General features: G+C 29.4%; 6 protein-coding genes across 7 annotated transcripts; 5 read left to right on the forward strand and 1 right to left on the reverse strand.

Annotated features, from left to right (window-relative positions):
* Positions 1–2,417: 2,417 nt before the first annotated feature.
* Positions 2,418–6,628, reverse strand: LOC130970486 (translocon-associated protein subunit alpha). The gene is made up of 8 exons (XM_057896585.1): positions 6,385–6,628; positions 5,478–5,651; positions 5,320–5,370; positions 4,969–5,057; positions 4,035–4,112; positions 3,728–3,931; positions 3,266–3,337; positions 2,418–2,946 (listed from the first exon to the last, which is right to left on the reverse strand). The coding sequence occupies exons 1-8, from the start codon at positions 6,452–6,454 to the stop codon at positions 2,896–2,898; spliced, it is 789 nt and encodes a 262-aa protein (XP_057752568.1). The 5' UTR covers positions 6,455–6,628; the 3' UTR covers positions 2,418–2,895.
* Positions 6,629–7,363: 735 nt separating this feature from the next.
* On the forward strand, positions 7,364–10,025 carry LOC130966046 (F-box/kelch-repeat protein At3g23880-like). Its single transcript, XM_057890804.1, has 2 exons — positions 7,364–8,722; positions 9,579–10,025. The coding sequence occupies exon 1, from the start codon at positions 7,454–7,456 to the stop codon at positions 8,630–8,632; it is 1,179 nt and encodes a 392-aa protein (XP_057746787.1). The 5' UTR covers positions 7,364–7,453; the 3' UTR covers positions 8,633–8,722; positions 9,579–10,025.
* Positions 10,026–11,024: 999 nt separating this feature from the next.
* On the forward strand, positions 11,025–12,113 carry LOC130965422 (F-box/kelch-repeat protein At3g23880-like). Its single transcript, XM_057890188.1, has one exon. It carries the CDS (start codon positions 11,025–11,027, stop codon positions 12,111–12,113), a length of 1,089 nt encoding a protein of 362 aa, XP_057746171.1.
* An 884-nt stretch (positions 12,114–12,997) lies between these two features.
* Positions 12,998–17,394, forward strand: LOC130965424 (uncharacterized). Its single transcript, XM_057890189.1, has 2 exons — positions 12,998–13,424; positions 16,535–17,394. The coding sequence occupies exons 1-2, from the start codon at positions 12,998–13,000 to the stop codon at positions 17,005–17,007; spliced, it is 900 nt and encodes a 299-aa protein (XP_057746172.1). The 3' UTR covers positions 17,008–17,394.
* A 3,577-nt stretch (positions 17,395–20,971) lies between these two features.
* On the forward strand, positions 20,972–23,966 carry LOC130968032 (transcription factor bHLH121). 2 transcript variants are annotated; one of them, XM_057893113.1, is made up of 5 exons: positions 20,972–21,147; positions 22,143–22,262; positions 22,867–22,984; positions 23,065–23,538; positions 23,641–23,966. In XM_057893113.1, exons 2-5 carry the CDS (start codon positions 22,159–22,161, stop codon positions 23,761–23,763), a joined length of 819 nt encoding a protein of 272 aa, XP_057749096.1. In that variant the 5' UTR covers positions 20,972–21,147; positions 22,143–22,158; the 3' UTR covers positions 23,764–23,966. The 2 variants fall into 2 exon arrangements, with proteins under 2 accessions (XP_057749096.1, XP_057749095.1); XM_057893112.1 differs by having other exon boundaries at positions 22,143–22,258; positions 22,857–22,984; positions 23,641–23,964.
* Positions 23,967–36,770: 12,804 nt separating this feature from the next.
* LOC130969909 (probable aquaporin NIP5-1) lies at positions 36,771–37,451 on the forward strand. The gene is made up of 3 exons (XM_057895826.1): positions 36,771–36,914; positions 37,057–37,210; positions 37,280–37,451. Exons 1-3 carry the CDS (start codon positions 36,864–36,866, stop codon positions 37,381–37,383), a joined length of 309 nt encoding a protein of 102 aa, XP_057751809.1. The 5' UTR covers positions 36,771–36,863; the 3' UTR covers positions 37,384–37,451.
* Positions 37,452–72,089: the final 34,638 nt, after the last annotated feature.

The raw sequence follows: 72,089 nt of genomic DNA on the forward strand, positions 1-72,089 counted from the left end.
AATAAATTATTAACTGATTTAATAAAAATGTCCAATAATAACATGACACATATAAACATCTTTAAAAAAAAAATGACATTTTTAGTGTCTATTAAAGTGGTCTCCTAACAAGTGACGTGCATGTAAAAATAAAAAAATTATTAGAATAATCAATTTAACACACATTGGTATTGTTTAGAGACCAAATTCAAAGCCTAATTTTTTTTATGAACCAAATAGACTTAAACCTTTGTAACTTCCATCATAAGTTTATTTAACCTGAGCCATATTAGTTTAGGGTTAACAATTTATTTTATTTTATATTTTAAAAAGTAAAGTGTTATACAATTTATTCAAATATAAAGTTCAGTCTTACTATAAGAAATCAGAACAAGCTAAGAATATTTACTTCCGTGACAAATATGTAATAGTGGGAAAATAGTAACTTTTTTTTTAATGTGAATTGTCATCAAATATGTCATATGTTGGTTCTCTATTATATGTCAACGGTTAGTAATAACATCATCAGATTTTAAATCATTGAAAACAATTAGATTGTTCGTTAATTACTCTTGAAAAAATAAATTCTAAAAGTAGTTAGGTAAAATAGGCAGATTATGTTATAATAATTAATTTATGCATATATACATGGTTTGTATAGTTATCTATTTAGCAGGTAGCTATGTAAGGAATAATGTACAAAATTATTTATTTTGAAGAGTGAAGTTAAATATAAAGTTGACAATTTTAACTAAATTTTTAAAAAGAGTATGTATTGCATATGATGTATTTTTTTTTCTATTATAAAAAAGACAATTTTTATTCTTGAAAAATATTTTTTATTATAATCAATAAGACCTATAATTTAATATCCTAGTCTTTTATAAGGGTTCAAATGCCTTTTAGGCTTTTACTCTCCAAGATAAAAAGGCTAAAATCTATAAGATATTTTTTCTTGTTATAATTAATAATTGCCACTATTTTAGTTTCTAGGTACACCTATTTAGATATTTCATAGACATTCGTTGTTGCCATGATTATGAATTATGATCCATCTTTTCATTATGATTTTTTTTGGATATATGATATAGTTATAGGATTGCAAAACTCTATCAATTATAGAAATAAAATTATGACGTTTTGCTAATTTCTAGTGAATTAGTCTATAGAATTGGCTATCACTTTCCAAAGAATCTAAACTTGCTTATGCTATTTATAGTCTTAAATTAATTTTGCTAAGTAGCTAAAGCCTCCTACTATGAACGGCATTTATTAAATATAAGCTCAAGTATAGCACATGATAATAGTTAGATGTAATTTTCATTTCAGGTTCTAAAACTGGAGGATAAGTCAATTTGAATTAAAAATAATCCATTAAGATCTCAACTTTAAAATAATGTGACCCATGTTAACATTTAGGCAAATTTTTGTCTCACAACTTTTAGTATACTGATAGTTAAATACCACCATAACATTATAATGGCCAGTAGACATGGTCAATATAGTTTTCGAATTGAATCTTGTGATTTAGTTAGTGTCTACTAATTTTAATTTATTAAGTAATATAAACCAGTTTAAGATATTATACCATAAATAAAATTAAAAAATACCATGTATATATTAAAAATTAACTACTAAATCAATTATTATATATTTGTGTATAAATATATATATTATTTAACTTATTTTTAATGTGTGTTTTATATTTTAATTGGTATTTTAGTAATTAATTTTTAGTGTACACGTAACATGATTGAATCAGATATATCCACATTATGTAAAGAGAGATGTTGGTTGAAAATTATACATGGGTCAATAAAAGTGGTTTCTTTAAAATGAGTAAAGTGACAATTTGATCTTTAAAAATTTCGATATCTAATTAGTTCATAAATAAAATAAAAGTATTAATTAGATCCTCTATGATAACAACCAGTGAATATGTTATATTCTTCTGTTTACGGATACCGTTATCTACTAATATGTCTCGTTACTGTTACAAGAATATGGGAATGGTGATATTTTAGATTGTGAAACATTTATTGTCTTATGAACTTCCATATAACCATCATTAATTACTCTTTATTTTACCATAAATCCTAACAAAACATGTAAAATTTCACTTCAAAAACGTTAATTAATACTCTTGCTTTCATAGAAGACTTAATTAATATTCTTTTTTTCAAAAACTAATTAGTTTGAGGTCGATATCCTCAAAGACTTAATTACCACTTTACTCATTCAAATTGAAGACTGTCATCTTAAAAAGACTACGGGATCAGATTACTTTATCTGACTAATTTAAGTCTTAAGAGACCAAAATACACTTTAGCATTATTAAGAAAATAGAAACATCAAATTTATCCAAATTTGCTATAATTAAGAGGCAAGTTCACTTTTAGTAGAGCCCTTTTTTTTTTTATTTAGTGTCTACTACGAGCTTTTTCAAAATACCCAACCACCAGTATTCATATTCAGAAGAAACTATTACATGCCATGTCAGTTGCCTATAATAATGATTAATGAATGTAAAACGGGAAAACAGGGACCCGAAACCAGAAACCAAAATTCCAAGTTCACCACCCATAGTAAACACGGAAAATATAGTGAAATCGAACATTATCTAACAAAAATTCTAACAGAAACAAAAGTTGTGGTATCCTTCCTAACTCGGATATGCCTGTTAGTTTTTCTTAGAAAAAAAAAAAAAAAAAACTCAACTTCATTGGGATAAGTAAAAAAAAATGTAGAAACTTCTTTTAAACTACAACAGAGAAGGGCAGAACTTTCAGCCTAAATTTTAAAACTATTTCCTCATGCTCTCTTTAAAGTTTAAACTCTCCAATCTAATCTGAGTTACATGATTCTTCACTCCATGGTAGACTCTTGTGTGGCTGAAACTTGAAAGTATTTGTTCATCTACTTCTTCTTCTTTGATTTGTTTGCATTTGACTGAGCATAAGCAGTTCCCTGGTGTCAAAAAACAGGAAATGGACAGATTTCAGAAGCTTAGCAATGTTTTATATTATTAAGAAAAGTGAAGGAGGATAACAAAAACACAACTTTAAAACAGAACTGCAAGAGAGAGAGAGAGAGATGCTTGCATGCTCTTGAAGCACATTTAATTTGTTCTACAGGAACATTCACAGCCACTGATTTCTGATTTTTTATGTAACTTCTAGAAAATGTTATAAATGAAAAAAAAAACGTGGCTATAAATTCTCCTAGAGCATGCATTAAAAATGCTGCAGGAGACATGGAATCCGATATATATGGCATTCATACAAACCTCGAGCCATTCATCCATTGAAGCATCTGTTGATCTAGTCCCAACTTCAACCTTTGGAGCCCTCTTTGTTTTCTGAGAAAATATTCATAACATTATCAGAAAGAGTATGAAAGTGGCTTGAGAGATAGACAAAAAGTTTAGAGATTTATTTTATAATTTAAATCATAATCAGCTTCGTTTCTCAATATTACATATGCTTGAACAAAAAAAAAAAACGTAAAAAAGCCAATCTATATGACATCTGACACCATCCATATCAGTTAAAACAACACACACTAACATGATCTCTCCAAATAATGAATTGACTTGTGACCTCATGACATATGGTAGTTAGCAATGAACAAACAAATAAAAGTCCAATGATAAATCAGGACCAACGGAAACTCTGAAGCTACTGCAACTGGGATTAGCAATCCATTTAATATTGGATTACTTTTGAAAAAGTAGAGAGATTGTTAATACCTTAGATAGGTGTTGTATTTGACCATGAATCCATAGCCCCAGGAGGACGAGGAGGGCAATTCCAAGAGTAACAAGGAAGACAGATTCCATGCTAAGAAAGCCACCGGCCTCGGCAACTTCAATAGTGCCGTTAAAGAAGGTATTCTGGTAAGGATGCTGGTCTATCTCATACAAAATAGTGCCAACAAGGTCAAAAGTTCCAGGCTGCACAGAAGAAAAATAATTAGGTATAATGCGTATGTAACTGCTTTGTGATGTTCCGAGCAAGAAGCAAAAGTAGCATTGACCTTCAAAACAATGGAAATACCTGCAAGAACTTGCTTACAGCAAATTCATATGGGAATGTAGCCTGTGCAGAAGCTGGCACGGTACCATTGTTGAAAACCTGAAATTACAACAAAAGTTTATACTTAAATCATATATGCTGGCCACCACTTCCAGAATCAGTATAGTCTTAATGACATGGTACAAGCCCTTTCGAGGGTCAGCTATGTAGTCATGGTACAAAGTTTCAACAACATATTAGCTACTAGATGAAAAAAGGAATTGGAGAAAATTGGAAAAGCTGTCAAAGCAGAGATATGTTTGGGTATTCTGAATCTCTAGCTTCAAAATGATAGGCTACCATATGTGATAAAAGGGACTCTGGAGAAATTAAAAAGGGAATGGGAAATATCATAACTAGTTAACTACACCCCCATCATCAACCCCCCCCCCCCCTCTTTCTCTTTTCTTCTTTCTTTTTATGCATATAGCAGATGGTGGCACAGCAGAGGTGTCATATCCATAGATTTTATATGCAAACCTGCTAAAAAGCCATTGGATAGAGATACCAAATAACACAATTTAAATTCTGAGAAGATCAAACAATAGATGTATCAAAATCCAGTCTTTTAAGAAAACGAAACTTTGTTCTATCTTCCACCTTCTGTCAGTTATGTGTACCCACCCAGACAATACAGATCATAGCATGTGTTAAAGATTGCAACAACCCAACATTATATAAGTTTGCATGTATTGCTACCCGAACTAATTTTTGGAGTATTTGAAATTCTCAGTTTCAAAATAAAAACCTTATTCCCAATATTGACCTAAATTCTTGAGGGTCTCCACCATTTACATCATTTAGAAGCATAAGTTCATAACACCTAATGACCTAAACAAGCATGAAACTGAGAGTAATTTCAGAAGCATAGTTCTTGAACGCAAGCAAATAACCAAATTCAATGACAAATTATTACCTGAGCAGTAAGATTTTGGACAAGAAGACGATGATCAAACGGCAGGTGAACACTAGCCCTAATTGCAATGACATTCATGCTTGAATCACCTGTTTTCAGTCCATATAACAAATGAAATCAGCTAATGGATGAGAACTTTATTTATTTATTTATTTTTATTGCTTAAATGCTGGCCTTTAACAACAGGGAACTCAGAAACTATTAAGAAAAATGATGTAACATAAACTGAAGAAATGTTTATTTTTAAACGCGGGTTATAAGACAAAAATGAAATGCACAATAGTAGGACAGAAATCTATAAGCAGGATACTGCATTGCTAAAATCACATGTATCAAAGTTTATTGAGTTACCATCATTTTTCAAACCAACAAGCAGTTCTGTCTCTTCTCCAGCTGTTATCACTGCATCACATGAAAAATAAAATAAAATCAATCCACAGTTGAAAAAATACAAATAAAAGAATACATTGAAAATCACATTTTTGTGGGATAAGTAGAATGACTATTACATCTTGCACTATTTTTCGGAAAAACACATATGGTATCAACTCCAGGAGCAGCAGGGAAGGTCGTCGCATCACCAAAATCTTGGACATCATCACCAACGATGCCAATATCATTTGATTCTTCAGTGGTAGTGTCCACAGCTTCATCTGAATCTGAATCAGACTGGCACCTAGCAACTAGCAAAGAAGAAAAGAAATAACTTCAATCATGGTCATGCACAGAATGCATAAAAACAAACATGCATACAAGTTATTTGTCAGTAGGGAATGAGAGCAAATAAACCAAAATATCACAGAGAGAGTAAAATACTAAAATACAAGCTCTATCAAGCTTATAATCAAAACCATGCTAACAGAACAACCATGCATATGAACAAAACCAGATAAATGTAGCATTCATTTAGTGGCATAAAATTTTGTCAACGCTTCACGAGATTCATGATTCGAATTGAGAATTCGCTTTGAAAAATTCACTAACAAATCAACATCAAATTTATTTAAACGCTGCTGAATGTTTCCATAATTGGTCCTAAAATATAATGGCAGTAGTCAAGTGCCAAAAAAAAATTTATAATAAAAAAATTATATTTTTCACTATCCATAGCTCAATTCCTCAGAAGGGTAATGCCGTGGACTCATATTAACAAAACAAAGCTGATAAAAAAAACAAATTCACGATTTCCAACAATGGTCATAATCACAAAAAGTCAAAATTCAACGGAGCTAAAAGCAGATCAAAGCTCAAAACCGGAGCTGAAAAGAGAACCACTCGGGTAGCAATTAAAGAAAGAAAAAGTTGAAAGGAATCTTCATTTCCATGACAAATCCAATAACAGATCATGGCAACAGAAACATGCATGGATCGTAGTTCAAAAGCAGATCTAGATCTACAATTTGGGGGGTAGCTGACCTTGAACGAAAGGAGAAGCGAGGAGGAGAAGAACGAGAGAGAAAATCCAGAAGGTTTTGACGGAAGCCATGAGTGAAAGGAGGGTCCTTTTCTTCTCCCTAGGGTTGGTGTTGGTGATGGTGGTGTTGTGATAAATGTGGAATTTTCAACACTCAGAAAGAAGCATAGAGATTTGTAATGTTTGTGTTCGTGAGATTCATGTTTTTCCCAAATCACGATACGACATCAGAACAGTGTCGTTTCACTTGCGTCTGGTTTGTCACTCTCTTATTGGTCCATTTACGTGGCAATTAATGACTCTATTATCCTACTCATCGAAGAAGCAAAAATAGCAAATAAAGTATATAAAATAAAATAAATAAATGAATAACAGTATAAGATTCAATATTATGAGGTTTCAATTCAATCTCAATCCAGCCTCCAATTAAAAAGCACTAAATTAGTTCGATCAAAATTAGAAAAATTTGACTTACATTATTATTATTATTATTATTATTATTATTATTATTATTATGAATAAGAGTGACTTTTGAACCTAAAGTCATTTTTAAAATCAATTAAATTTTATTAAATTATGTAATGTTTCATAATAAATCGTTTTATTGTTAAAATGTTAATTATATAGTTTCAATTTTTTATTCAAAAATGGGACAAAAACACAGACACACACACATAATTATAGTAGTTTTAGATTATTCCCATGAAAATTCTTCACATTTTGTATAGTTTTTTTTTCCTCAGGAACATTATGTATCGTTTTTATTTTTTTGAACTTGGAACATTATGTATAGTTGCATTTCTTCTTTTATTAACTTTGGGGCCAAAGCCCAAATAAACAATCACGATGAGCCCATTTTGGAGTCTATTTTTTTTATATAATAACGACTGGAAAATAAAGACCAAAAAAAATTGGTAGATGAAAAAAAAAAAAAAAACCAACTAATCTAATGCAAAACCAATAAACATCTATCATATTCACTATTCAGCACTCAGCACCGCCACCACTCCTTCTACCGCCGTGGCACCACACTTTCTGGTCTCTCTGCGTTGCTGTGCTTGGTCTCTGCCTATGCGAGCTACTCAGTCAGACTCGGTCCCTCTCCACTCTCCTCCGAGATTTGAGAAGATGAAGCACGAGGCTGAGGCTGAAGCTATGGTTCTCCCTGTCGAATTGGTGGAGAAAATCCTAGTATGGTTGCCGGTAAAATCCCTAATTCGGTTCAGGTGCGTCTCTAAACAATGGCTTTCTTTGATTTCCGATTCACGTTTTGCAATATTGCATTATGCTGCACCCACCAATAAGAACACTAGGCTTTTGTACTTGTCGAGTGAGGTTCCCGAGGCTCGTTGTGTAGATCTGGAAGCTTCGATTCGCGGCGATTACGCGCTTCAGCTTCCTCTAAGTTGTCGCCATTTCAGCCTTAGTATTCTAGGTTCATGTAGGGGCTTCATACTGTTGCGCATTCATGTACATGGCGCTGCACTCCTTCTGTGGAACCCTGTAACGGGTTCTCACAGATCAGTGCCGTACCCTGTTGCTGACCCTGATGTTCCTTGTTGGATGGGTTTTGGCTCGTCAAACAATTTATGGGGTGGTCTTGGCTATGATGAATCTTGTGATGATTATTTAGTAGTAGTAGGATGGGGTGACGGACATGAATGGAGACCTCATTGGGAATATTTTTCTATTAGAACCAATTCCTGGAAAGAAATTGAGTGTGGCCATCTTCCTCCCCATTTGGTTACCATTGATTGTGCCGTGTTTTGTAACGGGATCCTTTATTGGTTGGCCGTTAAAAATATGGAAGTGAATTTTGTGATTGTTGCCTTCGACTTAGCCGGAAAGCATCTATCAATGGTGTCATTTCCAAAGTCAGGCGGTTCCCGTCGGCTGTTAAAGCTGTTTGCTGGATGCCTTGGCATATCTTACTTGAACTTCACGGAAGACCAGAAGATTGAGATCTGGGTAATGAAGGAGTTATCTTGGACTAAGCTCAATGTTGTGCTTCCTTATGCTCATGGAATCTACCCATTGTGTGCTCCTGGAATCCACCCTTTGTGTTTCACTAAAGGTGAACTTGTTGGCACCAAAGACAATGAGTTGGTCAAAGTCAGCGATAAAGGTGTATCGGTGGAGTCTCTAAGAATTAGTTGTCGTGATAATGACTCGGAGATGGTTATGTTTACTGAGAGTTTACTGTCACTTCCGGACGAGTTTGGCGGCACTGGGGAAGAACAAGGAAAGTAGGGTGTTCACACATGAGATATCAAAAGTTGTTTGCAGGCTCTGGTGTGCATGTTTCAGCAAGTTACTGAAGTTAGGAGTATCTTTGATAAGGTGTTTTATATGTATCTTCTATCCAGATTCAGCAAGTTTAATGTTTTGTTATGTTAGTAGCAGAATAATCATGAAACTTTATGTTTGCACTCTGCAAACACAAATAAAAGTGCCATCCAATTATATTTTCTTCGATCAGTATAAATTCATTCACCTGAAAAAAAGGGAGATGTGAGATACAGTAATAGTACCTTTGATTACCCGATTTTTTATAAAATAAAGATTTAACTCAAAATATTTTGTTTTATTGTATAAGATCAGATTATACTCAGTAGTAGCAGAATAATATAAGGTAAGCAATGGACACCAAATCCTGTATTTATTCCATAGATATGTTAGTTAGTTATATGATGAACAATGTAGATGGCATGAAAGATAGGGAAGGAGAGATATAAACCTGAGATCACTAAAAGTAAAGAGGTGCTAATCAATAACTTAGAGCCAGCCTTCTCTTAATTTTATGTTACTATAAGGTATATATTTAATTTGAATATAATTCAATTGTTTAAGAAGAACAAATGCTGGTTTTAGCACTAAATCCAACGAATGAGTATAGGCTAAGAAAGAGAATGTCTCGTGATATGATAAATCCTAAGGAACGCTAAATGCTCACTGTCACACAAATACACAACAAAATTCTTTGGTACATTCTGAATATGTTTATGTGGAATTTTATAAAATCATCGTAGATAATTTAAACTTTCAAAGCCTTTGTAAATATTTAAGATAGCTAACTAATAAGTAGGTTATGTAAATATCATAGTGTTAGGAACTTTTATGATAGTTTATTAAATAAAGAGTAAAGATGTAATTTTGATATTATTGGTACATTTTCACTCTGTTTTAATGTATGTAGAAAAAAACATTTGAATGTGCCACCATGAAGAACCACGGCAGCAAAAGGAGAAGCGAGGAGGAGAAACGAGAGAGAAAATCCAGAAGGTTTTGACGGAAGCCATGAGTGAAAGGAGGGTCCTTTTCTTCTCCCTAGGGTTGGTATTGGTGATGGTGGTGTTGTGATAAATGTGGAATTTTCAACACTCCGAAAGAAGCATAGAGATTTGTAATGTTTGTGTTCGTGAGATTCATGTTTTTCCCAAATCACAAGACGACATCAGAACAGTGTCGTTTCAGTTGCGTCTGGTTTGTCACTCTCTTATTGGTCCATTTTCGTGGCAAGTAATGACTCTATTATCCTATTCATCGAAGAAGCAAAAATAGCAAATAAAGTATATAAAATAAATAAATAAATGTATAAGATTCAACACAATTCAATTTCAATCCAGCCTCCAATTAAAAAAGCACTAAATTAGTTCGATCAAAATTAGAAAAATTTGACTTATTATTATTATTATTATTATTATTATTATTATTGTTATTATTATAGTATGAATTTATTGTTAAAATGTTAATTGTATAGTTTCAATTTTTTATTTAAAAATGGGACAAAAAACACGCAAATTATTTTTGATATTAGGGTGAAAATGGTGTTTCTTAAGATTATGGATGATAAAAGTATTATTTTCAAATGTAAAACTTTTTTATTTAAAATATGAAAATCAGACTTTCCGATTTTTTTTTTGGAATAAAAATCAGACCATGTAATTATTTAGTAACATAAATCGAACCCTCCGATTTATGAATTTTTTTTTAACAATCACAACAAACAAATTGGAACCTCCAATTTGATATTAAAAAAAATTTTAAAAATTAACTTACAAAGTAATCGGACGATTACTTATTTTCATATCAAAATAAAATCACATGCACCACCAACAGAATTGGATTAAAAAATTTTAGCCACAAAAACACAGACACACACATAATTATAGTAGTTTTAGATTATTCCCATGAAAATTCTTCACATTTTGTAGTTTTTTTTTTCCTCAGGAACAATATGTATCGTTTTATTTTTTTGAACTTGGAACATTATGTATAGTTGCATTTCTTCTTTTATTAACTTTGGGCCAAAGCCCAAATAAACAATCACGCTGAGCCCATTTTAGAGTCTATTTTTTTATATAATAACGACTGGAAAATAAATACCAAAAAATTGGAAGATGAAAAAAAAATTAACCAACTAATCTAATGCAAAACCAATAAACATCTATCATATTCACATTACCAAAAAAAAAAAAAAATCTATCATATTCACTATTCAGCACCCAGCACCGCCACCACTCCTTCTACCGCCGTCGCACCACACTTTCTGGTCTATCTGCGTTGCTGTGCTTTGTCTCTGCCTCTGCGAACTACTCAGTCAGACGCGGTCCCTCTCCACTCTCCTCCGAGATTTGAGAAGATGAAGCACGAGGCTGAGGCTGAAGCTATGGTTCTCCCTCTCGAATTGGTGGAGAAAATCCTAGTATGGTTGCCGGTAAAATCCCTAATTCGGTTCAGGTGCGTCTCTAAACAATGGCTTTCTTTGATTTCCGATTCACGTTTTGCAATATTGCATTACGATACTGCTGATGCCGCACCCACCAATAAGAACACTAGGCTTTTGTACTTGTCGAGTGAGGTTCCCGAGGCTCGTTGTGTAGATCTGGAAGCTTCGATTCACGGCGATTACGCCCTTCAGCTTCCTCTTAGTTGTCGTCATTTCTGCCTTAGTATTCTAGGTTCATGTAGGGGCTTCATACTGTTGCGCATTCATGTTCACGGCGCTCCACTCCTTCTGTGGAACCCTGTAACGGGTTCTCACAGATCAGTGCCGTACCCTGTTGCTGACCCTGATGTTCCTTGTTGGGGTGGTCTTGGCTATGATGAATCTTGTGATGATTATTTAGTAGTAGTAGGATGGGGTGGTATCGGACATAAATGGAAACCTCAGTGGGAATATTTTTCTGTTAGAACCAATTTCTGGAAAGAAATTGAGTGTGGTCATCTTCCTCCCCATTTGGTTACCGTTGATTGTGCACTGTTTTGTAACGGGGTTCTTTATTGGTTAGCCGTTAAAGATATGGAAGTGAATTTTGTGATTGTTGCCTTCGACTTAGCCGGAAAGCATCTATCAATGGTGTCATTTCCAACGTCAGGCGGTTCCCGTCGGCTGTTAAAGCTGTTTGCTGGATGCCTTGGGATATCTTACTTGAACTTCACGGAAGACCAGAAGACTGAGATCTGGGTAATGAAGGAGTTATCTTGGACTAGGCTCAATGTTGTGCTTCCTTATGCTCACGTAATCCACCCTTTGTGTTTCACTAAAGGTGAACTTGTTGGCACCAAAAACAATGAGTTGGTCAAAGTCAGCGATAAAGGTGTATCGGTGAAGTCTCTAAGAATTAGTTGTCGTGATCGTGATAATGACTCGAAGATGGTAATGTTTACTGAGAGTTTACTGTCACTTCCGGACGAGTTTGGCGGCACTGGGGAAGAACAAAGAAAGTAGGGTGTTCACACATGAGATATCAAAAGTTGTTTCCAGGCTCTGGTGTGCATGTTTCAGCAAGTAACTGAATTTAGGAGCATCTTTGATAAGGTGTTTTATATGTATCTTCTATCCGGATTCAACATATGTCTTCTGAATTTTGTATTGAATGTTTTGTTTTAGGATTAATGGACTTCTTGTCTTCCTTTTTTCAAAAAAAAATAAAATAATATATATATATATATATATATATATATATATATATATATATTCCAATACAAATAACTTTTTTGAGTTCGTATACCTGTAAATTTTCTGGGTAGTACTATGCCTGTCATTTTTGGTTCCTTCAAACTATATTCGATGGCAACTTTATTGGAAAATAAGAATAAGAAATTGAGAAAACTTTGCATGGGAGTGTTTTCACTTGTCTGCAATGAAATGGGGCTTGATCCATTTGACCTTTTTTTTCTTTTCTTAAATCTGAAATAAAGAATAAAATATATTTTTTAATCTTTTAGAGTTTTAATTGCTTGAAAGACTATGTTTGGATTTATGAAATAAGGTAAGGTAGATGGAGTAAAGAATTTAGTAAACTTCTTTGTTGGATTTCTAATTTTATGATGTAATAAATTTCAATTTATGTAATCAGAATACTTTTATTTATTCCATGTAATTTAGGGTGTGTAAAACGGAATTTAACATTTGGAAATTCCCATAAAGTTACCGTAAAACACTTTTTTTTAAGATGCTTAGGTGTCAAACTATGATTGGATACATTTAATAAACCAGTTTAATAATTGAAAGATTAAAAAAAAAAAGGGTCTTTATAATAACATGAATAAACCTAATTGTTCTATAAGTCTATAACCATTAAATCCGGTTCAATTCAGTCCATTTACATAATGGGACCGGGTCATGCTTTTCTTTTTTTCTTTCTTTTAACTTGCAAGTTGCAAGAACGACATTGTTCAGCAATCCTAAGTCTCTTCCCTCAACTTCAAGCTCCAATTTCAAGTTCGAACTTTGTGGCTCACTGCGTGCTCTCCCGCCCAAGCTTTCTCCCTCTCTCAGTTCTGGTCTCTCTCACTGTCTCTGGTGTCGTACTCAAGCTCATCGTCGCTCTCTTGGTTCCGGTATCTTTCACTGTCTTCGGTCTAGCACTCAGTCGCAATCGTGCGCCATTCTTGCCCTCGTCGTCGCTGGCGGCAGACGCCGCAAGTCCCGGGATTTGTCTTCGTCACTCCCTGTCTCATCACCGTCTCGCAGTCAATCCCACTCCTTCGTTCCGCTCGCAGTCGTCTCGGCCCCTTTTCGCCACAATTCCTCTTGGTATGGTGCAGTTCCTCCATAACTTGATTTTAATTTATCAATTTCTGCTTTAAGGTTTGATGGTCTTGGTATGGTTACTTCTAGAAATCCTTTAGTTGGGGCTTGTTGTTTTATTTTGGGAGTTAGGGATAGCTTCTGATTCATTTGCTTCTCATATAACAACATATAAATATCACCTGTGCATTCTGCTGGTAATCTTAATCATTCAATGGATTTTTTAAGTAATGTGTGAATTTAGAGGTTTTATAATCGGATTTTTGAGGGATGGTGGATATAAAAGTTAAAGTAGAATTAGCTGATGTAGTAAACAATTAGAAACATACCAAAAAGTATTCTTATATGTTAGTAGCAAAATAATCATGAGACTTTATGTTTGCACTCTGCAAACACAATTAAAAGTGCCATCCAATTATATTTTCTTCGATCAGTATAAATTCATTCACCTGAAAAAAAGGGAGATGTGAGATACAGTAATAGTACCTTTGATTACCCGATTTTTTATAAAATAAAGATTTAACTCAAAATATTTTGTTTTATTGTATAAGATCAGATTATACTCAGTAGTAGCAGAATAATATAAGGTAAGCAATGGACACCAAATCCTGTATTTATTCCATAGATATGTTAGTTAGTTATATGATGAACAATGCAGATGGCACTGAAAGATAGGAAAGGAGAGATATAAACCTGAGATCACTAAAAGTAAAGAGGTGCTAATCAATAACTTAGAGCCAGCCTTCTCTTAATTTCATGTTACTATAAGGTATATATATTATTTGAATATAATTCAATTGTTTAAGAAGAACAAATGCTGGTTTCAGCACTAAATCCATCAAATGAGTATAGGCCAATAAGAGAATGTCACGTGATATGATAAATCTTAAGGAACGTTAAATGTTCACTGTCACACAAATACATAACAAAATTCTTCGGTACATTCTGAATATGTTTATGTGGAATTTTATAAAATCATAATATATAATTTAAACTTTCAAAGCCTTTGTAAATATTTAAGATAGCTAACTAATAAATAGGCTATGTTATGTAAATATCATGGTGTTAGGAACTTCTATGATAGTTTATTATATTGCATTTGGACATATATTTCTACTTAGTGATATAAATAAGTGACACAATTTGGCCATAAAATTAAAGCGTTATAAGGTGATGCATTCTTAAATATAAATGATAATTTTGTTTTACTTTTCTAAGTTACTTTCTTGTAAATAGTTTTGAGTGAGGCTAGTTTGGTTTAGGACAAGTACAACACAGTGCATTAGAAAGTGTTTAGCTTATGACAGCGAATTATGACTCATTTACTATATCAGTGACTCATCTTAGTTTTAAAATGGATTCGTCGTAATCATAATAGTAAGTATACTTAATAAAAACAATAGCTTTAAATAATTGCCTTTTATGTTTATTGATAATTTAACTTAATTAATTGAATGGAACCGTATTAATAGATAAATTTAGCCTAACTTTTCATGTATAAACTATATTAATATACTTATCTATATTAAAAAAAATAAGTCAAATCCGTTAAATAATAAAAAAATTGTTTAAATAAAAAAAGTTTTATAATAGAATAAATTATATTAATATACTTATCTATATTATATATAAATTATAATTTATTAATATATTTAAATGATTTTTAAAAAATAATCATTTAAATTAATTTTTAAAATTTTAATATATATCTTTATTAATAATTTTTTTTTTAAAACTAAAGAGTAAGAGAGATGTGTTTTCAGATTTTAAAAAGAATAAATTTAAAAATTTTACAATCTCTATTAATTAAAGAGTAAAGATGTAATTTTGATATTATTGGTACATTTTTACTCTATTTTCATGTACGTAAAAAAAATATTTGAATGTGCCACTATGAGGAACTAGGGCAGCAAAATGACGAAACTAATGAACGAGTCTGGGTTTTTCAGTGTATTCGGGTCGGGTTCGGTTTCTCGATCTGGTCCAGCCCATAGTCCCAGGTTTGACAAAAAAAAAAAAGGAAAACAAAATACAGATCATTGAATACAGCCCATGGTCCCAGGTTTTCAATTTTTCGTGTGGAGCTTTAGAGCATTGAATACGATCACATTTTCCTTTTCCTTTATATTTTCCCTCCTAAAAACCAAACATGAAGTTCTAATTTTAAAGAGTAAAGAATCTTTCCCCATATAGAAGAAGCGTCCAACACTCATGTACGACACTCCCTCCTAAGGAAGATGCATAGAAATATCTTCAATCTTTACTTCTTTCTCAGTAAAACCAGGTTGTTGCATTTCTCAAATCCAATCCTAATGCGTACTCCCTTCTGAAATCATTCTTCCTCTCCCAGCTTCGCTCTCCGTTCATTAATTGGAAGATGAAATCAAATTCCACCGAAAATTTTGGTACTAACTGGGACTGGGTGGACCCTCAAGTCTTAAACACACAGTCCTCCATCACCAACCCTTTCAACTTCCTTCAACCCACACTTGATCCCTCTACTGTTTCATTTCTACCTTGCACTCCCTCTGAGCGCGTTTGTTTCTCAACCCTTCATCTCCATGATCATAATCATGATTTCTTCTACCTCTATGAGATCATCTTCACCCACTTCAGTCTCAGACTTCCTTTCTCCGATTTCCAACTTCAATGTCGCTCCCACTCAACTTCACCCCGAAGCCTCGAGAATCTCTGTCAATCCTTTCGTCTTGCTCCCAGTGTTGACGGCTTTCTTCTACTTCTTTCAGGTAGTTAAAGATAAGGAAAAGATGAGTTGGGTTTCCATTCGTGCGCATGAAGGACAAACCAAAATCCTTGTTTTCGAATCAGTTCTTCCGAGTTGAAGGTAGAATGGGCTCAGCACTTCCCTTCTTGGTGGGTGAAAACAATAAGCCAAAGTTTCCACTGTACTGCACTCGGATGATACAGTCTCCCAAACCACCTCAATGTTCAAGCTTGTCTCCTTCGGAGAAAGAACCACTCCAATGTGCCTTTTACTTTCCCCTTAACACCAAAATAAGCCCTTTGCGTAAGCGCATTTAAGTATTTCCGGTTCGAACTGTGATTATAACTTTATCTGCTTCGCTACCATATGGTCTAAGTGCTGTTTGTTGCAGATGTCCCTAACTCAAAACAGGTAGTTGAAGTCTACCCTGAGCAGAGGAAAAATCAACAGGTGTTGGTGGAGAATAGTCCTACTCCTACTCCTCCCCTTCTGCCTCCGCCGGAGACGGATCATTTGTGTGGTTTTGAAGGGGACGGAGCAGGGCTTCCCTCCTGCGTCCAGGGTCATGCATTGGATTCCAATGGTCTCATCAGCCACAGCATGGGACACATGGATCTCTGTAGCTTTCTGCAGGGACTATTTCAGCAAGGCATCATGGGTGTTAAGTTATTCGTTGAGAAAATGGAAGTGATTCGGAAACAGGTGTCCGAACTTGAATCTGAGCTGAATGAGGAGAGAAGCGCCAGAAAGAAAGCTGAGGGGAAGGTAGCAGAAATGGAAAAGGAGCTTGCCTCCGCAAGAAGAGATTGTGACAAGATGGACTCCTACTACCACCACGAGTCAAAGAGATTATTAGAGGCCTAAAGAAAAGGCTTATATCGTTATTTTGTAGAAAGACCATGGTTTTACTTAACCAGTACTTTTTATTTATTTTTAAAAGAAATAATTGTTAAAAAATGATTTGACGGCAAGTAGGGCCTGTCTGAATATGTAATATGTTAGTTGCCACATTCTAGTTGAGACATCTAATGCTGTTACTATGGAGGATTTGTATCATCTGTGCCATCTCGTGCTGGACAATGATGACAGCTCGCTCCTAATATAGAGAACAGACGGTATGATATATTTTGCTTATTTCCCTAATATCTCGAGTTTTATTCCCTGCTTCGTTTTCAAATTGACATGCTCTGATGCAATTGAAGTTTTATAGTCTTGTGTTTTCTTGCAACTTATCACTTCAGATAGATAACATAACATCTCCTGCCCAGTCAAGTTTGCAGTACAATATCTGCACATAGAAAACTTGCAAGATTTGGATATGCCTAATCCTTCAGTAAAAAAACTTGCGTGAGCCTGTATATACCATGACTTTGTGCAGTTTCTGTTCCTTCGTTCATCATGTTCTTGGTTAAATCAAGTTCCAAACTTGTCAATTTTTGGTCAACAATTGAGTTTCCAAGCTAAATGGCATTTGCCCAAATCTTTAGTATCCATTCGTTTCGAGAGTACATATCATATTGTGCTACTTATCAAAGCCAAGTTTGCTGAGGTAATTGGCAAAATAATTTAAAGAAAATGAAATTTAAAATCATCATTAAGGATATAGGCCAACAAGAACGTCAGATGCTCACTGAGTCACTGTCACACAAATACACAACAAAATTCTTTGATACATTCTGAATATATTTATGGTGGAATTTTATAAAATCATCATACATAATTCAAAGCTTTTGTAAATATTTAAGATAGCTAACTACTAAAGAGGCTATGTAAATATCATGGTGTTAGGGATTTCTATGATAGTTTATTATACTGCATTTGGACATATATTTCTACTTAGTGATATAAATAAATGACACAATTTGGCCATAAAATTAAAGCCTTACAAGGTGGATTCAAGCTTTGCATCTATGTTGTCAGCAGAAGCTGCAGCCAAATTCCTACTCTACTCTTTGGAGGTACTTACAGCACCAGCTGTGATTCCAGCAACAGTGTTACTTTCTTGATCAATCTTATCTGCTCTTCTGAAGATAGCTCCATTAAGAAATTGTCAAGGGAGACTTGCCCATCTGTATTTGGTTCCAACAATCAGTCTCGGGACCGGCTACTTCTACCGCCGGCGACGACGAGTTCAGAGAAGACGTGCGAGCGCGACTGAGTGCGAGACGGTGACGACTGGCGACGGGAACCTTGGGTGCGAGACCGGAGACGAGAGAGGGAGAGAGCTTGACATTGCGAAAGCCAATGAGCAAAGAGATGAGGAGCTCAAGCTTCAATTAAAAAGGGAGAGGAAAGAGACCCTAGGGCTAGGTTTTTTTCTTGAGAGATTAGTGAGAGATTGAATTTGGGCTTGGCAGGGACAAGGGGCTAGAGTTAGGGTTTTTTTTTTTTTTTTCTAGAGATTTAATTATATTTTTACATTTTTAGAAATTTAAATGTTTGTACAATAAAAATTAGGAATATATTTATTTTTTATAAAAAAATTTAAACATAATTCGGTTTAAATTGTATAAATTAATCAGATCTAATAATTATAATGTAGACAATTAGATTTATTATTGTTGTTATAATAAACAGGTTTTGTTTTGATTTATTAAAAAATAAATTATTAATCGGTTTAATAAAAATGTCCAATAATATTATGACACATGTAAACGTCTTAGAAAAAGACATTTTTAGTATTTTTATCTTATTCAAATAGTATATTAAAATTGTAATTCTATTAGTTCATTTTTTTTTTTGTTTCAATCAAACATGCAGTGGCGGAACTTGAAATAAAATTTTGGAGGGCAGATAGAATCATTGTCAATATACTTTTTGATATGAACCCATTTAAGATAAGTTCGTCTAACCTCATCTCTTTGATTTGGGTGATATTGCCAAATTTAAAGCCGTTTTTTAGGATCTCGTTCCAAAAAATAAAGGTCAAATTCATAAGATGCAACTTTTTAAACTTTTGAACGTTGTATCTCAATTTCTTCGTGATTCATTAAAGTAGAAAAACTATTTACAGGTGTTAATATTGTAAAAGTTATACATTTTCCTTCTTAAATATTAGCCTTCCTCTTAAAAAATGTATCAATTCTTTGATTTTTTATGATTATTTTATATAAAAATTTGAATATATATTCTGTAAAATATGTAAAAAAAAGTTAGAAGGACAAATATTAAAATTTATAATATTTATTGAATTTTTTTATCAATTTATACAAATACAATAATATTAATACTTATTGAATATTCTAATATTCTTTATTATATAAAAAATTAAATTAAATAAATAGTAAAATATAAAATAATATTAAATTACATAAATAAAAAATACCTAATTTTTTTATATTTAAACTCAAAGGTAAAATGAGTGTTGCTTATTGAATAGAGAGTTGCGAAATGCGAATACACTGAATTTAGTCCAAATCCCAACATGTTTTGAATGTTTAAAACTAAAAATTATTGTACAATCAAAATAAAAGATGAAGATTAAACTTTAGTATTTTAAATCATAGTAAAATATTTGAGCCAACCGAACTATTTTTTATTTTTTAAAAAAAATATTACTAATTTTTTTAATAAAAATTTAGGGCATGTCCCTTGTCTAAACTAAGCTTTCCCTCTGCAAACATGCATGGCAACTCAACTTGAAACAAAGAATATATATATATATATAAATAAAGTATTAAGAATATTAATAATCGAAAAATAAAAGAAAAGAAAACTTGATGCTTATCATTCATCCTGTACTTTAATATATAACCATCATGGCATCAAGCCATCAACTTACAAATAAAGAAAAATGAACGAATAGAATAACTCATGCCGGAATCTAATGACACAAGATCTTCCCTTCTATACATTTAGAAAGTACCAATAATGAAACAAGATTATCATTTTCTTTGAAAAAGGAACCTTATCACTATCAATTACTTCGTTTACCATTCCAAAGTCAAATACTTCGTTTACCATTTCACAATATAATATATACTACAAAATGCAAGTGATAAGACTTCTTTTTTAACTTTGTTGTCAACATGCAAATTATTTTAGTGTGTCGCTTATAAAATAATGTACCTTTATAAATACAACAATAGTATATAATAAAAGCATACTCTAAATCGCTAATCATATTTCAGAGAATCGATATTAAATCTATATAAATTATTTGTGTATACAAAAAATTTACATTTTTATCATATAGGAAGCAAGCTAAGCCTACAAGTCACAACAAATTTTAGACGAGTAATCGTTCATATATCCTTTTAGCAATTATTTAAAAAATATAAATTAAAATAAATAAATAATGTGAAAGAAGAAAACAGTTTTATACACTTTGTAGAGTAATAATATTTCAAAATAAGAATAAAAGATAAATGAGTAATATAAAAAAATTTTCTCAATCAAAAATATCTTTTATAATCAAATACGTGAAATTATTTGAAAATTTTTAATTATATAGTTAACTAGTTAAAAAATATAAAAAAAAAATTAAAACAACTTTCCATTACTCTAATTTTTCGAATTTTAGAATTAGAAAAAAAAAGAATTAACTGAGTTGGTTTATATTATATTTAATTTTCTAGAATTTTTTTTATAATTATTAACACAATTAATATAAAAATAATTATTTTTACTCACATAATATTATATAATTAGATATATTTATAAAATTATTTATACGAAAAATACATTAAAATTAAATTTTTATTTTTATCTGAATAGTGAATACATTCTATTAATAAACACCTAATTGAAATTATTAATGGTTCTTTTTTCTATATACGACGTCACAAAAACCGTCGTTTGTTCCTATCCACTCACAAAACGACCTACCGTTTCACTCTTCTCTCTCTCTCTCTCTCTCTCTCTCTCTCTCTCTCTCTTTCTTTGAAGGTCACAAGTCACAACTCAGAACCCAACAAAAGACCAGAATACGACGATTTCATTTTGGGCAAAAAATTGTAGATAAGAATCCCAACACACCGTAGCACCCTCTTCCCTGTAATCCAGGTAAATTCTCTCACCAACACCTTTTCTTATTCATGCTGCTTCTATAAATTGTTCCTTCATCAACAAGACATTCTTTTTTACCATTTGATCACGAAAATTTTCTAAACACTTGAATAGTTTTGATTCCATCCAATACCCAATTCTGCATGCAAAATTATTGTCTTACTGTTTCAAGTTCCAATCTTTATGGATTAATTGAAATGGGTTTTGGTGCTGTTCCCATGTTAATTTTCATTTTTGCTTGATCCTAGCTCATTGTTAGTTCGGCAAATTGGTTCTGGGTTTGAAAATTTGAGCTTTGTGCTTTAAAAATACTAGAGTTGAAGCCCTAGAGTCGCTTAAATTCCATGTAAGTTAGGTTTTGTGTGTGACCCATTTGTCAATGGAGTAAAATTGATGATCTATTTAATCCTAAATTTGTATTGTGATTAGCTACTTGATTTTACATTGTTAGACATATTGAAACTTTGCAAGTAACTGCATGAATGTGCTTTGTTGTAAAGGGTTTTTGAATTGATGACATGGTATTCGTGATTGAAATCAAATAAGTTTTTAACTCAGGAGTCAGAAAAATTAGATCTTGACCTTTTCCTGCTTGATAGCTTTAGTAGATTATCTTGTTACTAGAAATTGTTGATTTTTTGTGGCCCTCACCAGTAATAGATTTCATTGAGATGTTCCTGTGTCTATTGCTTAAAAATCATAGACCAGAACACTGCAAACGGTTTTAAATGGGAGAAAAAAAAATCTTGAGAGGGTTGTAAATACAGCTGATTATAACTGAATAAACTGATAAGCGCCACATGACCGAGTTACTTTGAGTTTAGGTTATAATTCTGTGAAACTAAATTTTGTTATCTAGAATGTGTTCAGATGTGGCTAAAATTGATGCTTGAACTGTAATTTGATTATTATGGTTTGTCTCCTCCAAAGTAGAACCAAATAATGTAACCTTTGGTTAATTTACCTCATTTTTCAATCTTATGTATCTGCAGCATCTAATTTGAACCAATGGATGGTACAGCTGCAAGAAAGTCTCAAAAGGCTGACCGAGAAAAAATAAGGAGGGATCGACTCAATGAACAATTTGTAGAACTCGGCAGCATTTTGGGTAGGTACCTCCACCATCTTACTTCTGAAAATAAGAAAAATTGAGTAGACTACCAAAACTTCCATGGCTTCTTGGCATATTCTGTTAATTTGTTGCTATTCTTCCTGACTTTCTAATGATTTACATAGGGACTCCTTCATTAAATAATCTACTAATAGCGAAAGCCTCACATTAGTTTGGATTTTGTTGAAAGCACTCGCAATTATTCACTTGTTCAGAATTCTCCACGTATTTTTTTTCTATAAAATACTTTCCTTCTTTGAACCCTGCATTCTGTATATGAATTAGAAATTTAGTTGTTTTGTTTTACTTTTCTCTCGGTACTGGTTTTCCCATGAAGAACTTTAGTGTAGCTGTTGTATGTTTTAGGAACAATGAATTTTGCTTGTGTTTTCAAATTTGTATAATGTTAGTAATACTTTGTAAAGAAATAAGTTGGAATTTATTATTTTCAACTTGACATCACAGAAATTATATGCTGATGAATGGATCAGAATTTGTTGCACGTGGTTTCTTTATAATTTATTCATATGCTAGTCATTTGATGCTAAGAACAGATGAGACGGCACTTCTCTTAAAATCACTATCTAAATTTCAGACCCTGATAGGCCTAAAAATGACAAAGCAACCATTCTTGGTGATACAATTCAATTGCTGAAGGATCTTACTTCTCAAGTTGGTAAACTCAAAGATGAATATGCTGCACTAAATGAAGAATCTCGTGAAGTAATATTTTCTCTTCTAGATTTGATGCATTCATTACCTGAAAACGATAAAGGAATAATTTTATCATATTCAATTTTCAGTTGGCTCAAGAGAAAAACGATCTCAGGGAAGAGAAGGCTTCTCTTAAAACAGATATTGAAAACTTGAATAATCAGTATCAGCAGCGACTGAGGAACATGTTTCCTTGGACTGCAATGGATCATTCAGTTATGATGGCTCCACCATCATACCCATACCCAATGCCAATGGCTGTCCCTCCGGGTTCAATTCCCTTGCAACCATACCCATTCTTTGCTAATCAAAATCCGTCTGTCATCCCTAACCCCTGTTCAACATTTGTTCCTTATTTAGCACCAAATACCCTTGTTGAACAACAATCTGCCCAGTATGTATCTCCACCGTCTCATCCAGGTACTCGGTCCCATTTGTCAAGTAAACATGACACCAGAAACAAACCACCCAGGGATAGGGAGAGCAAAGCAGAAAAAAGTGAGGCTTCAAATGATGTCACCACAAACCTTGAGTTGAAGACTCCTGGATCTTCTGCAGATCAGGTTAGCGTTGTTTTCTCAATATGGTAACTATTAACTAATGGCTGTTATTGAACAAGTACTGTATTCAAGTGGTGTTTTGTGCTTGAATTTCGGGTTTTGCAGGATTTATCGTCAGGAAAAAGGAAATGCAGCAAGCCATTGAGGTCAGAAGGGAGTTCATCGTCACATAGTGTTCAGGACAGCTCATCAAGTAGTGTCGATGGTAGCAGAAAGGCTAACGAATGAGAACGGGCTTATTTATGCCTCCCTGTTTCATTGTTCACCTGCTGGAACAACCCTGAGTTGGTTTTTGTTCTCAGCAGGGTGTAATGTAAATGTGAATACTACCTAATTGATGTACCAAGAGAACATATATTACCCAATTCAATGAATCTTAAAGTTTCTCTTGTTGGAGAAAAGAGATTGGCAGGTCTTGTTGCTGTGTTTCTATTTTATTGTTGTTGTATGAGGAAATTTACCACTGGTTAATCCCAATAGCAAGAGAAGGAGACTCCATCTATTTCAAAACGTTTAAGGGAATAATTTATATAATTGTAAAATGGTGGCCTATGGTCATAAAAAGGACCAACTGAACAAGCAAAAGAATGGTGGGTCATAAAGCCAAAGACACACTTGTTCAGGCCTCTTGCAAGGGTTGTGAGCTCTTAGTTATACAAGAAATTATGCATATATAATAAGCCTAATTTTGGATGATGTTTAAATGATCATTTATATATATATATAATAAGCTAGATCAAGATAGGCCTAAGTATTGGTGGTTGTGCTTTTGTGTTACCCTTTCTAATTCACTATTCAAAATTTCTTGGGAGTATAAAGCCTCAATCTTGAAGGTAACTGAAGAGTCCCTTTTTTGACCTCCAAGTGTGTGATTGTTCTCATCCTTCCCAATCAAGAAACTACTCTTGGAAGATGCAACCATTGTACAAAGCAAAACCCTGTTGGTAGGACACAACAGAAGTTACACTCAAAGAATATATGCCAAATCCAACCATCAGAAGCAAACTAAAAGTCCAATCACCTCTTATATAATAAACCTCAGATTACATGCACTGGTGTGCTTATGAGTGAATGACAAAAAAGAAAAAAATGGGGTGGTTCTACACAGAGAAGAAAAAGCACAAGAGTGCAGAATGGAAGCAGGAAGGCACTGTTTCTTTTTCTCCAACAAGCTGCAATGTCTCCGTTGAATGCAGGCATTTTGCACATGATGTTGCTTTTGTTGATTTATTATCGTAAATGCTTTGAAGTTTGAACCACTCTTGACCCCAGAAAAGTATAAATCTTTCTGAATACCACTAAATATAATAATACAATAACACTAAATTCATGTAATTTAATCCAGTATTACTATAATTCAAGGAGATTATCCCATATATCAAGCACACTCTAATTATTTTATTAGAATATTCAAAAATTTCTCTTGAAAGGGTAACTTCCTATTTAATATATGAGGCCTACATTCATGCATAACTCACAAATTGCAATCAGACTGTTTTTTATCAATTCAGAGAGAAGGCTCTATTCACACCAAAGAACAGAACAAGAACTACTTGAATAATTAGCTAAAGAACAGAACAAAACAATTATTAAAGAGATTTAGAGGGGTAATAATAATGGAGAATTATAATAATGAGGAAATCCCATCAGCACCATCAACACGAGCCACACGAGGGACTCCAGGTGCACCTCTCTTCGGAGGTTTCAGATCCATCAACAATAATGGTGGGGTCTTAGTAAAAAATCACTCCTTTCATAACTAACTTTTCTTGTAACTGTTTCCTCAACTAATTTCAAATTTGTATGATTAGGTAGCAGCAGAGTTCCTCGGCACATTTATGCTGATGTTCGCCGGAACAGCGGCGGCCATAACCAACGAAAAGACCAATGGATTGGAAAGTCTATTGGGCTGCGCTGTCGTCACCGGCCTTGCGGTGACGGTGATCATCCTGTGCACCGGACACATATCCGGTGCCCATCTGAATCCCGCTGTCACCATAGCACGAGTTCTTACATTCTTTCATGGGAAGTGTTTCAAAGCAGCAAAGAAAATGGTGACAGCAGGGTTAAGATGAGCACCGGATATGTGTCCAGTGGAGAGGATGATCACCATCACCGCAAGGCCGGCGACGACAGTACAGCCGATCAAAGTTTCCAATCCATTTGTCTTCTCGCTCATTATTGCCGCTGCTGTTCGCGGTGAACATTGGAATAAAGGTGCTATGAACTCAGCTCCCACCTCATTATACAAATTTGAAATTAGTTGAGTGAGGAAACAGTTACAAGAAAAATTAGTTATAAAAGGAGTTGGGAGATAGTTAGAGATGTGGCGTTTGGCAAGAGGAACAAAAGGAAATGGCAAAGAACAAGAGATAGACTTTGGGTAAGGCATAACACTTGTCTTCTTGCTCTCTTTAATAATTGTTTTGAGAGAGAGAGATAAAGAACTTGAGATATACGGAGAAGTGTGAATGAATGGAGAAGTGTGAATGATTGGAGATATATAAAGAACTTGACATTTAAAATTATTCTATCTTATATTCAATTTATTACCAAATACATATCAAATTTTTATTTTATTTTTATCATTTATCTTATATAAAATAATTTTAAATTTCACTTGATCAGTATCAAAATTTAATTAATGACAATAACTTTAGACTTTAGAATTTTTAATAAAAGTCATTTCAATTTAAAATGCCTATACATCAAATATGCTAGTTCTCTATTATATGTCAACAATTAGCAATAACAACACTAGATTTTAAATCATCAAAAACAATTAAATTGTTGATTAATTACTCTTATGAAAAACTAAATATTAAAAGTAATTAGATAGAATAGGCAGAGATTATCTTATAAGAATAATAGTTAAATAATATCATGACATTATAATGGCTAATTGACATAGTCAATATATAATTTTTGAAATTGAATCTTGTGATTTAATTAGTGTCAACTGAAAAATAATTAATGAGCGCTCTCTATATATATTATTTACGGATGAATATTGATGATCTTTGCATTACTTGAAGACAAAAATATTGAATACGAGCTTGACCTAAGTCACATGTCATCGTATTCTTTGTTATGTTGTCTAATTTTAGTGGGTTTAAAGTATCAAATTTACATGTTGGTGACTGATCAAATGTAGAGATACAATTCAATAGTTGCATGCATTATTATTATTATCACTATCACGTGTATATTGTCAATTCGTTGTTCACATTATTGTGCTTGAGTCGCCAATTTTTTACCAAATATATGATGGCAAAATTAGAAATAAAATTATACAGTGAAAAATATATATAGAGTTACTTTACTTGATCTAAGAGTCATGTAAATATAATATATATAAATAATATTTTTTTGTGACTATATATATAAAGAATATGAAAAGAAAAAGAAACGACAACCTATTTTTTTAAGCTTTAAGAAAAAGAAACATATGCATTAAGCCTAAAATAAAGATTTTAACTAAATTTTTTTAAAAAGTATGAATTATACATGATGAATTTATATTTTTATTTTTTTTCTATTATAAAAAATACTCTTTATTTTTAAAAAATATTTTTATCATAATCAATAAGACTTATAGTTTCTAACTTATTATAATTGGTCAGTTCACGTGAAGAAAGAAGGAGACAAACATTGAAATGAAGACAACCTATATTACTATCTATATCTAATTAAAGGATGTTTTTATACCAATAGATATAGTGAGATTTGAAGAGAATAATTGTAGTAGAATAGGGTAAACAAAGAACGTAGAAGAACTACCTTCATTTTACGCTTTTTGACTGCAAATAGATAGAAGAAAAAAATCGACACTAATCATATTACTTAATCAAATTGAAATTAATAGATACCAATTAAAATATTATTTATAAGTCTAATGTCTTAATTTTCTGTCATTGTCAAAATGTGTAACTCTATTTTCATTACAATAATATTATATTGTTCTAAGTAGTTGGTGGATATTTTTAGTTTATGTATCATCTTTCTATATGTATAGCTATTTAAAGTACTTATAAGATACACGCATGCTTCTCTTTAATTTTCGGAAGGTTAAAAGGAATAATATTTGATTATTTCCATAGCTTTCTGTTACTTTTTTAATAAGACTTCTTTCATTTAAAAATCAGTTAGCAGTGCTATGAATATTTCTTCTGCAAAATCTAATGATGATCTTATACACAAAAACACTTTTGTTTAAAAGATTAAAGTGTTTACCGTGTTAATTAATTTTTTACTATCTTACACTTTGTTTTCTGTGGAGTTGAGAGTAAAATAAATCGGCCATTTTCAATGCATCTAGCTGTATGATTGAGTGTTCATAACACATTCAATGAAATGTAATGTCATTTGCTTTAACAGGAAACTGCTAAACATGTACCTTAATAATGCCTTTTTCTATATTTGTGAATGTAGTCAGAAACAGAATTCCTTGAACCATGTGATGTTCTTAAGTTCATTGTCGGTGAGCCTAGCTTAGAAGATATATAATACCCAACATTTATATGTATATATAAAAGATGAACTAAAACATAATAAATTTAATTAATGTTTTGATATAAAACTTTATAATCATCTTTTTTATATATAATTTAATATAAGAAATAAACTATAATTGATAGATAAATAATATATATAAATTATAATTTATTTATATATAAAATTATTAATTATATTTATATTATTATTTAAATTAATCAGTGAGTTTAAGGTCGTGAATTTTTTATGACCTGAACTTGAATTTTGGAGTCAACTTGGCTTAATTTACTCTCATCTCTAACTTTAAATAAAATGTGTAAAGAATTTATAAATGATTATAAGTGATTGATTCGATAGAAATCATTGTATATACTTATTTTTCTACATAAATATATTAAATAATGAGAATCTACTATTATGATTTAGTGCCTATATCATTCCTTATTAAATCTTGGTGATTAGTTAGATCTTAAAATTTCTATTTTCTTACTAAATGGTGATAATTGGTTTAGCGAAATTTGTGTTATTAAATTGTGGTACTATTATGATCTTTATGATAAATTTAGTACCCAGCCACCTATCACAATTTACTCATAAAAAAAGTTTTGGACGGGATGGATCTAAATTTTTTTTAATAGATTTTACCATCAAATATAATATTATATATTTAATAATATATATAATTATGATTAGTATTTTTTAATTAAAAAAATATTAATAAATTATTGTCAAATAAAGAAGTTATCTTTATTCTTATAAAATATAAAAATATCTATTGTTTATTTTTTGTTAATTAATTTGTTTTATTAAGATACTCGTTTAATGAACTTACTTAATATCTAATAAATAATAATTTTAATATTATAAAAAAATTAAAATAAAAAATAAAATCATCTTTAAGTCAAATAAATTTGATCAATTATAATATTTATATATTAGAAACATAAAAAATAAAAATTATATAAATAAAAATATTTGTTCACAACGCAAAACATGAATAGGAATTAAAAAAATTTATGGGTGTGGATAAAAAAAATTGTAGAAGTAATTAACAGATCGATTAGAAATTACAAAGAGTGAAGTGGTATTTGGTCCTTTGGATTATTGATGGTTTTATCGAAGATGATTAGGAGTTTAGTTTATTTTGTCTTGGCTAGTATTTTTACATTGTTGCTCTATCTTGATGTCTTGAATTTTTAGTTTCCAAAAAAAAATAAAGTAAGAAATGTCATGAAGCTATATAAATAGTAAATCGAATTAATCTGATTTGATTTACTATATATATATATATATAAAAGTAGTGAATCGAATATTTACTACTACCCTAACTAAATTAAATTCAATTAATTTAATTCACATAAAGTATGTATAAAAATCGGACATGCATGTAATCATTTTTTGTTTTAGAACATTGATATAATATTAAAGTATATTTAAATTGTTTATGTAAATTACCCTAAATATATAAATTTTATTATTTTATTTGTGTAGTATTATTATTTTAAGAATTTTGTTAACTTGTACTTTAAAAACATAAATTAAGCATACTATAAAAATTAAAAAAATATTTTATAAAAATTACTACAAAAAATATTTATTTTTATATCTTCAATGCATTAAATAGTAAATATACTTAAAATATTAAAAAATTCTATTGTTATCTTTTTAAAATATGTCCTTATTTTTTAGAATACGAGTTAATTAAATCTTTATTTTAATTGTTCCAGATGATAAAAGTACTATATTAATAAATGTGTATTGAATTTTGAAAATTATTAGCATATTAGAGGATAATTAAAATTTATTGTTTTTGGTAATTATTTTTAGTCATTGACCCAATTTTTTTAATTTAGTAATCTAACAATATATTTTATTTTATTAATTAATAATAAAAAAAATTTTAATGATACTCTAGTATTTCTTTTGAATTTTATTTGGAGAATAATTGTATTGTAAAAAAATTAATTTGCAATAATTTTTTTAGGATTTGCCCAGCTCTACAAGTCCAAAATGCCATCCAATAACTTCAAGTCATTAGAACAATAATTTAGCTCAATTCGCCGCAGACTAAATTCAACGTATCATGAAGCCACTTATTAGATTAGCCTTTTTTTTATTATTTTAGGTATCATTTTAGAGATTCTTTGGTAATTTCCATGTAAAGTAAGAAACAAATGATTAACTTAAAAACGGACTACACATTGAATAGCAGATTTCCACAAAGTGGTGTGGTATATGTGAAAGCTTTCCATAATTATATATATAATAAGCTTAGCTTATATGATCTCAATCATATCATACAGTTACTCACTTTAATAGCTTCTTATTAGGGTCACTGGACTGCGAGAATACTGCAGTTCCGTCAATATAATGCAGATTTTCACCATGCAGATTTTCACCTTAAATCAAATTTAAATATTTAGATTTTCAATAATGCAAAGATAATCAATATTCACTAGGGAAATGGATCCTCTCCAGTTTTTTTAACACTTGACAAAATACAGTGCAATCTCTCACCTTTGATTTTAATAGTGGGACCAGAAATAAATAAGAGAAAGAGAGTGGTGAATGATTAGATTAAACACTGCACACCATCCAGTTTTTTATTCACTGGAGAGGAACCACTCCCTTTCGAAAACTATATTAACGACGTCAACGGGCCATTATAATGTTACGCTGGTATTTAATTATCATTATACTAAAAGTGTGAGACAAAAATTCGCTAAAATTTATTTAAAATACTAACATGGGTCGCATTATTTTAAAATAAAGATCTTAATAGATTAGTTTTAAATCAAATTGACTTGTCCACCCGTTTTAAAACTTAAAATGAAAATTACATCCAACTATTATCATGTGCTTTAACTTGAGCTTATATTTAATAAAGGCAGTTCATGGTAGGAGCCTTTAACTACAAATTAATTTAAGACTATAAATAGCATAAATAACTTTATATTTTTTTAGAAAGTGATGGCCATTTCTATAGAATAATTGCAAAACATCATAATTTTATTTCTATAATTGATAGAGCTATGCTATCCTATGACTATATCATATAGGTATCCAAAAAAATTCATAATGAAAAGATGGCTCATAATCATGGCAACAGCAATATCTATGAAATATCCAAATTTGTGTACCTAAAAACTGAAATTAGTGGCAATTATAAATTATAACATTTGTATACCTATAACTGTGATGTGATTGCGGGAGTATTTGCATTGACACGTAGACTATATAAGTGTTGGATTTAACCCAACAAAGTGTTTAGATCCAATTTTGCTAAGAGGTGAATTGTTGTAAAATAAACATTGGATTTTTTGAATTAAACCTTTTTTAGTCTTCATAACATATTATGAGATATCTATTAATTTGCTAAAGGAGAGTATGGTTTTGAATTATGGTAATAAGCATGTCTCTAGAAGTGCTGGCTCAAATGATTTTCAAATTTGAATATGGATATGGAACCAAGTCCAATAGTAAATTATACTGGGAATGAGAAAAATTATTGAGAGATTACACATACCCATAATATGTGGGTGAAGTATGTGATGATATAATGACAAAGGTGTTTGTCTCGGACTAAGTAACATCCTAGCAGTGATAGCTAGATTAGTGTATGTGAGTGAGTGTGTTTATATGATAAAAGAAAAAAAAAAAACATAATAAGAACATTGTGTGAAAAGTTGGAATTAATTGTCTAAGAAGACTATAAAAAAGTTATTTGTCCAAACTACTATACAAGCAAATAGAAGTTATTTGTTATTTTAGGAAAATTCCAACTTTATAATATACTTATCTATTGGATTCGAATCATTTTACTTATTGTTAGTTTAATCTATTAGATTTTATTTCAACTAAGTACATAAGATATTATTATTATTATTATATAGTAAATAACTAATGTTAAGTTCAATCCATTAGTTTAATTTCTTTCTATATTATATAAAGTAAAACAAGAGACAAATGTTTTAATATTTTAAAAATTTGTTGTGTAGCACGCGCATATTGCTATTAAATTTTATATTTTCTTATAATCTTCTTATCACTATATTTTTTTTACTAAAAAAACAATATAATGACATATTTTTTTAATTTACTGTGTATTTATTATTCCATTAAATAGATCATGAATAGAGAAAAATAAGTTGTACAAATATTTGTTTACTAAAATATTGAAAACCTTATTAGTATAACATGAAATAAAATACATTAGAATAAAATGCAATTTTTATTTTTCTTTTTTTATGCCATGATAAAACAGCCTAATTTCTGCACAATACAACAGGAAGTGATCATCATTCATCAACATGCCCAAATAAATCAGGAAGTGATTGATGACCTAAGTCATATTAGTTTAGGGTTAACATTTTATTTTATTTTACATTTTAAAAAGTAAAATGTTACTGTAATTTATGTTAGAGAATCCAAGAATCTCAATGAGTCCATTTAACTTAAAGTTCGGTCTTACTATAAGAAATCAAAACAAGTTAAGTATGTTTTCTTCCGTAACAAATATGTAATCATGGGAAAATAATCACATTTTTATTTAAATGTGAATTGTCATCAAATATATTGGTTCTCTATTATATGTTACTTAATTACTCTTATGAAAAGTAAATACTAAAAATAATGGGATAGAATAATAACAATTAATTTACGCATATATACATGCTTTGTTTATTTATCTATTTAGCTATGTAAGAAATAATATCTGGACAATGAAATTAAGAACATCTCATGGTTCAAAGGACCCTGTTTCTGACTATATTCAGATAATTAAGGACAGAAGAGACATAGTTGTATTTAAGTAAGTGATATATAGGCTGATATATTATATTTTGAAATACTTAATTAAAAATTGCTAAAAGACATAACTACTTTTTTTTATTTTTTTTCATTGTTTTAATTAATTTTTTACAATTATATTTTTTTATCTTTATATCTTTTTCTTCTAAACTTTGTACGAAGAAAAATGATAATAAATTGAATGTTTCATAAATTATTCTATCTTATATTTAATTTATTATCAAATAAATGTAAAATTTTTATTTTATTTTTATCATTTATCTTATATAAAATAATTTTGAATTTCACTTTACCAGTATCAAAATTTAATTAATGACAATAATTTTAGACTTTAGAATTTTTATTACAGAATAAAAGTCATTTCAATTTAAAATGCCTATACACTAAATATGCTGGTTCTCTATTATATGTCAACAGTTAGCAATAACAACACTAAATTTTAAATCATCGAAAACAATTAAATTGTTGATTAATTACTCTTATGAAAAACTAAATACTAAATGTAATTAGATAGAATAAGTAGATTATCTTATAAGTTAAATAAAAAATGAAGATTAACATATAAGATGTTTTTTCTCGTTATAATTAATAATTGCCACTATTTCAGTTTCTAAGTACACCAATTTGGATATTAATTGGTAGACATTTGCTGTTGTGATGATTATGATACTTTTTTGAATACCTATACGATAGTTATAGGATAATAGAGTTTTATCAATTATAGAAATAAAATTATATCTTATTGTTATTCGAGTGAATTATTCTATAGAAGTGGTGACCGCTTTTTAATAAATAATCTAAATTTGTTTATGCTATTTATAGTCTTAAATTAATTTGTTAAATAGCTCAAGTCTCCTACTATAAACGATATTTATTAAATCGGTAATGTTAAAAAAATGATAAAAATTTATCTTGTTTAATATTTATTATAATTAATAAATATTTAAAAAAAAAATAATTTTTATAATATTTTATTATTTTTTTGTTACTAAATATTTCTGTTATTAAATATAAGCTCAGGTCAAAGCACCAATAATAGTTAGATGTAATTTCATTTTTAGGTTTTAAAATTGATGGACAAGTCAATTTGATTAAAAAATAATTCATTAAGATTCCTACTTGAAAATAATGCGACCCATATTAATATTTAAGTGAATTTTAGGTGAATTTTTATTCATGATTTTTATATAATAATAGTTAAATAATATCATGACATTATAATGGCTAATTGACATAGTCAATATATAATTTTCGAAATTGAATTTTGTGATTTAATTAGTGTCAACTGAAAAATAATTAATGAGCACTCTCTATATATATTATTTACGGATGAATATTGATGATCTTTGCATTACTTGAAGACAAAAATATTGAATACGACCTTGGCCTAAGTCACATGTCATCATCGTATTCTTTGTTATGTTGTCTAATTTTAGTGGGTATAAAGCATCAAATCTACATATTGGTGACTCATCAAATGTAGAGATACAATTCAATAGTTGCATGTATTATTATTATTATCACCATCATGTGTGTATTGTCAATTCGTTGTTCACATTATTGTACTTAAGCCATCATTTTTTTACCAAATATATGATGTCTTAACTTTACATATAAAATAATTATGGTGACAAAATTAAAAACAAAATTATCCAGTGAATATATATATATATATATATATATATATATATATATATATATATATATATATAATTACTTTACTTGATCTAAGAGCCATGTAAATATGATATATATAAATAATATTTTTTTTGTGACTATATATATAAAGAATATGAAAAGAAAAAGAAACGACAACCTATTTTTTTAAGCTTTAAGAAAAAGAAACATATGCATTAAGCCTAAAATAAAGATTTTAACTAGATTTTTTTTAAAAGTATAAATTATACATGATGAATTTATATTCTTATTTTTTTCTATTATAAAAAATACTCTTTATTTTTAAAAAATATTTTTATCATAATCAATAAGACTTGTAGTTTCTAACTTATTATAATTGGTCAGTTCACGTGAAAAAAGAAGGAGACAAACATTGAAATGAAGGCAACCTATATTACTATCTATATCTAATTAAAGGATGTTTTTATACCAATAGATATAGTGAGATTTGAAGAGAATAATTGTAGTAGAATAGGGTAAACAAAGAGCGTAGAAGAACTACCTTCATTTTACGCTTGTTGACTGCAAATAGATAGAAGAAAAAAAAATCGACACTAATCATATATATTATTTAATCAAATTGAAATTAATAGATACTAACTAAATCACAAAATTCAATAAAAATAAACCTCCAAAATCTAAAAAAAAAACTAAAATCATTCAAAAAAAATCAAAATTTAATAAATCGAGACATTTAAAATTATTTGAAAAAGAACATCTAACACTAAAAAAAGAAATATTTAATATTATTAAAAGATATATTCAAAATCTAAAAAAAATCCAAAATATATAAGAATAAGGAGAAGATAATTGTAACAGTACCAGGAAAAATAAAAGAAAAAATAAACATGTGTGTGTGAACTAAAAATAAAATACATGTGAATATGAATGTGTAATTTGGAAATAAAAAAAAAATTGAAAAGAGAGACTTAAATTTCATTTCTTATAATTCATTACAATTCTTTTAAGTTTTAACTATTATTTAAATTATTTTTAATGAAGGAAATAAAACTCTTTCGAATCTTGGTTGGTTATGCATAAGAGAAGAAGATTAAAACTTTTATTACTATCAAAAGATTTGAGACTTGAAGATAAAAAATAACAAAACAGCAAAATTTGATAATATGCCAATTAAGATTTAGAAAGGCTTTAGAAAAAAAGGCATCGATTGATTAATTAGATTTTTTAACGAGATTTTACACATGATGTTGCTTTTGTTGATTTACTATCGTAAATGGTTTGAAGTTTGAACCACTCTTGGCCCCAGAAAATTCTTATGTTACTATATTACACAAACTAGAATTCTAGCTTTGGATTCACATTTTGTGGGAATTTTCTCTTCTTGTTTACATGCAGTTTTCATATATGCTACTGAGTTAATTTATTCCATGAACTTGTGGAAGGTTGGAAAATGAACTCCATGTAAAAGAACATTGTTCCAAAAACTATGTGAATACTGAATGGAAAAGTATATGGAACCAACTAATAATCAGCCAAGAATGGAACAACATAATTAATTATAATTAGTTTTATTAATTTATAATTTAATTTGTTTTTTAAATTGTTGTTGACCACATTCAAAACATGAGGGAAGATACGCTAGTGATAGGAGAGAATCACGGAACAGATTCTTTAATCATTAATTAGTTGATTCTATATAATTAATTATGTTTTATTAATGTGCAACACATGAAACATAGAAATTATATCCAAAACCATCCAATTTACAAGAAAAAGAAACATCCGTATGCCTATCAATAGCAACATCCGATTATCAGTTGGCTGATTCTTGGCTTATATAGAGTTGGTTCCCTAGCATTGTTGATACTGAATAGACAGATGTGAATAAAAATCACAAGGACAATAATGAATAGGGCTCCACTATCCTATAATTGATAGAACTCTACTATCCTATAACTATCATATAGGTAGTATTCAAAAAATTCATAATTTGACAGGAAATTGTACATCTTCTGAAACACAAAGAATCTCACTTAATTAGATTTTTTTAAATTTGAGAAACCTAATAATTAAAAATTCTCATAAAAAAACACTTAACCACATTTTTATTTCATTGAGCTAGATAGTTGCAATGATAGATAATAATATACTAATATAGTAGCGTATACGTGGTGTCATATATACCACTCCTTTTAATTTGATAATATTGTTATTGTGTTATGAATTATGATATACGGATTGTACTCCCTCTATATATTTAAAGAACCATGGATACATCATTACCCAATGTCAAGCAGTATTGTATCTTTTAGAGAATCTCTTTCTTTGACAATATCATTCCACGCAAATTCTTGATTGTTCGTCCCCCAAGCCCGATTGGAATCCATATGAAAGTCTCTTGCTCTTTGCCACCTCCTCCTGTTCTTCTTGCCAGAAAGGTAATATGCACGTACGCCACATCTCCTATCGTAACTGTTTCTTCACATCAAACGCATCTCTAACTAACTCACAACTCTTTTTATAACTAACTTTTATTATAATTGTTTCCTCACTTAACTAATTTCAAATTTGTATGATCAGGTGGGAGCTGAGTTTATTGGATTGGAGACTTTGATTGGCTGCGCTGTCGTCACCGGCCTTGCGCTCATGGTGATCATCCTCTCTACCGGGTGCTCATCTCAACCCGACTATCACCATTTCCTTTGCTGCTTTGAAGCACTTTCCAAGGAAGAATGTAAGAACTCGTGACATATATATGACATGCATGTGAATTTTGACTAAAATATATATCGCATGCATGCAGGTGCCAATGTATATTGGAGCACAAATATTGGCGTCAGTGTGTGCCACATTTATAGTGAAGGAAGTGTATCATTCATTCAAGGGGGTGGAGTGACAGTTCTTTGAGGAGAATATAGCCAAGCTTTTGCTTTACAATTCATCATCAACTTTAATATCATGTTTGTTGTCGCTACTTTCGCCACCGACATTAGAGCTGTAAGCATATATTATATTATGTTTATAATATTTAATATGTTAATTGCTAATAATTTATAGCTTAATTAAATAATAATAATAAGGCTAATTAAAAAAAAAGTATATTCACAATATTTAGTTTATGTGACAGAAAAAAATACCGCTTAATCTATTTTTTTATTATTATTTTTTTTAAATATTTTTAGGGTATGTTAACAAATTAAAATTAAGATAACAGTACACAACTTTCTTTATATAAATTTACATGTGTCCTACGTAGGAAAGACTAAGAGTGTGTTTAGTTTGTATTTACTTTTAGTGTTTTATTGTTTTAAAATTTTATGAAAAAGATATATATAAAAAATACAAACCACAAGCACTATAAATGTTTAAAATATTTTCATATAATTCATGCACATTTATGCATAATTGATTGTGTAAAATAACTTATAAATTCTTATTACAAATATTTTAAAGTAATATTATAAGTTGAAACTCTAAATTATTATAAGTTCATTTTATTATTTTGTGGGGATCAGATTGAATAATATATAATTTTTGGTTTTATTTATTGATTATTATATGATTGGGTTCATTTATTAGTAGTAAGACATCCGAGGCTGTACATGCTTAATCTGCAAGTTGCAAAGGGCAAGAGTCAATGAAAAAAAAATATTAAAAATGGGTGGATATGCGTCTGCAATAATTGTAGTTTCCAATGAAGTGAAATATTATATAAAACACAATAAAATTTTCAAGTTGCCTCTAGGAATGGATACTCTTATTTAAAAATTTTTCATAGAATTATTATGTATGTGATAAATTTTATAATTAGTTATTTTTGTAAGTTTTATATTTGATCTCACTTTTTTAAACTTTAGTAAATATGAATACTACTCTATTCATTTGTTTTTTATTATCTTCTAATTAGTTTACATTTTTTAAAAAATTTAATATTACTCAATAATAATTATGTTTATTTACTAGATACGATTAAAAAAAATTAAATATATCTTGAATAAAGGACATTAATTTTATTTTATTTATCTGATTATAGTGCAACACACAGCAAATTAATGCCCTTTATTCAAGATATATTTAATTTTTTCTAAACATATTTATCTAGTAAATATATGAAAATATTTTAAACATTTATAATGCTTGTGGTTTGTATTTTTTATTTTATTTTAAATTTTTTTGTAAAAAGTAAAAAATAATAAAAATTTATTTTTTATATATATCTTTTTTCATAAAATTTTAAAAAAATAAAATACTAAAAATAAATATAAACTAAACATACTCTTAATCTTTTCTGCATAGAACACATGTAAATTTATACAAAAAAATTGTTATCTTAATTTTGTTAACATAACCTAATAAAAATATTAAATAAAATAATAATAATAAAAAGAGATGGATTAAGCGGTATTTTTTTTCTGTCACATAAACTAAACATTGTGAATATACTTCTTTTTCTAATTAGCTTTATTATTATTATTTAATTAAGCAAGAAATTATTGACAATTAGCATATTAAATATTATAAAGATAATATAATATATGCTTACAGTTTTAGTGTCGGTGTGGCGAAAGCAGTGACAACAAACATGAGATTGAAGCTGATGATAAATTCTAAAGCAAAAGCTTGGCCATATTCTCCTGAAGGAACCGTCACTCCACCCCCCATGAATGGATGATACACTCCCTTCAGTGCAAATGCGGCACACACTGATGCCAATATCTGTGCTCCAATATACATTGGCACCTCCATGCATGCCATATATATATCATGAGTTCTTACATTCTTCCATGGGAAGTGCTTCAAAGTAGGAAAGGAAATGGTGACAGCAGGGTTGATCACCATAACAGTAAGGCCGGTGACTACAGCGCAACCAATCAAAATCTCTTATCTATTTGTTATTTTGTTTACTATTGCCACCGCTGTTCCGGCAAACATTAGAATAAACGTTTCAATGAACTCATCTCCCATCTAATCGTACAAAATTAAAATTAATTAAGTGAGGAAACAGTTATAATAAAAGTTATGCTTTTCTATATATGTATTTTTATTTTCCTTCTATTTCATTTTAAAATTCTTTTGTTTTGAATTGAAAAACATTAATTAATCTTTTTATTATTAACTTTAATGAAGAGTAAGAATAAGTATAAAAAATGAATATAAAGAAATAAAATAAATAATAAAGATCATTTAATTATTTTAATTTAATTGTTTAAAATTTATATGCATATATGTTATTTTAAAATATAAAAAAAGTTTTAAAAATATCGAAATGGGACTAAAAATCAGAGTAGAAAAAAAAAAGTATTTGCTTCTTATTTTTAAATTATAAATAGCTTAGGCACATGAATAAAATATTATATTACTCGTTTAAATAAAAAAGGAATAAACATTTACTCTAGGAATAATATTTGTCGGGTTTTAGACATTAAAACATCAATCATGGCTTTTTGAGCCATATCTATAATTAAATACGAGTGTGTGCCATTGATTTTTTGCCATTTTCCTTTTGTTCGGGTCCGTTGCTTTTCTTCTCCCATGCCTCTCGCAATGAATATGGATGAAATCACACAGCAGCATGGTCAATAGGAGTGAATATGGGTCGGTTTTAGTTTGGATTTATGATAAAATTTGAACTAAATCGATGAAAATATAATTGGTTTGAATTTGTGATTTTTTGTATATATATCTGAATTAAATCAAATCGATTAAAAACGAATTGGTTCAGTTCGAATAATTGGATATCCAATAATTTTGAAATTCATAAAAAAACAAAATTTTTATCTTAAAAATTCAACAAGTACAATAAACATGTAACATCAATAAAAATAATATAAACATGTTAAACACCAAATATATTAAAAACTAAACTCATTAAAATCCAACATATTAATAGTGAATAATCATTGTCTAATAGAAAAGCCATATATATTTTTAATTTTTTTATTTAATTAATATATGATTGGATTTGCGGGTTGGTTCGGGTTCCGCACCCCCAAAACCGATACCCAAACCAATTACTAACAACAGCTATTGGTTTGATTCGGATTAGACCCGATTACCTGTTGGTTTCAGAACCAATTTAATTGGTTCGACTCAAATTCGGACGGATAATCGGGTACTCGCTACCTATGCTCACCCTTAATGGTCAAAAGTGTCTAATCAGTAACATATTACTTGTGTAATTACTAATTAGTAATTGTGATTCATAGGACTTTCTCTCGTTCTCTGGATTTTGCATTTGCATAGTTCTAAATAGTTATCTACTCATTCATTCAAAATCTAACCAAAATGCTGTGCTGTAAAGAAATATTGAGATTGAAAGAGAGGAACTGAAACTTAAAAAAGTTTAATTAAATTTCTGTATTATATTTAGTATAAGATATATAAAATTAAAAAATATTATTTGTACAATAAAATTTAATTTTTGATCAATCTTTAATATTATTTAATTATTTTTTAATTAAAGTATATTTTTATTTTTTAGGTTTACATTAATAATTAAAATTAATTTAAATTTTAAAAACTAAAATTTCTATAACTTCTTACCTATTTTATAATTAATTATTATGAATCACTAAATAGCAAAATCATATATATACAAACTTAGTTTCGTAGTATCACTATTATTTTCAACTTTCAAGTAATAGTACATACTTTATTTCTTATTATATGTATGCTTTTTTCTTTTGTTTTTTATCAATTTTTCCTCCGCAAGGCCTTTTATTTGCTATTATGAGAGCAACAGTGAAAAAGAACAACAAAAAAAGATTTTAAAATGAATTTAACTATGTAAATTTTATTTATAGAGTGATCTTTATCCTTTTTAATGTTATAATTATTGTTGTATTTAGATGATAAGGTTGACCAAATAATCATTTTAGTTGTTTTAAAAGTAAGGTAAAATTTATATTTAAGCCTATCTTAACAAAGAAAATTAAAATGTTGACTCAAGTAGTATTTACAAGAAGGGTGTTGAAAGATTCAAATTTGAGAATAGTTCATAGTTAGACCTTTTTTTTCAGTTATGTTAGTAGTTGGTAGCGTTAGGGATATAGATGTTATGGTTTAGATTTATGTATATTTTAGCTAGCTTTCCTTTTATCTTATTGCCAATAATATTCAGTTCCTTCAATTATTTGGCATTTATTCAAGCAATTGTTATAAACTTTAGGTATATTTTGTTTGATAATTCTCAAATAGTATATATCTCAATAGTATATAATGAATGAAATTTGTTTGATGGAAAGATTTTGGAATTTTGAGAAAGAAAGTGAAAAGGTAGACGGTCTAATTTATATATTTCAATTTTTTTTTTATTTTTTATTATTTTAAAAAATATTAAAAATTATTATATTAAAATATATCATTCATATCACTTCTATATTTAAATTTTTTAGCCGTATAAGCATAGGCATATTGAAATCCAGCAAGGCATAACTAGATAGTAAGCTAGTCCCTGATAGGAATAAAACACAATTCCCTACTTGCAAGAATCAGAGGAGCAACAATATCCACTCACAACAAGTATTAACACCAGCACAATAATACCCAATAGCAGCGGAAAAATCACATAAACCAAAAATTATAAGCAAGCTAACACACCAAGATTTTTAACGTGGAAAACCTCCTCAATGAGAGAAGTAAAAACCACGAGTCACCAAGACCAGGATATAGCTTCACTATGATGAAAAATAGGGTAAAAGAGAGTTACAAATTACTGCAAAAAAACGTGCATACAACAAGCCAAACAACCCAAGCTTCAAAGCTTTCAAAACAAGAACAAGAAGATGAAAATACCACAAAAACAGAGCTACTGTGCGTGGCCAATATCTTCAGCTACAGATGTCGAATTGAAGATCCGAACGGTAAAATCAAAGAACCAGATGTGTAAAACACACTGTCCAAATTTGAGCTCGATCCAACGGTTAACGAATCTGCAGTGACCAATTTACAGAGACAGCTTTGTGTATGTGCGAAAATGACTTTCTCTCCTCTCTTCTCTCTAGTGTTTGGTGTTCTCCTTGAAAATGACCTCTCTCTCTCAACCCTAACTCACCTCAGCCACTTCAACTAATCATGGGCTTGGATACTAGCATTTGGGCTTTTTCTCCACATAGGAAGGGAGCCCAAAAACCCAACAAATCTCCCCCTCACGACTATGTGGAGGTAACCGCCAATCCGGCGATTAAGCAACAAACTTCAAACTTCCATCTTGGTAATGCCTTGGTCATCATATCAGAACCATTCTCATCAGTATGAATCTTTTCAAATTCCAACAACTCAGCATCCAAAACATCACGTATCCAATGATACCTCACATCAATATGTTTGGACCGAGAATGAAAGGTAGAATTTTTACCAAGATGTATAGCACTTTGACTATCACAAAACAACACATACCTCTCTTGAGTAGACCCGAGTTCCTTCAGAATTTCTTCATCCAAAGCATCTCCTTGCACGCTTCGGTAATGGCAATAAACTCGGTCTCGATAGTAGACAAAGCAACACATTTTTGCAATCTTGATTGCCAAGACACAGCTCCACCCGCAAAGTTGATCAAGAAGCCTGAAATGGACCTTCTAGAGTCAATATCTCCTGCCATGTCTGAGTCGGTGTAACCAACTAGAATAGGCTTATCACTTCCATAACACAACTTCATGTTAGAAGTACCATGAAGATATCTCATTATCCATTTTACAGCATTCCAATGCTCTCTTCCTGGGTTTGAAACAAAACGGCTAACACAACCAACAGCATGAGCTATATCCGGTCTTGTGCACACCATAGCATACATTAAACTACCCACGGCTGATGCATATGGAACTTTTTCCATGTCTTTCTTCTCTTCATCACTTGATGGACTTTGCTTGCAACTCAATTTGAAGTGTGTAGCAAGAGGAGTACTAACGACCTTTGCTTTCTCCATTTGGAACCTGTGCAACATTGTCTCTATGTATTTCTCCTGTGACAACCAAAGTTTCTTCTCCTTTCTATCACGCTCGATTCTTATGCCAAGAATCTCCTTTGCTGGACCAAGGTCCTTCATTGCAAATGACATTGCAAGTTGCTTCTTCAACATATCAATCCTAGAAGCATTCTGACCAACAATAAGCATATCATCAACATATATCAAAAGGATAATAAAATCATTACTAGCAAACTGTTTAACAAATACACAATGATCAGAAGTAGTCTTCTTGTAGCCTTGTTCTGCCATAAAAGACTCGAACTTCTTGTACCACTGTCTTGGAGCTTGCTTCAAGCCATACAAGCTCTTCTTCAGTTTGCAAACATGATCCTCTTTGCCTTTTACCATGAAACCTTCAGGTTGTTCCATGTAAATTTCATCCTTAAGATCGCCATGAAGGAAAGCAGTTTTCACATCCATCTGCTCTATCTCTAAATCAAGACTTGCAGCCAAACTCAAAATAGTCCTAATAGAAGATCTTCTCACAACCGATGAAAAGATTTCATTATAGTCAACTCCCTTTTTCTGCCTGTAGCCCTTGACCACCAATCTAGCCTTGTACCTTGGACACTGAGAATTTTCTTCATGCTTCAACCTATAAATCCACCTGTTCTGCAAAGCTTTCTTTCCTTTTGGCAACTTCACAAGCTCAAATGTTTGATTATCATACAAGCATTTCATTTCATCTTGCATTGCATCAAACCATTTCTTATTGTCGTCACCTTCCATAGCTTCCGTATAACATTCAGGTTCTCCCCATCAGTTAAGGTCACATATCCATCAGTAAATGTTACATACTCACTAGAAGGATACCTCGTTGAAGGTTGTCGCTCTCTGGTAGACCTCCTAGGATGGAAACCTGGTGGATCTTCAGGTAGCTCAGGTTGATTATCAGCATCATCATCAACTGGAGCATCAATTGGATCTCCCATCTCCTGGTCATCAGGAACCAAAGGCTCATTTTGTTGCATATGCTCCTGATATTGATTCTCTATTTGTTCTGACGAAGGAGGCAGCTGAACTGGATCTACATCAGTCAAGTCACTGCTCTCTTGTGATTGACTCTTCTTTGCCTTATCAATGTCCTCAATGGTCTAGTCTTCAATAAACTCTACATCACGGCTCCTTACAAGCTTCTTTTCAACTGGATCATAAAGCCTGTAACCAAACTCATCTTGACCATACCCAATAAAAATGCACTGCCTTGTCTTCACATCCAACTTGGACCTCTCATCCTTTGGAACATGAACAAATACTTTGCATCCAAAAACTCTCAAGTGACCATACGAGACATCTTTACCCGACCAAACATGATCCGGAACATCATTGTCCAAAGCAATTGTAGGACTCAGATTAATCACATGAGCCGCTGTAAGTAGCGCTTCACCCCAAAAGACTTTAGGTAGCTTAGCTTCAGTAAGCATACACCTAACTCTTTCAATCAGTGTTCTATTCATCCTTTCTGCCAAACCGTTCAACTGAGGTGTTTTAGGAGGTGTCTTTTCATGCCTAATGCCTTGCTGCTTGCAATACACATCAAATGGTCCACAATACTCACCACCATTATCAGTGCGAATACATTTAAGCTTTTTACCTGTTTGCCTCTCAACCAAAGCTTGGAATTGTTTGAATTTTTCCAAAGCTTGGTTCTTTGTTTTTAAAGCATAAGTCCAAAGCTTTCTTGAATGATCATCAATAAAAGTAATAAAGTAAATATCTCTACTAAAAGACCGTATCTTGAAAGGACTGCAAATATCACAGTGCACCAATTCCAAGAATTCTGATTTCTTGAAGGTTGATGCTTCTTGAAGGATAATCTTCTTTGTTTGCCAGCCATGCAATGAGAACATTTCTCCAACTCTGCATTCTTCAAACCTGAAAGAGCATCCTTTCTAGCCAAATAGCTAAGTCCTTTTTCACTAATATGACCAAGTCGTCTGTGCCACAAGCTACAAACTTCTTTACTTTCAATCGCATTCACACTACCTTTTGCAATCATGGCATGCATCACATACAAACTTGAAGTACCTTTTTCTCGAGCCACCACTAAGTTGCCTTTAGTAAGCTTCCATTGTCCAAAGCCGAAAGTGTTTACAAAGCCTTCATTATCAAGCCTTTTAACTGAAACCAAATTCAAGCGAACATCTGGAGCGTGCCTAACATCTTTAAGTAGTAGCTTCATTCCCATATTGGTCTCAAGGCAAACATCTCCTACACCAATAACCTTGGCCAAACCATCATTACCCATCTTAAGCACTCCAAAATTACCTGGAGTATAAGAAGTGAAAAACTCCTTCTTCGGTGTAACATGTATTGAGGCGCCACTATCAATTACCCAGCTGAACTCATCATCAGAAACAAGATTGACCTTGTACTCATAATCAGCAATATCAACAGTAAGAAGATCATCTGAAACAGAAGATACACGATCATTACCACCATCATCCTTCTTTTCTTGCTTACCTTTGTTCTCTTTTTTCCAAAGATAGCAATATTTTTTAACGTGACCCATTTTGTGACAGTAGTGACACTCAACATTCTTGTATCTTCCCTTGGATTTGCTCCTGCTTTTACCTCTACCCTTTTGAACTCTATTCTGATTTCTCCCCCTGGTTTCAGTGACTAACATTTCAGAGTGTGACGAAGAATTCTGCGTCTTCTTTTTCATCTCTTCATTTAAAATGCCACCTTTAACAAGTTGCATGCTCACTTTACCATTCGGAGCAGAATTAGTAAGAGAGATACGAAATGTCTCCCAAGAATCTGGTAGAGTATTTAGCAACCACAATCCTTGAACCTCATCTTCAAACTTGATTCCCATGCTTGACAACTGATCCGGAACTCCTTGAAATTCATTCAAGTGATCTAATACTTGTGACCCCTCTTTGTATCTCAAATTCATCAACATATTCAACAAGTACAATTTATTGTTGCCAGACTTGGAAGCATACAAGGATTCAATTTGATTCCACAAAGTCCTAGCATGAGTCTCATTAGCAATGTGATTATAAACATTATCATCCACCCATTGCCTAATAATGGTGTTCAAACTTCCATTCTTCATCTGTTTTAGATTCTGGTTTTTGTGTAGAAAATACGGGTAAATGTAGATTTTTGACAAACAACAAATCTTTCATTTTGTCCTTCCATAGATGGTAATTAGTTCCATTCAAACTTATCATCCTAGTAGAATTATTTGCCTCCATCTTTCAAGCAAGTTATAACCAAATACCCAAAACTGAACTCTGATGCCAATTGATAGGAATAAAACACAATTCCCTACTTGCAAGAATCAGAGGAGCAACAATATCCACTCACAACAAGTATTAACACCAGCACAATAATACCCAATAGCAGCGGAAAAATCACATAAACCAAAAATTATAAGCAAGCTAACACACCAAGATTTTTTTAACGTGGAAAACCTCCTCAATGAGAGAAATAAAAATCACGAGTCACCAAGACCAGGATATAGTTTCACTATGATGAAAAATAGGGTACAAGAGAGTCACAAATTACTGCACAAAAATGTGCATACAACAAGCCAAACAACCCAAGCTTCAAAGCTTTCAAAACAAGAACAAGAAGATGAAAATACCACAAAAACAGAGCTACTGTGCGTGGCCAATATCTTCAGCTACAGATGTCGAATTGAAGATCCGAACGGTAAAATCAAAGAACCAGATGTGTAAAACACACTGTCCAAATTTGAGCTCGATCCAACGGTTAACGAATCTGCAGTGACCAATTTACAGAGACAGCTTTGTGTATGTGCGAAAATGACTTTCTCTCCTCTCTTCTCTCTAGTGTTTGGTGTTCTCCTTGCAAATGACCTCTCTCTCTCTTATCCCTAACTCACCTCAGCCACTTCAACTAATCATGGGCTTGGATACTAACATTTGAACTTTTTCTCCACATAGAAAGGGAGCCCAAAAATCCAACAGTCCCCATATCTGTTTGAAGTAAGGATTCAGATTCCAAAATGTTAGTTAATATCAAGCTTCCATCAACCACTAACAATGGACACAGGTCTTTTTCTCTCCCTCACTCACTCAATTAGTATAATTAACTAACAATATTTTTAAATAATATAAATTAATAAAATTAAAAAAATAAATTAATCTTAAATTTAATTAATAATATTAAATTAAAATATAATATATTTTTATTTAATTAGTAATTATTCATGTTATTTAAGATAATCATTATCTACCTAACACTCCTCATTTGACAAATACATGACCACCCCTAATTTTGTTGTTTTCCTTTTGGAAGAGAATATCGCCCACTGTCTTGTTATTTTTACCCACCTTCTTTCGTTATTATTGTTTAATTAATTTCTCTCATGTAGACTCAAATGATAAATGATCAAAATCACAACACCAAAGCTGATATGGGCTTTAAATTACGTATTTAAACGGATAATTTTAAATTACGTAACATAAATTAAAATCGTTTATATCTCGTATTAATTAAAACGTTTTTATTTGTAAAATAACAACGTGAGAAAATAATTAGTTTAAATTTTAAAATATAGATGACATATAAAATATCAGTCACATTGATTTCAGGCAGGTCGTCTCTGTCTAAAGGCCTTTGGGGAAAAAAGTTGATTTATGGTGCTTTCTAATTCATTTCAAGGGTCTCTTTCTGTCGTGCACTTGAGGATAGATATAATAATACTCATCACTTCACTCATAACTCAACTTACTAATCATTTTTTTTGTGTTCTTCTCTTTGTCTTTATTATTGTTCCTTTTGTTTCTTTTTGTTTTTTCCAAATGCAATAAAGTCATGCTAATCTTCTTTTTTGGGATTGTAATTTGTAAGTAGTAATTGTTTTGTTCATTCAAAACAATTATATTTAAGACCAAATTATATTAAGTACTAAATTTGACTATCATTTTTAAATAAGATTCAAATATTATCACTCATTATTACTCATATATATAAAAAAATAAGTGTGTATGATAAGTTGGTAACATACGAAATTACAAGCAACTATTTTGTATTAAGAGAGTAGTTTTAGAAAGAGTAAATAAAAAATTTGACATACTAAAAACGGTAGAAATTCATATATTATCTTTATGTAAAATTATTAGTTAAAAATAGTTAAATGATTTAATATATTTAAATAAATTATTATTTAATCGCTTTTAGCTTTTTACTTTATATAAAAGTTGTACATGAGTGTTTATCATTAAAAACATTAAATGACTACATAATAACGTAATCATTTCAAAAAATCACTGAAAATTAAAAAGACCTAATTAAAGAAACGATAATTGAACGAAAAAAATTATAAATAAAATAAGTAAAATATCACATGTAAACTCAAAAATTTAAGGGAAAAAGAAAAGAGTATAAATCCACTGTCCATCCTAATTAAAACTCTTTGTTTAAACAAAAACGTTACCAATAGTGGGCCAAATTTATACTCATTTATTTTCTTGGATATATTCACCCAACCAATCTTATCCGTATATATCTAAACACCATTATTACATTCCAAATATATATATGCATACATAGCAAACATTATTATTACGGTAAAAAATCCAAATAAACTAAACTGAGAAGTTTATTCCTCAAATTAGTCAAAACAAAAATTTTTTCAGCAATCTACTAATGACCATTTAAATATAATTCGAATTAATATGATTCGAACTATAAATACATGTAATTCGAAACAACTTGCTTTGAATTACGTTTGAATAGATATGCATGTAATTCGAATCAAGTAGAATCGAATTAGAGAAAGGTAAATCGAATTGACTCGATTCGAATTAGTAGGCTCACGTGACTTTATGGAGTTCGAATCATATTGATTCGAATTCTTCAATGTTGGTGACACTAGGTAGATCGAATCAAGTTTATTCGAATTACTAGTGAGTTGCCTATATAATGCTGCATTAGTTAGATATATATCAATTTTTTTTCACATTCTTACTTGGATAGTTGGATATATATCTTATAGTTGATACAAAAGATATTTACTGTATAATTTTATTTTTCTAAAATATTATATATATATATATATATATATTTTTTATGATTACACAATTTTAGAAATATTTAAAAAGTATTATTAAAATTAAATTATATTTTTTATTATTTGACAATAAATTAAAAATTAAAAATTAAAAATTAGGGATTAATATTGCTAGGTAGCCAGTACTTGTGGTGACAATTTGTACCCTAACAAAAATATTAGAGATTAATATTGTTAAGTAGACAAAAAAACAGTCAAAACTTACCTTATTTAGCATTAATTATATAAATTTGGTTACAGAATATTTCATTAACAAATTAACTATTAGGAGTTAATTATATAAAAACTTTTATTTAACTCCTAATAGTTAATTTTGTTAATGAAATATTTGTAACCAAATTTATATAATTAATGCTAATAAGGCAAGTTCTGACTGTTTTTTTTGTCTACCTAACAATATTAATTCTTAATATTTTTGTTAGGATACAAATTTGCCACCACAACTACTGGCTACCTAGCAATATTAATCCCTAATTTTTAATTTTTAATTTTATTGTTAAATAATAAAAAATATAATTTTAATTTTAATAATACTTTTTAAATATTTCTAAAATTGTGTAATCATCAAAATATATATATATATATATAATATTTTAGAAAAATAAAATTATACAGTAAATATTTTGTATCAACTATAAGATATATATCCAACTATCCAAATAAGAATGTAAAAAATAAAATTTGATATATATCCAACTAACGTAGCATTATATAGGCAACTCACTAGTAATTCGAATCAACGTAATTCGAACTACCTAGTGTCACCAACATTGAATAATTCGAATCAATATGATTCGAACTCTATAAAGTCACGTGAGCCTACTAATTTGAATCGAGTCAATTCGATTTACTCTTCTCTAATTCGATTCTACTTGATTCGAATTACATGCATATCCATTCAAACGTAATTCGAAGCAAGTTGTTTTAAATTACATGTATTTATAATTTGAATCATATTGATTCGAATTATATATAAATGGCCATTAATAAATTGCTGAAATAATTTTTGTTTTAGCTGATTTGGATAATAAACTTCTCAACTTGGTTTATTTGGGTTTTTTACCCTTATTATTATTCTCATTTGCTAATTTCCACAATATATACTTTTTTACATATATTATTTACATATATTATTTATTATACATATATGACACATATAAGTTTATATATATCTTGTGCGGTTGATTGATTCTAATAATCAATTAATGTAATAATCACCTTCTGAAGCTTCCAGAATTTGAAGGAGCCTAGAGTTTAGAGTTTTCATCTTCATTCGAAAGTTTAACAGCAGAATAAGTACCGGTATCACTAAGTGCACTAAGAATTGGAGTTGTCAAATAAACTCAAATTGTTTTGTAATTGTATGCTATAATTATTGAACCTAATATTTTTATTGGGTTTATGAATCTCTCTAATGCTGACTTGTAAATTAATAATATTATTATAATAATTAATTTATATTTAACTATTTAGGCAATAAAATTTTTTATATTTAATTTTGTGCGTGTAGATATCGTATTTTTTTAAAAATTAGATTTTCATCGATCTTAATTACTTTATGCATAACTTTTTTTAATATAATAATACTATTTTGACTTAAATATTTTTTTAATAATCAACATGTATTATTTTTTAAGAGAATTATATATATCAATATTTAAAAAGAATAATTAAATAATATCACCTTATTAATTAATTTAAAAAAATAATGCATGCAATCATGACCATAAGTATTTAATATTTTTCTTAGTTTATCTTCTTATTTATTTATTTAATATTTAGTATTTTAAATTTTTGGAGTATAGAATTCTAATATCATATCATAAATTACTCATTCTATAAAGAGACAACATAAATGGTTATATTTACCAAGTTTCATAAATAGACCCTATTATAATAAATTAATAATTAATTATTTATATAATTATATGAAAGTAAAGGTAGATCTAATAGAAGGACATACCCGACTATGAGGATGTTGAGCATGACAATTAGGGGTGGCAAAGCGGGCTGGCCCGCCCCAACCCGCTCCGTCCCGCCTAGGCCCGCCTCATAAACGGGGCGGACCGGCCCGCCCCGCCAACTAAAATGAGTTTAAAATGCTAGCCCGCCCCACTTTATGGCAGATTGGCGGGTTGGCGGGCTAGCCCGCTTGACTCTTTTTTCTTTTTTTTTGAAAAATAAAATTCATTAAAATTAATCAAAAAATAATAATTAAAAAATAAAATACAAATAAAAAATAGTCAAATTTTAATATAATTTGTTTACTATTTTTTTTAATTTTTAACTTCAATAAAATTGTTCAAAATAATATTTGTCAATAAAATCATCTTTATTTTAAAAAATAAGTCACATAATTTGAGCATATATACGAAATTATAAAATAAAATAAATAAAGTTAATAACTAAAAGAAGAATAAAAACAAAAAATGAAAAAAATGTTTAAAAATTCTATAATTATTAATTTTATAATAGTAACCACTATTTTATTTAATAAAAAAAAGAAAAATATAAAGCTTCGGCCCGGCGGACCGGCCCGCCCCGCCCCGCCAAAACCCGCCAATTTGGCGGTGCGGGTTTGGCAGATTTTTTTAATTTGGCGGGTTCGAAATCCTAGCCCAACCTACATTTTTTAGCGGGTTTTGCGGATCGGTCCGGCGGACTCGACCCATTTTGCCACCCCTAATGACAATGGCTCTCACCGCGATTTTCGCTAACTCTTCAACCTTTATTTATCACCATAAACAACTTCATCAATATTTAATATTATAACATACACACATACTCCTTTTAATTAATATGTTAACATCAAATCAAATTTTGTTACCTACATACAATTAATATTATAAAAAAGGCTTATGTTCATGGTGCAATAAACAAACGAAGATTCTAAAATCTCATCTTAAGTATTATTTTTATTTTTTTTAAAAATATAAAATGATACAGCAGTATATCTCACTGCTAAAACATGTTCACGTCACACATATGAACAAAACTATTCATGCAAGTTGAATTATTGGGGACCAGGTACAAATACTTTTAATATAGATAGATGTATTTTGTAACTTAAGTCAATTCTTCAAAATCACTGCAACTGGGACTAACAAAATAAGAGCAAGTTTGTTTGACTCTAAAATAACGGTCGAGCATGTTAGGCCAAACATGAGAAAGGCGGTAGCAATTAACTCGATGATAGTTAGCTTCCATATCTGAAATAAAAAGAAAATAAAATAAGATGTTAGAGATAGCATAACTTTTTATAAAAATAAATTGACAAAAGTCCTTTCTTATCACTAAAAAAAAACAACTGTTGCATATACAAAAAATCTTTTGAACTAGAAAATGAAAAGCTATATTTGATGGACCACAAAACATGACCCAACAAGTGGTATCAGAGCCGATAGTGACCCAATAAGTGGTATCAGAGCCGATGGTTAATCGGTTTGGTTTAAAGAGTATTCAATGTGAAGTATCGAAAGCCTTTCTAGCAAAGGTAGAGCCGATAGTGACCCAACAAGTGGTATCAGAACCGATGATGACCTAACAAGTAGTATCAGAGCCGATAGTTAATCGGTCTGATTTGTTTTTGTATGTTTAGTAAATTCACCTGGTATCTGGTACAATAACTGTGATTATGGGACTTGCTAAGGTGGGAAAATTTACATTGTTATTCTTAGGATCTATTCTTTTCTTCTCAAATTTCAGATACAAGGTTTCCATCTAATGCTTTTCGCTTTTTAATTTCAGATCCAAGGTTTGCTTGCTGCGTTATTGGCTGTTGATTATTCAGTGGATACATTACCCTGTGTTAGGAAATTGAAAAAGTGTATATAGATGAACATTACAAACCTAAAGTCTTTATTTGGGTTTTTTTCATATTTTAGCTGCCATATTTATCCTTTACTGTATTAATCACAAACCAAATTTATGCTTTGCATCTACTGTTGATTTAATTTCTCTATATTTTATGGCAATCTTTTCGCACTATGTCAGAATCAGAGACGATGGTTAATCGGTCTGGTTTAAAGAATATTCAAGGTGAAGCATTGAAAGTCTTTCCGGCAAAGGTAGTTCAGTTATGATTGAGTGCGAGAGTGATGGAGCTTCAGGCAGGTCGTCTCTGCCTAAAGGCCTTTGGGAGGAAAAAGTTGATTTTATGGTGCTTTCTAATTCATTTCAAGGGTCTCTTTCTGTCGTGCACTTGAGGGTAGATATAATAATACTCATCACTTCACTCATAACTCAACTTACTAATCATTTTTTTTTGTGTTCTTCTCTTTGTCTTTATTATTGTTCCTTTTGTTTCTTTTTGTTTTTTCCAAATGCAATAAGTCATGCTACTCTTCTTTTTTGGGATTGTAATATGTAAGTAGTAATTGTTTTGTTCATTCAAAGCAATTATATTTAAGACCAAATTATATTGAGTACTAAATTTGACTATCATTTTTAAATAAGATTCAAATATTATCACTCATTATTACTCATATATATAAAAAAATAAGTGTATGTGTATGATAAGTTGGAAACATACGAAATTACAAGCAACTATTTTGTATTAAGAGAGTAGTTTTAGAAAGAGTAAATAAAAAATTTGGCATATTAAAAACGGTAGAAATTCATATATAATTATTTTTATGTAAAATTATTAATTAAAAATAGTTAAATGATTTGATATATTTAAATAAATTATTATTTAATCGCTTTTAACTTTTTACTTTTATAAAAGTTGTACATGAGTGTTTATCATTAAAAACATTAAATGACTACATAATAACGTAATCATTTCAAAAAATCACTGAAAATTAAAAAGACCTAATTAAAGAAACGATAATTGAACGAAAAAAATTATAAATAAAATAAGTAAAATATCACATGTAAACTCAAAAATTTAAGGGAAAAAGAAAAGAGTATAAATCCACTGTCCATCCTAATTAAAACTCTTTGTTTAATCAAAACATTACCAATAGTGGGCCAAATTTATACTCATTTATTTTCTTGGATATATTCACCCAACCAATCTTATCCATATATATCTAAACACCATTATTACATTCCAATATATATATATGCATACATAGCAAACATTATTATTACGGTAAAAAATCCAAATAAACTAAACTGAGAAGTTTATTCCTCAAATTAGTCAAAACAAAATTTTTTCAGCAATCCACTAATGACCATTTAAATATAATTCGAATTAATATGATTCGAACTATAAATACATGTAATTCGAAACAACTTGCTTTGAATTACGTTTGAATGGATATGCATGTAATTCGAATCAAGTAGAATCGAATTAGAGAAAGGTAAATCGAATTGACTCGATTCGAATTAGTAGGCTCACGTGACTTTATGGAGTTCGAATCATATTGATTCGAATTCTTCAATGTTGGTGACACTAGGTAGATCGAATCAAGTTTATTCGAATTACTAGTGAGTTGCCTATATAATGCTGCATTAGTTAGATATATATCAATTTTTTTTTCACATTCTTACTTGGATAGTTGGATATATCTTATAGTTGATACAAAAGATATTTACTGTATAATTTTATTTTTCTAAAATATATATATATATATATATATATATTTTTATGATTACACAATTTTAGAAATATTTAAAAGTATTATTAAAATTAAAATTATATTTTTTATTATTTGACAATAAAATTAAAAATTAAAAATTAAAAATTAGGGATTAATATTGCTAGGTAGCCAGTACTTGTGGTGACAAATTTGTACCCTAACAAAATATTAGAGATTAATATTGTTAGGTAGACAAAAAAATAGTCAAAACTTACCTTATTTAGCATTAATTATATAAATTTGGTTACAGAATATTTCATTAACAAAATTAACTATTAGGAGTTAATTATATAAAAACTTTTATTTAACTCCTAATAGTTAATTTTGTTAATGAAATATTTTGTAACCAAATTTATATAATTAATGCTAAATAAGGCAAGTTCTGACTGTTTTTTTTTTGTCTACCTAACAATATTAATTCTTAATATTTTTGTTAGGATACAAATTTGCCACCACAACTACTGGCTACCTAGCAATATTAATCCCTAATTTTTAATTTTTAATTTTATTGTCAAATAATAAAAAATATAATTTTAATTTTAATAATACTTTTTAAATATTTCTAAAATTGTGTAATCATCAATATATATATATATATATATATATATAATATTTTTAGAAAAATAAAATTATACAGTAAATATTTTGTATCAACTATAAGATATATATCCAACTATCCAAATAAGAATGTGAAAAATAAAATTTGATATATATCCAACTAACGTAGCATTATATAGCAACTCACTAGTAATTCGAATCAACGTAATTCGAACTACCTAGTGTCACCAACATTGAATAATTCGAATCAATATGATTCGAACTCTATAAAGTCACGTGAGCCTACTAATTTGAATCGAGTCAATTCGATTTACTCTTCTCTAATTCGATTCTACTTGATTCGAATTACATGCATATCCATTCAAACGTAATTCGAAGCAAGTTGTTTTAAATTACATGTATTTATAATTTGAATCATATTGATTCGAATTATATATAAATGACCATTAATAAATTGCTGAAATAATTTTTGTTTTAGCTGATTTGGATAATAAACTTCTCAACTTGGTTTATTTGGGTTTTTTACCCTTATTATTATTCTCATTTGCTAATTTCCACAATATATACTTTTTTACATATATTATTTACATATATTATTTATTATACATATATGACACATATAAGTTTATATATATCTTGTGCGGTTGATTGATTCTAATAATCAATTAATGTAATAATCACCTTCTGAAGCTTCCAGAATTTGAAGGAGCCTAGAGTTTAGAGTTTTCATCTTCATTCGAAAGTTTAACAGCAGAATAAGTACCGGTATCACTAAGTGCACTAAGAATTGGAGTTGTCAAATAAACTCAAATTGTTTTGTAATTGTATGCTATAATTATTGAACCTAATATTTTTATTGGGTTTATGAATCTCTCTAATGCTGACTTGTAAATTAATAATATTATTATAATAATTAATTTATATTTAACTATTTAGGCAATAAAATTCTTTTATATTTAATTTTGTGCGTGTAGATATCGTATTTTTTTAAAAATTAGATTTTCATCAATCTTAATTACTTTATGCATAACTTTTTTTAATATAATAAATACTATTTTGACTTAAATATTTTTTTAATAATCAACATGTATTTTTTAAGAGAATTATATATATCAATATTTAAAAAGAATAATTAAATAATATCACCTTATTAATTAATTTAAAAAATAATGCATGCAATCATGACCATAAGTATTTAATATTTTTCTTAGTTTATCTTCTTATTTATTTATTTAATATTTAGTATTTTAAATTTTTGGAGTATAGAATTCTAATATCATATCATAAAATTACTCATTCTATAAAGAGACAACATAAATGGTTATATTTACCAAGTTTCATAAATAGACCCTATTATAATAAATTAATAATTAATTATTTTATATATATGAAAGTAAAGGTAGATCTAATAGAAGGACATACCCGACTATGAGGATGTTGAGCATGACAATTAGGGGTGGCAAAGCGGGCTGGCCCGCCCCAACCCGCTCCGTCCCGCCTAGGCCCGCCTCATAAACGGGGCGGACCGGCCCGCCCCGCCAACTAAAATGAGTTCAAAATGCTAGCCCGCCCCGCTTTATGGCAGATTGGCGGGTTGGCGGGCTAGCCCGCTTGACTCTTTTTTCTTTTTCTTTTGAAAAATAAAATTCATTAAAATTAATCAAAAAATAATAATTAAAAAATAAAATACAAATAAAAAATAGTCAAATTTTAATATAATTTGTTTACTATTTTTTTTAATTTTTAACTTCAATAAAATTGTTCAAAATAATATTTGTCAATAAAATCATCTTTATTTTAAAAAATAAGTCACATAATTTGAGCATATATACGAAATTATAAAATAAAATAAATAAAGTTAATAACTAAAAGAAGAATAAAAACAAAAAATGAAAAAAAATGTTTAAAAATTCTATAATTATTAATTTTATAATAGTAACCACTATTTTATTTAATAAAAAAAAGAAAAATATAAAGCTTCGGCCCGGCGGACCGGCCCGCCCCGCCCCGCCAAAACCCGCCAATTTGGCGGTGCGGGTTTGGCAGATTTTTTTAATTTGGAGGGTTCGAAATCCTAGCCCAACCTACCTTTTTTAGCGGGTTTTGCGGATCGGTCCGGCGGGCTCGACCCATTTTGCCACCCCTAATGACAATGGCTCTCACCGCGATTTTGCTAACTCTTCAACCTTTATTTATCACCATAAACAACTTCATCAATATTTAATATTATAACATACACACATACTCCTTTTAATTAATATGTTAACATCAAATCAAATTTTGTTACCTACATACAATTAATATTATAAAAAAGGCTTATGTTCATGGTGCAATAAACAAACGAAGATTTTAAAATCTCATCTTAAGTATTATTTTTATTTTTTTTAAAAATATAAAATGATACAGCAGTATATCTCACTGCTAAAACATGTTCACGTCACACATATGAACAAAACTATTCATGCAAGTTGAATTATTGGGGACCAGGTACAAATACTTTTAATATAGATAGATGTATTTTGTAACTTAAGTCAATTCTTCAAAATCACTGCAACTGGGACTAACAAAATAAGAGCAAGTTTGTTTGACTCTAAAATAACGGTCGAGCATGTTAGGCCAAACATGAGAAAGGCGGTAGCAATTAACTCGATGATAGTTAGCTTCCATATCTGAAATAAAAAGAAAATAAAATAAGATGTTAGAGATAGCATAACTTTTTATAAAAATAAATTGACAAAAGTCCTTTCTTATCACTAAAAAAAACAACTGTTGCATATACAAAAAAATCTTTTGAACTAGAAAATGAAAAGCTATATTTGATGGACCACAAAACATGACCCAACAAGTGGTATCAGAGCCGATAGTGACCCAATAAGTGGTATCAGAGCCGATGGTTAATCGGTTTGGTTTAAAGAGTATTCAATGTGAAGTATCGAAAGCCTTTCTAGCAAAGGTAGAGCCGATAGTGACCCAACAAGTGGTATCAGAACCGATGATGACCTAACAAGTAGTATCAGAGCCGATAGTTAATCGGTCTGATTTGTTTTTGTATGTTTAGTAAATTCACCTGGTATCTGGTACAATAACTGTGATTATGGGACTTGCTAAGGTGGGAAAATTTACATTGTTATTCTTAGGATCTATTCTTTTCTTCTCAAATTTCAGATACAAGGTTTCCATCTAATGCTTTTCGCTTTTTAATTTCAGATCCAAGGTTTGCTTGCTGCGTTATTGGCTGTTGATTATTCAGTGGATACATTACCCTGTGTTAGGAAATTGAAAAAGTGTATATAGATGAACATTACAAACCTAAAGTCTTTATTTGGGTTTTTTTCATATTTTAGCTGCCATATTTATCCTTTACTGTATTAATCACAAACCAAATTTATGCTTTGCATCTACTGTTGATTTAATTTCTCTATATTTTATGGCAATCTTTTCGCACTATGTCAGAATCAGAGACGATGGTTAATCGGTCTGGTTTAAAGAATATTCAAGGTGAAGCATTGAAAGTCTTTCCGGCAAAGGTAGTTCAGTTATGATTGAGTGCGAGAGTGATGGAGCTTCAGGCAGGTCGTCTCTGCCTAAAGGCCTTTGGGAGGAAAAAGTTGATTTTATGGTGCTTTCTAATTCATTTCAAGGGTCTCTTTCTGTCGTGCACTTGAGGGTAGATATAATAATACTCATCACTTCACTCATAACTCAACTTACTAATCATTTTTTTTTGTGTTCTTCTCTTTGTCTTTATTATTGTTCCTTTTGTTTCTTTTTGTTTTTTCCAAATGCAATAAGTCATGCTACTCTTCTTTTTTGGGATTGTAATATGTAAGTAGTAATTATTTTGTTCATTCAAAGCAATTATATTTAAGACCAAATTATATTGAGTACTAAATTTGACTATCATTTTTAAATAAGATTCAAATATTATCACTCATTATTACTCATATATATAAAAAATAAGTGTATGTGTATGATAAGTTGGAAACATACGAAATTACAAGCAACTATTTTGTATTAAGAGAGTAGTTTTAGAAAAAGTAAATAAAAAATTTGGCATATTAAAAACGGTAGAAATTCATATATAATTATTTTTATGTAAAATTATTAATTAAAAATAGTTAAATGATTTGATATATTTAAATAAATTATTATTTAATCGCTTTTAACTTTTTACTTTATAAAAGTTGTACATGAGTGTTTATCATTAAAAACATTAAATGACTACATAATAACGTAATCATTTCAAAAAATCACTGAAAATTAAAAAGACCTAATTAAAGAAACGATAATTGAACGAAAAAAAATATAAATAAAATAAGTAAAATATCACATGTAAACTCAAAAATTTAAGGGAAAAAGAAAAGAGTATAAATCCACTGTCCATCCTAATTAAAACTCTTTGTTTAAACAAAAACGTTACCAATAGTGGGCCAAATTTATACTCATTTATTTTCTTGGATATATTCACCCAACCAATCTTATCCATATATATCTAAACACCATTATTACATTCCAATATATAATATATATGCATACATAGCAAACATTATTATTACGGTAAAAAATCCAAATAAACTAAACTGAGAAGTTTATTCCTCAAATTAGTCAAAACAAAATTTTTTTCAGCAATCCACTAATGACCATTTAAATATAATTCGAATTAATATGATTCGAACTATAAATACATGTAATTCGAAACAACTTGCTTTGAATTACGTTTGAATGGATATGCATGTAATTCGAATCAAGTAGAATCGAATTAGAGAAAGGTAAATCGAATTGACTCGATTCGAATTAGTAGGCTCACGTGACTTTATGGAGTTCGAATCATATTGATTCGAATTCTTCAATGTTGGTGACACTAGGTAGATCGAATCAAGTTTATTCGAATTACTAGTGAGTTGCCTATATAATGCTGCATTAGTTAGATATATATCAATTTTTTTTTTCACATTCTTACTTGGATAGTTGGATATATATCTTATAGTTGATGCAAAAGATATTTACTGTATAATTTTATTTTTCTAAAAATATTATATATATATATATATATATATATATATTTATGATTACACAATTTTAGAAATATTTAAAAAGTATTATTAAAATTAAAATTATATTTTTTATTATTTGACAATAAAATTAAAAATTAAAAATTAAAAATTAGGGATTAATATTGCTAGGTAGCCAGTACTTGTGGTGACAAATTTGTACCCTAACAAAAATATTAGAGATTAATATTGTTAGGTAGACAAAAAAAACAGTCAAAACTTACCTTATTTAGCATTAATTATATAAATTTGGTTACAGAATATTTCATTAACAAAATTAACTATTAGGAGTTAATTATATAAAAACTTTTATTGAACTCCTAATAGTTAATTTTGTTAATGAAATATTTTGTAACCAAATTTATATAATTAATGCTAAATAAGGCAAGTTCTGACTGTTTTTTTTGTCTACCTAACAATATTAATTCTTAATATTTTTGTTAGGATACAAATTTGCCACCACAACTACTGGCTACCTAGCAATATTAATCCCTAATTTTTAATTTTTAATTTTATTGTCAAATAATAAAAAATATAATTTTAATTTTAATAATACTTTTTAAATATTTCTAAAATTGTGTAATCATCAAAATATATATATATATATATATAATATTTTTAGAAAAATAAAATTATACAGTAAATATTTTTGTATCAACTATAAGATATATATCCAACTATCCAAATAAGAATGTGAAAAATAAAATTTGATATATATCCAACTAACGTAGCATTATATAGGCAACTCACTAGTAATTCGAATCAACGTAATTCGAACTACCTAGTGTCACCAACATTGAATAATTCGAATCAATATGATTCGAACTCTATAAAGTCACGTGAGCCTACTAATTTGAATCGAGTCAATTCGATTTACTCTTCTCTAATTCGATTCTACTTGATTCGAATTACATGCATATCCATTCAAACGTAATTCGAAGCAAGTTGTTTTAAATTACATGTATTTATAATTTGAATCATATTGATTCGAATTATATATAAATGGCCATTAATAAATTGCTGAAATAATTTTTGTTTTAGCTGATTTGGATAATAAACTTCTCAACTTTGGTTTATTTGGGTTTTTTACCCTTATTATTATTCTCATTTGCTAATTTCCACAATATATACTTTTTTACATATATTATTTACATATATTATTTATTATACATATATGACACATATAAGTTTATATATATCTTGTGCGGTTGATTGATTCTAATAATCAATTAATGTAATAATCACCTTCTGAAGCTTCCAGAATTTGAAGGAGCCTAGAGTTTAGAGTTTTCATCTTCATTCGAAAGTTTAACAGCAGAATAAGTACCGGTATCACTAAGTGCACTAAGAATTGGAGTTGTCAAATAAACTCAAATTGTTTTGTAATTGTATGCTATAATTATTGAACCTAATATTTTTATTGGGTTTATGAATCTCTCTAATGCTGACTTGTAAATTAATAATATTATTATAATAATTAATTTATATTTAACTATTTAGGCAATAAAATTCTTTTATATTTAATTTTGTGCGTGTAGATATCGTATTTTTTTAAAAATTAGATTTTCATCAATCTTAATTACTTTATGCATAACTTTTTTTAATATAATAAATACTATTTTGACTTAAATATTTTTTTAATAATCAACATGTATTATTTTTTAAGAGAATTATATATATCAATATTTAAAAAGAATAATTAAATAATATCACCTTATTAATTAATTTAAAAAAATAATGCATGCAATCATGACCATAAGTATTTAATATTTTTCTTAGTTTATCTTCTTATTTATTTATTTAATATTTAGTATTTTAAATTTTTGGAGTATAGAATTCTAATATCATATCATAAAATTACTCATTCTATAAAGAGACAACATAAATGGTTATATTTACCAAGTTTCATAAATAGACCCTATTATAATAAATTAATAATTAATTATTTATATAATTATATGAAAGTAAAGGTAGATCTAATAGAAGGACATACCCGACTATGAGGATGTTGAGCATGACAATTAGGGGTGGCAAAGCGGGCTGGCCCGCCCCAACCCGCTCCGTCCCGCCTAGGCCCGCCTCATAAACGGGGCGGACCGGCCCCCCCGCCAACTAAAATGAGTTCAAAATGCTAGCCCGCCCCGCTTTATGGCAGATTGGCGGGTTGGCGGGCTAGCCCGCTTGACTCTTTTTTCTTTTTCTTTTGAAAAATAAAATTCATTAAAATTAATCAAAAAATAATAATTAAAAAATAAAATACAAATAAAAAATAGTCAAATTTTAATATAATTTGTTTACTATTTTTTTTAATTTTTAACTTCAATAAAATTGTTCAAAATAATATTTGTCAATAAAATCATCTTTATTTTAAAAAATAAGTCACATAATTTGAGCATATATACGAAATTATAAAATAAAATAAATAAAGTTAATAACTAAAAGAAGAATAAAAACAAAAAATGAAAAAAAATGTTTAAAAATTCTATAATTATTAATTTTATAATAGTAACCACTATTTTATTTAATAAAAAAAAGAAAAATATAAAGCTTCGGCCCGGCGGACCGGCCCGCCCCGCCCCGCCAAAACCCGCCAATTTGGCGGTGCGGGTTTGGCAGATTTTTTTAATTTGGAGGGTTCGAAATCCTAGCCCAACCTACCTTTTTTAGCGGGTTTTGCGGATCGGTCCGGCGGGCTCGACCCATTTTGCCACCCCTAATGACAATGGCTCTCACCGCGATTTTCGCTAACTCTTCAACCTTTATTTATCACCATAAACAACTTCATCAATATTTAATATTATAACATACACACATACTCCTTTTAATTAATATGTTAACATCAAATCAAATTTTGTTACCTACATACAATTAATATTATAAAAAAGGCTTATGTTCATGGTGCAATAAACAAACGAAGATTTTAAAATCTCATCTTAAGTATTATTTTTATTTTTTTAAAAAAATATAAAATGATACAGCAGTATATCTCACTGCTAAAACATGTTCACGTCACACATATGAACAAAACTATTCATGCAAGTTGAATTATTGGGGACCAGGTACAAATACTTTTAATATAGATAGATGTATTTTGTAACTTAAGTCAATTCTTCAAAATCACTGCAACTGGGACTAACAAAATAAGAGCAAGTTTGTTTGACTCTAAAATAACGGTCGAGCATGTTAGGCCAAACATGAGAAAGGCGGTAGCAATTAACTCGATGATAGTTAGCTTCCATATCTGAAATAAAAAGAAAATAAAATAAGATGTTAGAGATAGCATAACTTTTTATAAAAATAAATTGACAAAAGTCCTTTCTTATCACTAAAAAAAAACAACTGTTGCATATACAAAAAAATCTTTTGAACTAGAAAATGAAAAGCTATATTTGATGGACCACAAAACATGACCCAACAAGTGGTATCAGAGCCGATAGTGACCCAATAAGTGGTATCAGAGCCGATGGTTAATCGGTTTGGTTTAAAGAGTATTCAATGTGAAGTATCGAAAGCCTTTCTAGCAAAGGTAGAGCCGATAGTGACCCAACAAGTGGTATCAGAACCGATGATGACCTAACAAGTAGTATCAGAGCCGATAGTTAATCGGTCTGATTTGTTTTTGTATGTTTAGTAAATTCACCTGGTATCTGGTACAATAACTGTGATTATGGGACTTGCTAAGGTGGGAAAATTTACATTGTTATTCTTAGGATCTATTCTTTTCTTCTCAAATTTCAGATACAAGGTTTCCATCTAATGCTTTTCGCTTTTTAATTTCAGATCCAAGGTTTGCTTGCTGCGTTATTGGCTGTTGATTATTCAGTGGATACATTACCCTGTGTTAGGAAATTGAAAAAGTGTATATAGATGAACATTACAAACCTAAAGTCTTTATTTGGGTTTTTTTCATATTTTAGCTGCCATATTTATCCTTTACTGTATTAATCACAAACCAAATTTATGCTTTGCATCTACTGTTGATTTAATTTCTCTATATTTTATGGCAATCTTTTCGCACTATGTCAGAATCAGAGACGATGGTTAATCGGTCTGGTTTAAAGAATATTCAAGGTGAAGCATTGAAAGTCTTTCCGGCAAAGGTAGTTCAGTTATGATTGAGTGCGAGAGTGATGGAGCTTCAGGCAGGTCGTCTCTGCCTAAAGGCCTTTGGGAGGAAAAAGTTGATTTTATGGTGCTTTCTAATTCATTTCAAGGGTCTCTTTCTGTCGTGCACTTGAGGGTAGATATAATAATACTCATCACTTCACTCATAACTCAACTTACTAATCATTTTTTTTGTGTTCTTCTCTTTGTCTTTATTATTGTTCCTTTTGTTTCTTTTTGTTTTTTCCAAATGCAATAAGTCATGCTACTCTTCTTTTTTGGGATTGTAATATGTAAGTAGTAATTGTTTTGTTCATTCAAAGCAATTATATTTAAGACCAAATTATATTGAGTACTAAATTTGACTATCATTTTTAAATAAGATTCAAATATTATCACTCATTATTACTCATATATATAAAAAAATAAGTGTATGTGTATGATAAGTTGGAAACATACGAAATTACAAGCAACTATTTTGTATTAAGAGAGTAGTTTTAGAAAAAGTAAATAAAAAATTTGGCATATTAAAAACGGTAGAAATTCATATATAATTATTTTTATGTAAAATTATTAATTAAAAATAGTTAAATGATTTGATATATTTAAATAAATTATTATTTAATCGCTTTTAACTTTTTACTTTATATAAAAGTTGTACATGAGTGTTTATCATTAAAAACATTAAATGACTACATAATAACGTAATCATTTCAAAAAATCACTGAAAATTAAAAAGACCTAATTAAAGAAACGATAATTGAACGAAAAAAAATATAAATAAAATAAGTAAAATATCACATGTAAACTCAAAAATTTAAGGGAAAAAGAAAAGAGTATAAATCCACTGTCCATCCTAATTAAAACTCTTTGTTTAAACAAAAACGTTACCAATAGTGGGCCAAATTTATACTCATTTATTTTCTTGGATATATTCACCCAACCAATCTTATCCATATATATCTAAACACCATTATTACATTCCAATATATATATATATGCATACATAGCAAACATTATTATTACGGTAAAAAATCCAAATAAACTAAACTGAGAAGTTTATTCCTCAAATTAGTCAAAACAAAATTTTTTCAGCAATCCACTAATGACCATTTAAATATAATTCGAATTAATATGATTCGAACTATAAATACATGTAATTCGAAACAACTTGCTTTGAATTACGTTTGAATGGATATGCATGTAATTCGAATCAAGTAGAATCGAATTAGAGAAAGGTAAATCGAATTGACTCGATTCGAATTAGTAGGCTCACGTGACTTTATGGAGTTCGAATCATATTGATTCGAATTCTTCAATGTTGGTGACACTAGGTAGATCGAATCAAGTTTATTCGAATTACTAGTGAGTTGCCTATATAATGCTGCATTAGTTAGATATATATCAATTTTTTTTTCACATTCTTACTTGGATAGTTGGATATATATCTTATAGTTGATACAAAAGATATTTACTGTATAATTTTATTTTTCTAAAAATATTATATATATATATATATATATATTTTTATGATTACACAATTTTAGAAATATTTAAAAAGTATTATTAAAATTAAAATTATATTTTTTATTATTTGACAATAAAATTAAAAATTAAAAATTAAAAATTAGGGATTAATATTGCTAGGTAGCCAGTACTTGTGGTGACAAATTTGTACCCTAACAAAAATATTAGAGATTAATATTGTTAGGTAGACAAAAAAAATAGTCAAAACTTACCTTATTTAGCATTAATTATATAAATTTGGTTACAGAATATTTCATTAACAAAATTAACTATTAGGAGTTAATTATATAAAAACTTTTATTGAACTCCTAATAGTTAATTTTGTTAATGAAATATTTTGTAACCAAATTTATATAATTAATGCTAAATAAGGCAAGTTCTGACTGTTTTTTTTGTCTACCTAACAATATTAATTCTTAATATTTTTGTTAGGATACAAATTTGCCACCACAACTACTGGCTACCTAGCAATATTAATCCCTAATTTTTAATTTTTAATTTTATTGTCAAATAATAAAAAATATAATTTTAATTTTAATAATACTTTTTAAATATTTCTAAAATTGTGTAATCATCAAAATATATATATATATATATATAATATTTTTAGAAAAATAAAATTATACAGTAAATATTTTTGTATCAACTATAAGATATATATCCAACTATCCAAATAAGAATGTGAAAAATAAAATTTGATATATATCCAACTAACGTAGCATTATATAGGCAACTCACTAGTAATTCGAATCAACGTAATTCGAACTACCTAGTGTCACCAACATTGAATAATTCGAATCAATATGATTCGAACTCTATAAAGTCACGTGAGCCTACTAATTTGAATCGAGTCAATTCGATTTACTCTTCTCTAATTCGATTCTACTTGATTCGAATTACATGCATATCCATTCAAACGTAATTCGAAGCAAGTTGTTTTAAATTACATGTATTTATAATTTGAATCATATTGATTCGAATTATATATAAATGGCCATTAATAAATTGCTGAAATAATTTTTGTTTTAGCTGATTTGGATAATAAACTTCTCAACTTTGGTTTATTTGGGTTTTTTACCCTTATTATTATTCTCATTTGCTAATTTCCACAATATATACTTTTTTACATATATTATTTACATATATTATTTATTATACATATATGACACATATAAGTTTATATATATCTTGTGCGGTTGATTGATTCTAATAATCAATTAATGTAATAATCACCTTCTGAAGCTTCCAGAATTTGAAGGAGCCTAAAGTTTAGAGTTTTCATCTTCATTCGAAAGTTTAACAGCAGAATAAGTACCGGTATCACTAAGTGCACTAAGAATTGGAGTTGTCAAATAAACTCAAATTGTTTTGTAATTGTATGCTATAATTATTGAACCTAATATTTTTATTGGGTTTATGAATCTCTCTAATGCTGACTTGTAAATTAATAATATTATTATAATAATTAATTTATATTTAACTATTTAGGCAATAAAATTTTTTTATATTTAATTTTGTGCGTGTAGATATCGTATTTTTTTAAAAATTAGATTTTCATCGATCTTAATTACTTTATGCATAACTTTTTTTAATATAATAAATACTATTTTGACTTAAATATTTTTTTAATAATCAACATGTATTATTTTTTAAGAGAATTATATATATCAATATTTAAAAAGAATAATTAAATAATATCACCTTATTAATTAATTTAAAAAAATAATGCATGCAATCATGACCATAAGTATTTAATATTTTTCTTAGTTTATCTTCTTATTTATTTATTTAATATTTAGTATTTTAAATTTTTGGAGTATAGAATTCTAATATCATATCATAAAATTACTCATTCTATAAAGAGACAACATAAATGGTTATATTTACCAAGTTTCATAAATAGACCCTGTTATAATAAATTAATAATTAATTATTTATATAATTATATGAAAGTAAAGGTAGATCTAATAGAAGGACATACCCGACTATGAGGATGTTGAGCATGACAATTAGGGGTGGTAAAGCGGGCTGGCCCGCCCCAACCCGCTCCGTCCCGCCTAGGCCCGCCTCATAAACGGGGCGGACCGGCCCGCCCCGCCAACTAAAATGAGTTCAAAATGCTAGCCCGCCCCGCTTTATGGCAGATTGGCGGGTTGGCGGGCTAGCCCGCTTGACTCTTTTTTTTTTTTTTTTTTTTGAAAAATAAAATTCATTAAAATTAATCAAAAAATAATAATTAAAAAATAAAATACAAATAAAAAATAGTCAAATTTTAATATAATTTGTTTACTATTTTTTTTAATTTTTAACTTCAATAAAATTGTTCAAAATAATATTTGTCAATAAAATCATCTTTATTTTAAAAAATAAGTCACATAATTTGAGCATATATACGAAATTATAAAATAAAATAAATAAAGTTAATAACTAAAAGAAGAATAAAAACAAAAAATGAAAAAAATGTTTAAAAATTCTATAATTATTAATTTTATAATAGTAACCACTATTTTATTTAATAAAAAAAAGAAAAATATAAAGCTTCGGCCCGGCGGACCGCCCCGCCCCGCCCCGCCAAAACCCGCCAATTTGGCGGTGCGGGTTTGGCAGATTTTTTTAATTTGGCGGGTTCGAAATCCTAGCCCAACCTACCTTTTTTAGCGGGTTTTGCGGATCGGTCCGGCGGGCTCGACCCATTTTGCCACCCCTAATGACAATGGCTCTCACCGCGATTTTCGCTAACTCTTCAACCTTTATTTATCACCATAAACAACTTCATCAATATTTAATATTATAACATACACACATACTCCTTTTAATTAATATGTTAACATCAAATCAAATTTTGTTACCTACATACAATTAATATTATAAAAAAGGCTTATGTTCATGGTGCAATAAACAAACGAAGATTCTAAAATCTCATCTTAAGTATTATTTTTATTTTTTTAAAAAAATATAAAATGATACAGTAGTATATCTCACTGCTAAAACATGTTCACGTCACACATATGAACAAAACTATTCATGCAAGTTGAATTATTGGGGACCAGGTACAAATACTTTTAATATAGATAGATGTATTTTGTAACTTAAGTCAATTCTTCAAAATCACTGCAACTGGGACTAACAAAATAAGAGCAAGTTTGTTTGACTCTAAAATAACGGTCGAGCATGTTAGGCCAAACATGAGAAAGGCGGTAGCAATTAACTCGATGATAGTTAGCTTCCATATCTGAAATAAAAAGAAAATAAAATAAGATGTTAGAGATAGCATAACTTTTTATAAAAATAAATTGACAAAAGTCCTTTCTTATCACTAAAAAAAAAAACAACTGTTGCATATACAAAAAAATCTTTTGAACTAGAAAATGAAAAGCTATATTTGATGGACCACAAAACATGACCCAACAAGTGGTATCAGAGCCGATAGTGACCCAATAAGTGGTATCAGAGCCGATGGTTAATCGGTTTGGTTTAAAGAGTATTCAATGTGAAGTATCGAAAGCCTTTCTGGCAAAGGTAGAGCCGATGGTGACCCAACAAGTGGTATCAGAACCGATGATGACCTAACAAGTAGTATCAGAGCCGATAGTTAATCGGTCTGATTTGTTTTTGTATGTTTAGTAAATTCACCTGGTATCTGGTACAATAACTGTGATTATGGGACTTGCTAAGGTGGGAAAATTTACATTGTGATTCTTAGGATCTATTCTTTTCTTCTCAAATTTCAGATACAAGGTTTCCATCTAATGCTTTTCGCTTTTTAATTTCAGATCCAAGGTTTGCTTGCTGCGTTATTGGCTGTTGATTATTCAGTGGATACATTACCCTGTGCTAGGAAATTGAAAAAGTGGATATAGATGAACATTACAAACCTAAAGTCTTTATTTGGGTTTTTTTCATATTTTAGCTGCCATATTTATCCTTTACTGTATTAATCACAAACCAAATTTATGCTTTGCATCTACTGTTGATTTAATTTCTCTATAATTTATGGCAATCTTTTCGCACTATGTCAGAATCAGAGCCGATGGTTAATCGGTCTGGTTTAAAGAATATTCAAGGTGAAGCATTGAAAGTCTTTCCGGCAAAGGTAGTCCAGCTATGATTGAGTGCGAGAGTGATGGAGCTTCAGGCAGGTCGTCTCTGCCTAAAGGCCTTTGGGAGGAAAAAGTTGATTTTATGGTGCTTTCTAATTCATTTCAAAGGTCTCTTTCTGTCGTGCACTTGAGGGTAGATATAATAATACTCATCACTTCACTCATAACTCAACTTACTAATCATTTTTTTTTGTGTTCTTCTCTTTGTCTTTATTATTGTTCCTTTTGTTTCTTTTTGTTTTTTCCAAATGCAATAAGTCATGCTACTCTTCTTTTTTGGGATTGTAATATGTAAGTAGTAATTGTTTTGTTCATTCAAAGCAATTATATTTAAGACCAAATTATATTGAGTACTAAATTTGACTATCATTTTTAAATAAGATTCAAATATTATCACTCATTATTACTCATATATATAAAAAAATAAGTGTATGTGTATGATAAGTTGGAAACATACGAAATTACAAGCAACTATTTTGTATTAAGAGAGTAGTTTTAGAAAGAGTAAATAAAAAATTTGGCATATTAAAAACGGTAGAAATTCATATATAATTATTTTTATGTAAAATTATTAATTAAAAATAGTTAAATGATTTGATATATTTAAATAAATTATTATTTAATCGCTTTTAACTTTTTACTTTATATAAAAGTTGTACATGAGTGTTTATCATTAAAAACATTAAATGACTACATAATAACGTAATCATTTCAAAAAATCACTGAAAATTAAAAAGACCTAATTAAAGAAACGATAATTGAACGAAAAAAATTATAAATAAAATAAGTAAAATATCACATGTAAACTCAAAAATTTAAGGGAGAAAGAAAAGAGTATAAATCCACTGTCCATCCTAATTAAAACTCTTTGTTTAAACAAAAACGTTACCAATAGTGGGCCAAATTTATACTCATTTATTTTCTTGGATATATTCACCCAACCAATCTTATCCATATATATCTAAACACCATTATTACATTCCAATATATAATATATATGCATACATAGCAAACATTATTATTACGGTAAAAAATCCAAATAAACTAAACTGAGAAGTTTATTCCTCAAATTAGTCAAAACAAAAATTTTTTCAGCAATCCACTAATGACCATTTAAATATAATTCGAATTAATATGATTCGAACTATAAATACATGTAATTCGAAACAACTTGCTTTGAATTACGTTTGAATGGATATGCATGTAATTCGAATCAAGTAGAATCGAATTAGAGAAAGGTAAATCGAATTGACTCGATTCGAATTAGTAGGCTCACGTGACTTTATGGAGTTCGAATCATATTGATTCGAATTCTTCAATGTTGGTGACACTAGGTAGATCGAATCAAGTTTATTCGAATTACTAGTGAGTTGCCTATATAATGCTGCATTAGTTAGATATATATCAATTTTTTTTTCACATTCTTACTTGGATAGTTGGATATATATCTTATAGTTGATACAAAAGATATTTACTGTATAATTTTATTTTTTTAAAAATATTATATATATATATATATATATATTTTATGATTACACAATTTTAGAAATATTTAAAAAGTATTATTAAAATTAAAATTATATTTTTTATTATTTGACAATAAAATTAAAAATTAAAAATTAAAAATTAGGGATTAATATTGCTAGGTAGCCAGTACTTGTGGTGACAAAT

Source organism: Arachis stenosperma, chromosome 3 (assembly GCF_014773155.1).
Source record: "Arachis stenosperma cultivar V10309 chromosome 3, arast.V10309.gnm1.PFL2, whole genome shotgun sequence".
In the NCBI taxonomy this organism is placed as follows: Eukaryota; Viridiplantae; Streptophyta; class Magnoliopsida; order Fabales; family Fabaceae; genus Arachis; species Arachis stenosperma.

What these genes read in the sequence shown, in the direction of transcription:
- LOC130966046 (XM_057890804.1), top strand. Translation starts at nt 7,454, where the DNA reads ATGCGAGCTACTCAGTCAGACTCGGTCCCTCTCCACTCTCCTCCGAGA.
- LOC130968032 (XM_057893112.1), top strand. Translation starts at nt 22,159, where the DNA reads ATGGATGGTACAGCTGCAAGAAAGTCTCAAAAGGCTGACCGAGAAAAA. An exon ending in AGAACTCGGCAGCATTTTGG is followed by an intron (nt 22,259 to 22,856) that starts GTAGGTACCTCC and finishes TCTAAATTTCAG; the next exon opens with ACCCTGATAGGCCTAAAAAT. An exon ending in CTGGATCTTCTGCAGATCAG is followed by an intron (nt 23,539 to 23,640) that starts GTTAGCGTTGTT and finishes CGGGTTTTGCAG; the next exon opens with GATTTATCGTCAGGAAAAAG.
- LOC130965422 (XM_057890188.1), top strand. Translation starts at nt 11,025, where the DNA reads ATGAAGCACGAGGCTGAGGCTGAAGCTATGGTTCTCCCTCTCGAATTG.
- LOC130965424 (XM_057890189.1), top strand. Translation starts at nt 12,998, where the DNA reads ATGGGACCGGGTCATGCTTTTCTTTTTTTCTTTCTTTTAACTTGCAAG. An exon ending in TTTCGCCACAATTCCTCTTG is followed by an intron (nt 13,425 to 16,534) that starts GTATGGTGCAGT and finishes TGTTTGTTGCAG; the next exon opens with ATGTCCCTAACTCAAAACAG.
- LOC130970486 (XM_057896585.1), bottom strand. Translation starts at nt 6,454, where the DNA reads ATGGCTTCCGTCAAAACCTTCTGGATTTTCTCTCTCGTTCTTCTCCTC. An exon ending in CGCTTCTCCTTTCGTTCAAG is followed by an intron (nt 5,652 to 6,384) that starts GTCAGCTACCCC and finishes CTTCTTTGCTAG; the next exon opens with TTGCTAGGTGCCAGTCTGAT. An exon ending in TCCGAAAAATAGTGCAAGAT is followed by an intron (nt 5,371 to 5,477) that starts GTAATAGTCATT and finishes CATGTGATGCAG; the next exon opens with TGATAACAGCTGGAGAAGAG.
- LOC130969909 (XM_057895826.1), top strand. Translation starts at nt 36,864, where the DNA reads ATGAAAGTCTCTTGCTCTTTGCCACCTCCTCCTGTTCTTCTTGCCAGA. An exon ending in CTGTTCTTCTTGCCAGAAAG is followed by an intron (nt 36,915 to 37,056) that starts GTAATATGCACG and finishes TTGTATGATCAG; the next exon opens with GTGGGAGCTGAGTTTATTGG. An exon ending in AGCACTTTCCAAGGAAGAAT is followed by an intron (nt 37,211 to 37,279) that starts GTAAGAACTCGT and finishes GCATGCATGCAG; the next exon opens with GTGCCAATGTATATTGGAGC.